We start from the raw sequence: 72089 nt of genomic DNA, 5'->3' as shown, positions 1-72089 counted from the left end.
CTCCACACAAGTTCTGGTACTTCCCACACAATTCTCGGAACATCTCACCCATTTCCCAACTCCCCTAACCAATGTCACTGAACACTAAACACAATTCCTACTTAACACTCAAATTCCAGTTTTAAAACACACTCTTTTCACACCATTACACACAATTCTCTGGATTACACTCAATTTTCATAAAGAAAAACACTGGGTTTCTCATGGAACACACTGTCATTCACAACACTACAATCAACTGCAGCTATGTTCACTTCCTCATCACATGGTTAAACTCTCTTCATACCGGTTTACAATCTGAAATCATCACCCCATAAGGACACACATTGCATGTCATATTGATGAAAAATGAGTGGATGCAAGGAGAAAACCCATTTGTTTAGTTTTTGAACTCAACTTAACTTTCATGTGGTTACCCCAATATTTTACAATACAATTAGTGCAATTTTTAAAATATTTTTAAAAAAATATGTAAAATATATACACGTCTGTGTACTCTGAGTCTAAAAACAATATTTCAGTATTTTACTGCAGAAAAATACCCTCTTTAGTAAGTAGAACACTGAAGAAAATAAGTTTCTACTGTGTTTCAAGTTGAGTATAGAGGTTTTTTTTCATAGCAATAGGCTATACAGTAATGTAATGGGTTTTTTGTACTGCCAAATAGGCAGAGGGGTTTATATTATCTTTGTGTTATTTTTGTGAAAAAGACATAAAAATCTTTCTGTTTCTGTTTGTGTGTTGTGGGAATGAAGTTTTTCCAACTTATGTCACAGTATGCATGCAATCCAAAACAAAACAAGTCCGACAGGCGGACAACAGATGCGTCCGTCTATGCCCGTTCTGAACCTTTTTTGCCCAAACGCCCCCTTGGCCTCCTCATAACCTGTCAAGGCAATTTATCAATAAGCCTACCATGTACTGTATAAGCCTGGATTTGAAAAAGTACCATAGGATTTCAACAGTGTTGGGCAATTTACTGAAAAACTGTAATGCATTGCTGATTACATGTTACTGTCTTTTCAAAATAATCCCTTACACTACATTTAGCAATGTGGGGACCTAAGGCGAATTTAGCTTAGGGGGGCCATCGGTCCATCCCATATCACATTTTTTTTTTAACATAAAATCTCTATTTTTGTTAGGCTATTTTTTTTTTTAATCACGATTTTTTATTTAAAAAAAATAAATAATTACAAACATAAAAAACAGGCAAACATTACAATGAATTACAATGAAACATTTCAATGAATAGGCTATTTGCAATTTTGCATAGGCCTACATTAAATAAAACTAAAAATGTGAAATTCTCTTTTCACTTTAATATGAGAGCAGTGATTTCCCCCCCCCTCACTGAAGTGTTATTTCATGTGTGTGCATGATGCTGTCACCTATTTGACAGTGACGTTGATGTTGGATTTCATGGAATACTTTTAAATGCCGCTTTGGGAAGAAAACAGAGTAGGCGACAGGTGAACTGTATTTCTGTCAAAACAGTGGTTTGCAGGCGTTTGCGTTTTCACGTGGATATTGTCTTCGTGGACCGTAACAGACAAACCGTAAGTTCCATAAACTAATCAATGAGACATTGGCTACGTGTACATGATGTTTTTAAGTCCGATTTAATAAATGCGATTTAAATAGATCGGATTAAGAGTTATTTTGCAATGTGTATACATGGCACTTTCACTTAAATGCGATTAAACGTCTGGGGAAAATAAAGCATTGCGATTGGACTGAGGACGCACGTGCTGAGCGAGCCAAATAAGGCACGGGGGCGTGGTCCAATGCAGGAGATGCAGGTCATCTTCCCCACGAAAATCGTTGCCTCAGGCGGACTGAAATCACAACATTTCCCCCTTTCTCCCTGGATCATTTACAATGCTACATTAGCTACCCTGTTAGCATAGAAAAACGAGTGGTCAAATGGTAATGTGGAGTAACTTTGTTGTGCTTCATTACTTTGTGGGGCACTTTTACATCAATATATGGAAGCCACAACATTTATAGTCGCTTAGGGACTTTAAATTAAGCAAAACTTTCATGTGAAAATCAACAGGAAGTGCCGCCATGTTTTTCTCACTGGCAAAGAGCTTTTGGTTTGCACGCATGAGCTCCAGGCCAAAACTGAGCGACTGCCACCTTGTGGACACAAGAGGGAATCACAAGAGGGAATCACAATTCAGAAACCCATCACGGGAGGGCGGACGGACGGACGGAAGGACGGACGGACGGACGGACGGACACCAAAGCCTCTTATAGAGATGCGTGGGACGCATCTAAAAAGCCCAAGTTACTGGGAGAAATTAGTTTTACCCTGTGCCCAACAGTGTTTTAATGGGTCTGCAAATGTGTATTGTAGTGACTGTCTGTGTGTGTCATTTGACGACAAAATGAGGTTTTTAGAAGAGAGTACATTGTTTTGAGACAAGACGTGCATTTTTCAGAGGTAGTGAAGAGTTTGGCCCGTTGTGTGTGAGGTTTGGAGATTTGTGTGTAGAGTTTTGATAATTCGAAGACCGATTCCGAAAATTGTGTGTAGGCAATCGAGAAAAACTGTAACAGGAAAACCCTTATTTTGACATGTGTTTACATTTGTACTCCAGCTGAGAGACTTAGAATACGCATAAAGTTCTATGACAGTTATCTCAAATGCTACATGAAACCCACCAGTTTAACTTATCGTTCCTTGTAGGCTACGCAGCTAAAGGCAATCTCTGTAAGTTGTGAATAATACTTTTATTTGATGTTTTATCTGTTCCGACTTAACTAGTACACCAGCTTCTTAATTTTGTCATTTTACTCTTAATGAATTAAGATTAGCTCTAATATTACTGCAGTGAAATTCATATTGACAATGCTGTGTATATAACTGTTATTTGATTCGAATATTCATATCAACACAAGAGATGGCAGTAGATTTATACGAATGAATTTGCATGTTTTCCAGTTTCACAATCATCCATACACCACCAAACTTCACCATCGGTGTCGCAAGTGTTTTAATGGAATTGTTTAGCTGTCTGGATAGCAGTTACTAGGACAACTGTGAGGCCAGAACAATCAGTCATTTTAGGAATCATTGCTCCTCAGTTTAGGCTATACTCTAGGCCTATATTGCAACACTAGGTGGAGACAAACATTCATTCCTGCCATATCCGAATGGCTCATCTTTCAGACATATTCCTTTCCATGCATACTAGTGTATACACTACATAGGCTAATGCCTAATCAAATGAGGCATCTGAGATCAATTCACTCCTCAATTCCTTTTTGTTAATGGCTATTTCATTGCTTAAAAAAGGACCATATTATGAAAAAGAAACATAAAAATAAATAAATAAGCCTACATAAATAAACCTACATAAATAAACCTACATAAATAACTGACTGACTGACTGACTGACTGACTGACTGACTGACTGACTGACTGAATGAATGAATGAATGAATGAATGAATGAATGAATGAATGAATGAATGAATGAATGAATGAATGAATGAATGAATGAATGAATGAATGAATAAATAAATAAATAAATAAATAAATAAATAAATAAATAAATAAATAAATAAATAAATAAATAAATAAACAAACGAACGAACGAACGAACGAACGAACGAACGAACGAACGAATGAGGAGGTAGTTTACTGGGAAAGCATTTCCATCCAAAAAGTGCCATGGCTGTTTGTTTTGCGTGTGTCGCCTGTGCATTCCACTGACTGCTGGGAAGAGTTTGGCATGTAGCCCTGTGATTCACAGGCAATTGTGGTGTGGTGGGCATGCAGACACTGTCACGCACACAGTCACTCACTCACAGCACACAGACACACACACACACACACACACACACACATACACACACACACACACACACACACACACACACACACACACACACACCCATAGGCTACATGCATACATAAGTTAAACCATAGTCACAAACCATGGTTGTCATGGTTACACTAAAAACCATTTTTAACTATAATCCCTGGTAAATCTATGGTAAAGCCATGATTCGTTTTCATAGTACAACCATGGTTAATCTTTGTAAGGGCTACTACTATGACAGCTACTTTACTAGAACTATGGTTGGTTGATAGTACTTGGACATACATACATAATAAACCGTGGTCCATTTTCGTAAGGGTAAATACTCACAGTCGCAGTCGCAGTCGCACACACGCACAGACACACAAAGATCCCCAAAAGCATGCATACAAATACCGGTACACATGTGCACATGCACACGCACGCACACGCATGCACACCCACACACACACACACACACACACAAACACACACACACACACATACTGCGGCCAATTGAAGGTGATACGAATGAGCTGAGGTCTGCTCCCCTTTGTTCCTCTCCGCATACTTCACACGTTGTTCATGTCGTCGTTGTCCCCCCCGCCCCCCCCACCACCCGCCCCCCTTATGATTTTTGTTTTGCTTTGTGTAGTGAGTCACAGGCCAGAGGTCTGTGACCAATAAGCGGAGCAAGAGATAACGCACTATCTGAATCACACAGGCACTGCTGGGCCATAGCTGGACTGACCATCTGGCATAGCGGGCATTTCCCGGTGGGCCCCCCACCCTCGTGGGCCACTATTTTCAGAAATGTAACAAAATTTTTTAAAAAATTAACATTTGTGAAAATAGGGGCCCACGAGGGTGCAGGGCTCACCGGTGAGTCAGTTCTTTGCCGCCAATTATGAGGGGCCCATTTAAACCAAAAGAGCTCGGGCCCTTTTTCTCCCCCAGTCCAGCCGTGACTGCTGGGCCATAGCTGTGAGTGAGATGGGAAAAGCAGCACTCGCTGACTGTGGGGCTGTCCTGTCCGGTCCGCACTAATGGCCTTCTCTCTTCAGAGGTAGTGCTACTTGAGCGGGAAAAACACTAGCTTACTACACTTCCAATTGAAGTCTAGAAACAGCAATGACACCAGTGACTGGAAACATCTTTGTTAAGATCATTACTGTAAAAAAATAATAAATAACTGTTTCAACAGCTCGTATCTGATATTGTCTACTCTGTGGGACACTGAACAATTTGGGTGGCCTTTTGACTGCCGAGAACAGATGCTTCCTGTAGACCTGTGCATGCTGGGTCATGTGATTTCCCTGGGTCACGCCATTGGTTCACTCCTGATAACTATGCCACCCCAATCCCAAGAAACACACACATATACACACACATGGACACACGCACGCACGCATACACACGCACACGCACACGCACACACACACACACACACACACGTACACACACACACACACACACACACACACACACACACACACACACACACACACACACACACACACACACACACACACACACACACACACACACACACGGACACGGACACACACACACACACGGACACGGACACGGACACACACACACACGTGCACACACATTGGATTACACATGTACATGGATTTCCAAGTATTCGAAGACTTCCACTGCTCTGGCCTTGAGAATGAAGATCATAAACAATTCTGATAATAATGTCAGAACGCACTACAAGTCATGCCAGGAACGGCCGTTAGTCCGTTATTTCTGCATCCACCCATGCACTTTGAGGAACTCGGAGGACAGGATAAGCAGCTGATTAGATTTAATCACGCCTTCCTGCCAACTATGCAATAGCAGGTGGACAGTCACTCTTGTGCCACCAAGTTTGTAAGAGGGCGCGCTCAACATCTGGGAAAAAATGAATGACTGGGTATGCTATAAAAGGTATCAACTTAAAGAAGTAAAATCTGCACTCACAAGTTACGTCTCATTATTTATTTATTACCACCATGTCCACAAGCAGGCGCGTTTCGGCTCTTAAAGGGTAACGTTTAGGTTAAATTTATAACTAAATATATACTGGATGTTGTCAGGAGAGGTGTTCTGAAACATATATGTGAAATTCACCGTCTATAACAAAGCCAAACTGCAATATTTTTATGAAAATGTATCATTTTACAGCTACTTCTGAAATATTGGGTTCGTCGCTGGCAGAGCCTCTATGACGTAGATAGAGGGAGTCCAACTAAAGTTCTGGCTCAGCTCTCGCTTGTGGATGTAGGCTTACCAACCATTTTGGTTGTATTAGAGAGGCTGGGAAAAGTGGACAGCTATATTATATTTGGGCTATTGAAAATGGTCTATTACTGCGTTTGTGCATAGTGTCTTAAAAAAGACGGATCAGCGGGTCTATCGGTTTATCTAGAATATGAAACTGTTCTGGGTCTCCGCGCTGTCTGTGGCCATGCATAATTTGCGATTATAAACAGGGGGGCGATATCTAGGCCTATCTCTCCTTTGCTTTCACATGAGAGATGCATTTCATAGGCAAATCTAAAACAGTCTCAAAGTAAACAATTACATAGGCTACTTAGAAACAGCGACTACTTCAATAGGCCTATTTTTCCAAAAACGGCATTTTGTGGAGTAACGACATGCCTGCCGCCATGGACTTGCGACCTCTGTCCATGGTGCTGAAACCGCGGCACTACTCTTATGTGAAGCACGTTACAGTTTCACGATTGGCTTACAGGCTACAAAAAGACCAAACTATACAATAGGCTATGGTTGAAGGCACTACCCTTTGCCGACATGATGAGAAATAATATGGTCACTGTGCGTGGCATGGCGTCAAACGTTTCCTACTCGGTGCAAAACAATAACTCATAGCACCCGAGAAAAATGCCATGTTGTAAAAATGACATATAGACTATTTTCAATTTCAGTTCACTACTCAGTGGGCCTATTACATGAAACTTCAATAAAGCTCATCCACATGCACGTCACAAAACAATAAACCAGGCGGCGGGACTTTTGATTACATTCCCTCCAAAAATGTCTGATTGTCACAAAAAACAGTTATTTGCATTGTCCGTAATTATACCAAACTAAAAACGTATTCCCGTAGGCTTGAAGAAATGAAGTCTTCAGCTGCTATAATCCTCGTTACAAAACTAAAACAAAAATGCCAGCACAAATATTAGGCTACCTATATACCTATTAGGCCTATTGCATTGCGAGCTGTCCACGTGTGTGGTGCTAGGGGCGAAATGCACTGGCAGCACTCGTCGTTGAGTTTGGGAAATGTCTTTAGTGGGAGTAGGCCTATTTGAATGTGTAAAACACGTTGGACATGATGGATATTTTCAGTAGGCTATGCTTGTTGGGGAAGTAGATCGATTATTATTTGTATGCGTTTTGTTTCACCGTCAAGCTTTGCCAAACTAACGTGATGTGGTCCTGATATTTTACTGAATAGCACAATATCTCTACAAAATCGGCAGTAAATTGAATTGAATTGAAGTCTTTCAACATGTCTTGCCAATCCATGAGGATACGGAAAATCTAGCACATCACAAGCGGAGAAAGCGTTCCTTTGATAGAGAGGACCTGCGTAAAGTGTAAAGTGTTGTAAAGTGCTGTGCGCACGTTTGGTTGCCGGTTTTACACATTACGGGGATAAACATGGCAGCACAGCAGCGTTAATAAACTCCAAAATAGTCATTTGACATAGGCCTGGCAATATTACTGTGCAAACGAAGTGTGGGGGATTGGGGCAATAAAAACAGTCGGTGGTGGTAGTGCGCGATAGCTCTGTGATGGGGAGGGGGATTCTTTTGGCTACACCTAGCCTACCCAACTCACGACTCTGGATGCAACCGATAATCTCCACAATGAGGGAAACACATCGAAAATATAAAATTGAATATGCTATATGCACAAATAGAGTTCATATCAATCAAACATTCTATTAGGTTAACAATGTTATTTTGAAACCTAATGAAGTGCCACATAATAACGGTCTGGCACACCCTCATGGCGCTGCTGCAGCGCATTGACATGAAGGAAATGTTCGCAAGCACCTACAAAAAATATTATTATTATTTTAAATAATAAAACGGTTCGGACAGTATCTGGTGGATACTGCCACTGTTTAAGGCCATTTAACTTGTTGAAATTTAGCCTATAGGTTTGGAAAGGTGTTACAATATTAGAATCTGGCCTATTCTCTGCGGTGCTTAGTATGTCTGTGGAACGCGGCGACTCCCTCTATCTACGTCGGATTCTAAATGTTTGTTTAATAAGAAGCCGCCGTTATTTTTGAGAAAGTTTTCTGAAAATGTTGTTTATGCAATAATTCGGCTTTTTGACATATATCACACCTAAATTGATGTATTGAGGTTCTTAAAATGAGATTTAGTGGTGTTTAACCTGCAAGTTACACTTTAACCCTTGTAAGGTGTTTGGGTAATTCGGGCCAAGTTCAGTTTTTGGCTAGAGGAAAATAGTATCAGTTATTATTCTTTTGCAAGGAGATTTACTGGCTTTGGCTCATTTTCAGTGAGGAACATGAATCTGACAAAAAAAAATTAGTGACCCGTCCTTGCTAACCCCACCTGCACATTTCTATGACACAGGAGGTGTTCCCGGGTCATTTTGACCCGTATCACTTTGGGGGGCTTATACATCAATATTTTCTAAACTCTCTGATACAACAGTGATCACATGTTGAGTAGACAAGACACAGGGTGAAGTATGTGGAAAAAGAAGTGCAGATATTGTTTGGTCCTTCAGTTGTGCATCAATGTATGTGTATGTGTAATGTATTTGGCGTAGCCTCTTACTGCAGATGGGGTCACCAGCGGGCCTATTCACTAATTATTTGCTGAAAATACTCAACTACATCATAACAACATTGCTATGACAGTGCAGAGAGCCTTAAGTAACAGATTGAAACAAAGACATTACAATTTTGGTGACAGTAAGGTGATAACATAGCCTAGGTGCTGCGCTAAGGGGTTAACAGAGTTAGTTGGCACAAAAGTTAATTTCTTGGGGTGCTAAGTCCTCACATTCAGGCGATGCACTGTACATTGTACATTGAATTACATGAAGACTAAAACAATATAGAAAGTTAGTTTCTGAAAGAGTATAATACATAAAGGTGCCGGTAAGCTTGCTGCAGGATACGCGAGCGCGTGCACGATTCGTTCATGAAAGTATTTACTGTCAATTTCGCGCGTATTGGACGCGGCAGCCAAATGCGTGCGTCAGGTGCAATATCTTCAAACTCGCTGGGGCCGATCGTAAGAAAGACTGCGCAGTTCCACGCGTGTGCTTGATATGAAAACGACAATGGCAGCAACTTTTAAGAGCGTCTCATTGAGTTTGTCCGAAATGTCAAATATTTGTGATCATACTTCCTTGTTGCACTTTGAAAAAAGAGCATGCACATATAGGAGTAGTAGCAGTATTCTTTCCTTGGCCAGGGAACCCGTGTTTTTGTTTTGTTGTTTTCCTTGCCTCTGTGTTCCCAATTTCCGCATCTCTGTCCCCTGGATGATACCGCCAGTATTTTGCGTCTTGGTCAACTGCTTTTCAAGTAAGCATGTGCAGTCGGTTGCTCGCGGTGACGCGCGTAATTTACAGCTCGCAGCAATACCGGCACCTTAATACATTTATTTTTCTGAAAACACATGGATCTCGACACCATTGATTCTGAAATCTTGAAAGCATTGGCCTCCAAAGGAGAATCAATTCATGTACCTCGTATAGTCAAGTCTAGTCAGCTTTCTTCCTTCATATGCACAAGTGCAAGACAGGACAGTCAACAGTGATGGACGGGTAACAATAAGTGATCAATAATAAATAGCCTACAGTACAAATGAACATTTAACATTCAACATTGAACATGCAGACAGAAGATAAGATTAAAGAATGTAGACATTACAGTAATAGACACTAATAACTAGAGATGCACCGGATCCTGATTTTTAGGATCCTGCCAGATACCGGATCCACTGCTTAAGATCCTGCCGGATACGGAACCGGATACCGGATCCTACGAAAGGGTTGAAACACATAGCCTACTCACACACGGGGGCCCTTTTTATCACGTTGGCTCAAACTATTTTGACTGAAAAGCCTCGGCTACCGGATCCTGGATCCTGGAACCGGATCCGGATCCTGTGAAAAGCCCTATTATCCTGCCGGATCCGGAACCGGATCTTGGATCCTGTACATCTCTACTAATAACAGTGCAGTAACAGTAATAAAAACAATAGTTATATGAAAGTAGTGGATTTGGAGTAGTAGCATTGTATGAATGTCAGCAAAAAAGATTTGGTCACAGTCTGCCCACCTGTTCAAAAGTTATTGCGTAAACAAGGAATTGTGACAGAGTCACTGACAGCCGGACCACCATCGGGTGAAGGGATAGAAATGTGGGCGGCAGGCTGTATGCTGTACTGCAAAAAGGGGGAACTTCAAATGACCTCTCAAAGACACACTCACATCTTCAGCAGCTTCAGCAGGCAGGAAAGAATGATAACATCTAATCAAACCACACACATGTTGATGAACACACACACACACACAGGATGCAGGAAATGGAGACCAAGGCAAACAAACACACACACACACACACACACACACACACACACACACACACACACACACACACACACACACACACACACACACACACACACACACACACACACACACACACACACACACACACACACACACGTCCATTGCCTGTGTGTGTGTGTGTGTGTGTGTGTGTGTGTGTGTGTGTGTGTGTGTGTGTGTGTGTGTGTGTGTGTGTGTGTGTGTGTGGTTTGATTATTTGCATTTTTGCATTATTTGTATTTTATTACTTTTTTTATACACCTATTAATTTACCATTCACCAGTTACACGCCCATTACTCATATCATCAATTACATTTTCTAATGTAAGTGGCAGTCAGACTTTTGAAAATGGGATGCCAATTTGCTCAATCTAAAAATATTTCCTTGGAAAACAAGTTGAAATACAGCCAAAAAAACACAAACATGTGTGTTGAAGTTCCACAATTACAGGGCAGTGCAATTTTGCTCTGACTGTACTGCGTCACAGAAATGACTAACTGTGTCCTATGGGAATGACTGGGAATTTCAGTACTTACAGTAGGCCTACAGTGTCTCATCTCTCGTATATGCATCATCCTTTCCAAGTCTTTTGTGGAATACCGGAGATGTTATTCTTCACATTGCAGATTAAATTTTCTTTGTTGAAACATTATCAAAACACATTCCTCTGACATATTTTATGATTGACATCTACATCATGGTGACATTGGGTTAAAAAAACAGCTCTGTTCAATAGCATAGTAATAATAATAATAATAATAATAATAATAATTGTATTTGTATAGCACTGTGTCATACAAGGCATGTAACTCAAAGTGCTTAACAAATGGGAAAAAACATTGTTAGAGATAGATTTAAAAGGAGAGGTATAGAGGAGAGGCAGAAAAAGCAGGAAGGCAGAGGAAGAAGAGATAGACAGAGAATGTAGAGTCATAAGGTCAACGTAGGTTAGGACCAGGATTCTTAGATGTGTAAGGTCCATAGTGGCTGGGCCTATCATAAGTCATAGATAGTCACACAGAGATTGGGCGCTCAGGTGCGGCCCCTGGTGGCATCAGGGGTGAGGAAAAACTCCCTTTCGCTTGATTCATAGTTTGTGAGGGGGAAAAAAAAAGCTCAGTGAGGTCTGAGAAAAAAAGACCCCCTGTAGTCAGGAAGAAACCTCAGGCAGAGACCAGCGGCCACCTAGGGGAGCCCCCTGCCAGGGCTGGATTGCGAGTAGTAAGGGCGCTGCGGCGGCTGGGACACTATGACGCCTTGGCAGCTAGGAGTTGGCAAGGATGAAGAGGTGGGTCTTCAGCTGCTTCTTAAAGGAGTCGACGGAGGTGGCTGATCGGATCTCGATGGGGAGGGCGTTCCATCTCTTGGGCGCATAGCAGGCAAGGGCCGATCTTCTTCTGCGGGGGGGTGGGGGTCCTTAGCAGCTTGGCATCAGTGGACCTGAGAGCTCGAGCAGGGGCATAAAAAGAGAGCATGTCTGAGATATAGCTAGGGGCAAGTCCATTTAATGCTTTAAATACTGTGAGCAGAATCTTAAAGTCGATTCTGTATGAGACAGGTAACCAGTGCAGGTCTGCCAAGACAGGAGAGATGTGCTCTCTCATTCTGGTTCTTGTTAGGATTCTTGCCGCAGAATTTTGAATGAGTTGCAATTTGTCAATTAATTTTTTTGGGAGACCAGAGAAGAGAGCATTGCAGTAGTCTATCCTACTGGTGACAAAGGCATGAATAAGTTTCTCAGCGTCTTGTCGGGGGGGCAAGCCGCGCACTTTGTTGACATTTCTAAGATGGAAAAAAGCAGATTTTGTTATCTTGTTGATATGAGGCTCAAAGCTCAAATCCGAGTCTATGACCACACCTAGGCTAGTAACCTTATCTTTAATGTGTATGCTTAGGTCACCTAGGCTTGAGTGGAGTTTTGCACGTTTTTTCTTAGGCCCAATGAGCAACACTTCAGTTTTATCTTCATTTAATTTTAGGAAGTTACTGTTCATCCAATCTGTAATGGCAGACATGCATTTAGTCAAGGCATGAATGGCAGTGGTTTGGCTAGGCTCGACAGAGATATATAGTTGAGTGTCATCGGCATAGCTATGAAAATCAACATTGTGCTCTCTGATGATGGAGCCCAGGGGCAACATATAGAGAGAGAAGAGGAGAGGGCCCAAGCAACTACCCTGAGCAACTCCAAAAGGCACATCATACTTGTTGGAGACGTATTCTCCGATGGTGACAAAAAACTGTCTTCCTGTAATATATGTTTTGAACCACTCTAAGACGTGACCGGACAAGCCTACCCAAGATTCAAGGCGGTCAATTAGTATGTTGTGGTCTATCGTGTCAAAGGCGGCACTGAGGTCGAGGAGGATAAGTGCTGAAACTTTGTTTGCGGCAGTGTTGAGCCTAAGATCACTTATTATTTTGGTTAGTGCTGTTTCGGTGCTATGGTTGGCTCTAAAGCCTGATTGGAATTTTTCCAAGATATCATTCCCAGCCAGATGTTGATTAAGCTGTTTAAATACAACTTTTTCTAGTACCTTGCTTATAAAGGGGAGGTTTGATATAGGTCTGTAGTTGTTTAAAGAATTCTGATCTAAATTTGTCTTTTTTAGGAGTGGCTTTACCATGGCTTTACCATAGCACAGATATGAATGGCTTGTGTTTGTATATATCTAGTGTTTTTCATGTTTAAAATGACTTCTTGTAATCTTCTGTTTCCGTAACATAGTTCTTTTTACGAGTAGAGATGCACCGGATCCTGATTTTTAGGATCCTGCCGGATACCGGATCCACTGCTTAAGATGCTGCCGGATCCGGAACCGGATACCGGATCCTACGAAAGGGTTGAAACACATAGCCTACTTGCGCACGTGGGCCATTTTTTATCACGTTGGCTCAAACTATTTTGACTGAAAAGCCTTGGCTACCGGATCCTGGATCCTGGAACCGGATCCGGATCCTGTGAAAAACCCTATTATCCTGCCGGATCCGGAACCGGATCTTGGATCTGGTGCATCTGTATTTACGAGACAGGGTCGTTAGCCCTGTGCCCAACCCCCAACCTGGAGGACCAGTGGATTGCTCTTCGTCTGGCCTTCGTCTAGCACAGCACAGACCAGAGTGGAACATTTTTGTTGCTGCCCTACTTGCCAGGAGGCAAAATGGGCAGTAAGTAAGTAAGTAAGTTGCAATCTTCTGCCACGGAAGCCAATAGGGGGGAACAAAGGAGAAAGTTGTCTCAGGCCCGAGAGAGAGGGGGCCCAGAATAGAGAGACCTAATTACATTTCATTGCATTTCATTGCATTTCATGACTCTCAGGCCAAAGCTGTCAGCAGTCCTCTCTGTTGCTTCTTGCTATAACCCTAATAGTGGCTTATGTATTGTGAAAGTGAGTGAAAGCCCTATTGGGAAACTCTCCCATTGTCATTGTGACACAGCACTCCACAGCACACAAGAGAACACTGCACACTGCAAAATTGCATTTATGCCTCACCCGTGCAAGGGGGCAGCCCTCAATGGCGCCCCAAGGGAGCAGTGTGGCGGGACGGTAACATGCTCAGGGTACCTCAGTGATGGAGGAGGATAGGGGAGAGCACTAGTTGATTACTCCCCCCACCAACCTGGCCGGTCGGGAGTCGAACTGGCGACCTTTGGGCTTCAAGTCTAACTCCCTAACCGTTTACCCATGACTAATTGCAATTGTATTGTCCTCTGATTGGAAATACTGCTTAGCATTCATATTCCATACATAGGCATTCGGCATCATGATATTTCTGCTTCACAAAATTGGGCAATTGTCCAACCCATCACGGTGCCAGTGATAAGGTAATGTGGTTTGACGAAAGGTTTGAGAAACACTTGGTTCCTCAAATTAAAAAAGGAACACAGTTGTGAAATTGAAAGGGTCATTGTCAAGGCAACACCCCACTTTAGTAATTTCACTGAACACCACCCTGAAGTCTGTTGTAGTTTGTCATTTGACTGTACAACAAATAATGTTATGCACCATACATACATACCACGGCTGTGACAATATTGTATCAAATCTCGTAATACACAGTCACGAAACTAAATCGTGATGTAAGGGCGCAGTATCATGATATGTCCTATCAAAGTTGCATTTTGAAATTGCATTTATGCCTCACCGGTGCAAGGGAGGAGCCCTCAATGGGAGTAGTGTGGAGGGACAGTACCATGCTCAGGATACCTCAGTCATGGAGGGGGATGGGGGAGAGCACTAGTTTATTACTTCCCCCACCAACCTGGCAGGTCGGGAGGCGAACCGGCGACCTTTGGGCTACAAGTCTGACGCCCTAACCGCTTACCCGTGAGAAGCCCTCTATGGATATGGAATGGTTAGAAAGTTAGGCTGCATACTAGTCAGGCTGTTATTTCTGCCTACACTTTACTTCATTTCATCTTCCGGTCCGATTCAAGAGGAAGATTGAAGGTATTTTTAGCACTTCCCCTCGCTCTGGAAAGTATTGAGACACACTTAGCCTACATGTGCACCCACACCCGTGTGTAAATCTTGTCTCCCTCTTCTTTACAAAACTTCCCCACTTCAGTACGTGTCTGGAATGAATGGCTTCCTTAAGGCCATCTGTAGTGCTTACAGGAGAATCTGCTGAAGACTGTTGAGGTCGAAACGTAATCCTGCCATGAATAATAAAATACAACAAAAAGGATTTTAAGTGTGCAGACTTCTCACTTTGAAAAGTTGGCCTTCATCCTGCACCTTTTCCTGGGATGTGCACAATCCTCTACTTCAACTTTCCTAAAGACCATACCATATCATCTCAATTGGGTTTTATGTCAGGGCTTTCATTGAAGAATGTGTATTTTATTGTTATGAAGCCATTCTAAATTCAATTTGCTTCTAAAATATGGGGTTTTGTCTTTCTCCTTTGTGTACTTTAACTGTGACAGACTACCTCATATTTCTGTAAAATTTCTCAATAAAATTCAGTGTTCATTGCTCCACTGATAATAACAAACTTACAAGGGCCTGAGGCACCAATGCAGCCCCATACAATGACGCGAATTCCACCATATCAGAGACTGTCTGTATATGAGGAGACGGAAAACTTCACAAAGTGTCCGAATGAACGGGGGCAATTCATTACACAAATATGGCATGTTGTAGTGACATATGTTTTCATGTATTTTCGCCACCGCCGGTATAAAATCGCTTCCGTCCAGCGACGCTTCACCGCCTTGGTGTGAAGCAGGCCTAACACTTAGCAAACAACACCGTTAATCGTGGTGTTATGATCTTTCTTGAAGCTCAAACTGTTTGCACAGTGTCTTTTCACCCTCCCATGTTTCTATATGTTGTCAGCAATCAGTAGGCCCGGTTTGCTTTTTACTTGTGCATGTATGTAGCTTGATTTCTTGTAAGCCATTTCATCACCCCAAAAATCTCTATAGACAAGGAACAGTCTCCATAAGGAACAGTCCGCCCTTTTTTAATTCTCACATATTTGCAGTGTTTCCCAGCATTATTCATGAATGTGCATATAATTTTCCTCTCAGTGTTCTTTTATTATTTTAATTATGTTTTTTTTTCATTTGCTAAGCACTTTGAGTTGTATCCGTTGTATGATACAGTGCTATACAAATACAATTATTATTATTATTATTATTACTTAGATTTATTGGTATCAGAAGTATTAGCATAGCTTAGCATAATCACTGGAAGTAAATGGAGCATTAGCATCAAGCCACAAGTGACCACAGGATGGGATTAAATAGGCATTTTAAAGTAGTTTATAAGTACATTTGATGATGGGTTTTTTGCTCCCACAGACTTGCATTGCTACACTTAATTTGGCTATACTGTTAAACTACGCAATGCAAACACGAAAAATCGTATGTATTCTCATATTTTACTGGGACTTAACTACATATGGGCAATTTCTTTAAAGGAGGTGGACTGGACTGTTCCTTTATCATCAGTCATATCTACAAGGGAGTTAGTGATTATGCAAAGCGTTCATTTTCGAGGGGCGTTTGATCATGGTTGGTTTGGTGCACCCTAAATAGCATTACAAGACAGAAGTCTCAGTTAGCGACTTGTTTTCAATCTCTTGATGATATCTAATGATAATTGATAACTCTTGATGATTGGTCATCAGAGAAATATTTTGAGCGAGGCATGGTGCACATCACCCAATGCCTCTCCATCAACACATAATTCTTGACTGGTGTGTATTTTCCACTGGACATGGCAGCTACAGTTTAAGACTCAACTAAGCGATTGAATTTGAAATCCCTCAAAAAATGTATTAGTCTTGTTTGTTCAAATTTCTTTAATTAGCTTTTGAAGGGTCCTTAGCCAAGGAGGTAGGCTACTTGCTTATGCCTCTCTCTCTCTCTTGAGAATACTTACATCTTATGGTCAATAAAAATATGATGTAATTTAACATGTAAATCTTTGGGTGGAATTATGTAAAGCAGGCCCTTTTTGTTCCTTCTTGTGATTTGTGGGAAGATCAGACCATGTTTTATGACCAATTTCGACAGAAGTGTAAGAAATGTAGAAGAATGTACACACTCCACTGTAGATGAAACATTGAATTGAATTTATTTCAGACGTGCGAGGGGAATGAACAAAGTTGAGAGGTGGGCTTGTGTTATGTTTCGTAACTGTGCTTGAAGACTAGCGTGTGTTCAGAGTTATCTCCCTCTTCTGGTGTGCTTGTGCGGCTTGTGTTTACGGCGTGCCAGGCGCACCCTGAGCTCAGTGAGATGGGACGCAGCCATGAACTCACTGAGCACTGCCGCCTGTGTAGGAGAGTGAAAAACCCCGCTGTCAGCAGGGTAACACACACACACACGCGCGCGCACACACACACACACGTCTCATTCACACACACACACACACACACACACACACACACACACACACACACACACACACACACACACACACACACACACACACACACACACACACACACACACACACACACACTCTCTCTCTCTCTCTGTGTCTCTCTGTAGCCTGTTTCTACTCACCCATAAGCCAGAAGGGTGAGGCCATTCTCAACCAGTACTTTCTCCATAGATCAGAACTGCCCATGCGCACGCACACACACACGTGTGTGTGTGTGTGTGTGTGTGTGTGTGTGTGTGTGTGTGTGTGTGAGAGAGAGAGAGTGAGTGGTGGGAGCATAGAGAGACAGAGAGACAGAGAGAAAGAGGGAGAAGGAGAGGCAGATAGGGAGGGAGGGGCCAGGGAGAAGAGAGAGAGAGAGAGAGAGAGAGAGAGAGAGAGAGAGAGAGAGAGAGAGAGAGAGAGAGAGAGAGAGAGGGCAGTGGAAGAGAGCTGAATTGGGAGGCAACTTTTGTTGAGGGCTCACTCTGTTCCTCATTTGCGTCAAAACTTGATGTCATACACGCGGCAACGAATAGAAAGTTCTGGACTGAAAGTGACTCAAATCTGACTAATCCATGCTGGTCACTATTAAAAGGCAGGGGTACACCAGGCTTTCAACAATACATACGTAGAAAGGGCTGGATGAGAGACTCCTTAACCAGCTCTCTACTCTCTCTACGATCCATCTCATCTGCCCAGGCCTGGTAGTCATTAAGAAAGTAAGTAACCATGTGTGTGCTTTTTCATGGCTTTTCCACTGTAATTTGCTGCCGAGACATTTCAAAGGATTTAATCTTTGTTTTTTTTAGAAGTAGCAGTGCACTGGCTTTTTGAACGTTGTATAAAGAGTGGGAAAATCAAGAGAGGGGGGGAAACTCACATCGGTTAATTCAGGCCTGGATGTGTTGTTCTGTTTTTTTTTAAAAACAAGCAAACATTTGATTCCTGTCCAGCCGCTCCGGATTAGTGTGCCTTGATAAAGCGCCTGGCCTGACAGAGAAAGGGCCCTTTCTGTTTATTTCCTAATCTAGAAGGGTCTCTGAAAGAAGGAGAAGCTCTTTATTCATATTCAAAGTGGCGTCCCTGTGCACAACCACTGTCCAGGTGCTGGTGATGTGCAGTAAAAGTGACCCAAGCAAAGGAAGGTTGAATCACCGCACACTGGTATTCTTTGCTGGTAGTGTATTTGGTGAACAACGCGTTTCGCTGTTGCTTCACCTGATGAAGCAACATCGAAACGCGTTGTTCACCAAATAAACTACCAGCAAAGAATACTAGTGTGCGGTGATACCAGTGTGCGGTGATTCATCCTTCCTTTACTTGGATCTCTTTATTCATATGTTGCCTACCCGTACAGCATGGAAAGCACAGGAAGCAGATGACCAATGATTGAGTCAATGATTTCAATAACAATTTTGGTATTTTACACTTTGTAATGAAGCCATCAAGGTAAATGACAAGCATATGTCAACATATAATGACAGCTTTATCGGCACTTGGACACTTATTTTCCTATTTTCATTCTTTCAAAATAGACATGATATCTGAATGACTTTAAAAAAGCCTATGTCATACAAGGTGCTCAAGGTCATGTCAAACAAACACAATTTTAATCTAAGGCAGGATGTACGCATACTCTCAAAAGGAGTGGCCGCTCAGATGTGATTTTGATACACCCACCTTCTTCCGGCACCCCACTGACATTTATTCCTTTGCATTTTAGCATTGCATTTCTACAGGTGTTATACAAAGCAATGATTTCAAATTTCCTTGGAACAAATAATTCACGTTATAAGATTTAATATTCCAACATTTGCAGTCAAAGTTATTTTTCTATTACTAGACCTATTCCCTTTGGTTATACGTGAAAATAGTTAACAACATATATTTATAGTTAAAACATATACATATAGTTAAAACATGATGCCGATGTTAAATTATAGTTAAGATTGATTAAAATATTTATTTTTTTCTTTTTCAGGCCATGATGGATCTGCAAAGAGGCATTTTGCTCATTTCCGCCATTAGTGCAATTGCTGGAGCATGCCCAAATGAATGCCTTTGTCGAGACAATAAGGTCTTATGCCAAGGTCGACTCGTCACAGAGTTCCCATCTGCAATCCCTGCTGACACCAGTGCCCTGTTAATATCAAACGCAAACATCTCCACACTGAAGCCATCAGATTTTACAGACTTTGCTGAATCCATCACTTTCTTTGCTGTGAGGGACACGGATCTGAAAGAAGTGCTTCAAAACACGTTTGACCGCACTGTCAATCTGATTAAACTGTACTTACAGCGCACACAACTGGTGACCTTTCCTGAGGACGTATTTCAGACATTACAGTCATTGCAAGAACTACTTTTAAATGAAGGTAACTTACAGGCTCTACCTCCCACTCTGCTCTCACCTCTTAAAGAACTGCTTGAATTAGATTTGAGCAAAAACCAGCTGGCGGCAGTGCCAGACACTGCCTTCAGTGGACTTCATCAGCTCAGATACCTGCGACTGAACAAAAACCTCCTTGAAGAGCTCCCAGCCAACAGCTTTGATGACCTTGAGAATCTAGAAGTCTTGGCACTGCAAGACAACCACATCACTCAACTGCCCGCAGATTTGTTCTCTAACGTTCAGAACCTTAAAAGCCTGTATCTTTCTGGAAACAGAATTTCTGTGCTCCCCGACGGGATCTTTGCAAACCTGCCAAATCTTACCAGACTGCCCTTATATAGCAATGAGCTACAGGAGTTGTCTCGTGGAATTTTCGGACCAATGCTTATTGATGACCTGTGGCTCTATGATAACAAGTTAACCAGGCTGGAAGACGGTGTTTTTAGCAATCTGACCAACGTGAAGCTTCTGGTGCTCAGCCGAAACCAGATCGAGTCTGTCTCTGTTGGTGCCTTCAGTGGCATGATTGGCCTACAGGAAATATCCCTCCACACCAATCGCATCACCAATTTGGAAAAGGGCACATTCAGTGGACTCCCCAAGCTGGCTAATATTTCATTGGAACACAACAACATTGAGTCGATCTCCGGAGATGTTCTGTACGGCGTGTCCCATTTACACCAACTGGACTTGCGAAACAACTCCCTCCAACATCTCGACCCGGACTTTTTGGATGCTCTACAGGTGGTCGACGAGGTGCTTCTGGTGTCCAATCCCTGGAAGTGTGACAAGGACATCGTCCCTTTCAGGGACTGGTTGATAAAGTTTCCACAAAAAGTGCCAAACATTGAGGCCCTAGTGTGCCAGACACCATTTGCTCATGCAGGCTCTCTTATTCGTAACCTACCAGAAGAACATGTCATCGAGCCAACGACCCAAACCCCAACTGTATCGGACTACTCTGTAGTAACCAATACTGTAACAGACGACTCTGAAGTAACCCCAACTGATATGAGAAGAAAACCACACACACCCCCAGCAAAGAGGAGCACACTCCCTCCCGCCGTCGCCAGCACCACAACAAAGCCGAATGAGGTGGAGGGCGCGACCACTGGGCCGGAGAGTAACACGAGCCAGATCGAAGACAGCCATTGGATCATCATAGCAATAGTCGGCACAGCTGTCATTGTCAGTGCCATTTTAGGTGTGGCCTTTTGGAAGAGGCACAAGAGAGATAGTAGGGACTTGAATCGGCGGTCGAAGTCAAACTCAAACTCAGTAATTTAGAGCATTCTCCAAATGCCTTAACGCCATGTACACTGTTCCAGGACATCTGTCTTCTGTTTTGATTGGGCTTTGCTGCCCTCAACAAAAGGCTGACTGTCCCCACCATGTTTTTATAGGGCTTGAAAGCAGGAATCCTACTGGAATGAAGGCCCTTTCGCACAAAGAGGTTAGGTTTTTCTATGGACAAAAAAGATTTGATGTATTTTTATTCTCTTTATATTATGCTTCAGCTTTGAAATGTTCTGTATATTTTGATTAAGAGTGTGTTCTTTTACCTCACTATCTCATTTTTGAATATCAGTATTTAAATTTCATTTGAACAACATCTTTTTCCGTTCACAATCTGCTGTAAAAAAAGAAACATGCTTTTCTATGACGAAGTATGACAAAGTAACACCTGGCTTCATGATGTCAAAGTTTTATGACTTGGCTTGGCTGAACATTAAAGTGTTTCTTCAAACATATGAGACCTATTTTAGTACTAGTCATGACCAGTATATCCTTACACTCTGCGGAACATGTGGTCTATAGCAAAGAACTCTAAATTAAGATCAGAGACTTGATGTACAGTATTTATTATGCCATGCCAAAATCGGTACCCCAAAGTGAGTTTTGCCGCAGCGTTACCTTGCCTCTGTGAAAAGATGTCACGGGGTTTAACTTGTGCAATCATTGTATTGGTTTCATGTTTACACATTTAAAACATGCATTTATAATGCATCCTCTTCTCGGCAAAATGTGTCATTGTTCACATTTTTCTACTCAACCTATGACGCAGTATTACCGTATACTGCACACAATTACTGTAGTTGAGGTGAGTGTTCCCAGGAAAGCGATGTGCCCTGTTGCAGTATTACCCTTGTGGAGGCACACACACATGGAGGCAATTACGGCGTCATGTGACCCCAAGGTGGGTGGAGTTGCTTAGTGCAGCCTTCACGCTAACCCTTTTATGAGTGCGTTCCAATATGTGACCTTGCGTCCTCCACTTGTGCTTGTGGCCTCGCCCCGCCTCCTGGACCTTCCTCTGTGGAGAAAACAATAAAGTTTCCCAGCTGTCAGCCAAGCCACAACAACTTTTGGGGGACTGTTTTTCATTCACCATCCAGTTTGCAAATGAGAAAAGGACTTTACAATTGAGCTTTAGCAAGATATTGAAATACAATGCTGTTATCAGTGATATCATCACGACCTGGTTTGAGGCCACAAGCACAAGTGGAGGACGCAAGATCGCATATTGGAATGCACTCTATGGGAATCTGATACTACGGCGTAGCATTAAATGGAACATGTTTAAGCATGCTGTCATGATTTCAAAGAAATGATTTGACAAGCATGCTACCTTGTAAAAAATATAATTGGCAATAAATAAACAAAGCAACAAACAGAAGAGATGTACAAACTATGCATTTCATACTGGATGTCAGGAAAAATGCTGCTGTATAATGACTAGAGTGCATAATAGGTGTGGAAGACATGAATAAACCAATGTTATTCATCACAATCACTTAAATTACTTGTAAATAAAAGCCACACATTTAATTTTATGGGTATGATCATTTGACTGAAAAAACGTGTTTGCATGAATGGCTACGTTTACATGAGGCATTTAATTCGGAATGTACTCCATTTAATTCTGAATAAAGCTTAATTCCACTTTGAAAACATCATGTAAACACTTCTTAATTCAGAATTAAATGAAAGATCAAAGCAAACTCAATGGAACTATTTAATTCTGAGTTATTAATTCTGAATTAAAAATGTCATGTAAGCGTGTTTGCATGAATGTTGTGGTACCTCTGACAGAGTGATTCATTTTACTGATGGACTGTGATAGCAACTGTAAAACTATTTATCAAGATTTATGGAACACTGGATTTTGAACTTGGAACAGTTTGTGTTTGTGGGTGGCAAACGATTGGCTTTATTTTAGCATCCACAACCTGATAAGATCCATATTTCAGGGATGACAGCATAAAAAAGCTGCCAAAGCTATGGCTCATTTATAAACAGAGCATATGCCTTAGTATTTTCTTATAATGTCTGCACACACAGTATTCATTTATCGTTAGGGACAGTCTCTCAATGCCATTGTGCATGTAGCACTTTCATCAAAAATGTAGGCCATTTGGCTGATATTCCAATTTATTAGTTTGTTTACATGTGAATTTGAATAATCCCAGAGAGAAATTAAGTGTGTACATCATAATTTCAAGCAGGGCAGACATGTATAAAACCAACTGTTGAGGTATCTGTGTTGTTAATGGACATATACAGTACAGAGACATGCCCACCACATCCCCACCAAAGTTTTGTTGAATTACAATATTAAAGTCACTCTCTTTTCTTGTTGATTGAATGAAATAAATTGTATGACAAGACCAGTTTGTGTTTCTTCATCCAAGTTGTAGGCTTGCATTGAAGTCAGAGAAGTTTCATTTAAATCCAATATACAACGAAATGTGATGTAATTTATTCCTGCCCTCTGCTGGCCACTAAAAGATCTGTTGTAGCTATGTTGTATGGATTATCAATATCAACTGAAAGCGACCCAATTCTGGGCCCCCTCTCTGTACTGTCGAGGTTATTTGTGATGGGACTTAACGGTACTGATGTTTTGGGGGTTTTCTTTGCAGCGCTCACAATAATTCACTTGTTTTTCTTTCATCTTTTTCACAGTACACCAGTAGTTTCTCCATTTCAGGACATTCCAAATTGTACTTCCTATGGTCAATGTTTGTCCAACAGATCTGATTTTCCTTTTCAGTTTCAAAATGGAATGCCTTGACTAGCGATGCAGCGCCAGCTGAGACTCCTTGTGTGGTTAACTTCATTTCCACACCCATTAGACATAAACAGACAGAGACTGAAGTTAAAAAAAAAGTCATTTATTTGAAAATGTGAATAAAGTGATGCACTGCATTTCAATACATAGAGATGAAAATGTTTAAAACCCATTTAGTTGCATTATGAGTCTTTAAAATTCCTGCGAATTGACATCTTTGCTGGACTCTTCTGCCCTCTGGGTCTTCTTGGGCAGCAGCTGAGCGTGGATGTTTGGAAGAACGCCGCCCTCAGAGATGGTCACCTCTCCAAGCAGTTTGTTGAGCTCCTCATCATTTCTCACGGCAAGCTGAACGTGACGAGGGCCAATCCTCTTCTTCCTGTTGTCCCTGCTAGCGTTGCCAGCCAACTCCAAAATCTCAGCACAGAGATACTCGATCACTGCAGTCAGGTACACCGCTGCGCCACTTCCAATACGGGGAGCATAGTTGCCTTTGCGCAGCAAGCGAGCCACGCGACCAACAGGGAACTGCAGACCAGCACGGGCAGACCTGGAAACAGAGGTCTTGGCCTTCACGGCAGCAACCTTCTTTCCACGTCCAGACATTACTGAAACAAGTTGAGGAGATTGGATTGTCTGCAATGGCAAGAACAGAAATTAAAGATGAAAAATTAATCCACCACAGTCAGCAAACTAAACAGTCCAAAATGTTGGCTTTTAATCATTCCATGATTGAATTAGAAAGTTAATAGAAAATTAGCCTACAGCCTTATGCCTACTACAACTTCACAAAATTAATGATGAAAGCAGTGCTCAAGAATTCTATAAATACAACCAAAAACCGTAATTTCACTTACTTTCACTTGCAAGCAGGAGCCACAGTTCCAGAAGATGTTTGTTGCCCTCCAGTACTCACAAGGGTCTTTTATATTGTGCTACCCGATTAGAGAGAAATCCTAACACCTGGGTAGAAAGTCCCAACACCTGATTTCAATTAGTGAAGAGCTGTGTTAATTGATAGTTATTAGGCCGTTGTTGCAGGAAATATCTGACAATGTGCCGTTCTGTAAAAAAATATATATCTCAAGGAGTCATACTTTACTCTAGTTCCATTTAAAAAAAAAAAAAAATTCTAAAGCAGTTAAAGGCAAGGATTAAAAGGTTGTTGATGTTTCTGGCTGGCCCATCAATGTAGTCTAGTCAGATAAACCACATTGACACTGATACATCAGGAAAGATGCAGATTTGTTTTGAATGCTGAATTTGCTATAAATCAGGTGACTGCAACATGAACAAATCAGCCTGCTGGAGTAATTAATTAGTGAAATAGCCTCTTAAGTGCACCACAATCTACAATCAATCTACAATCTCAGAAACCTCTCTCTGTCTCTCTCCCCATACATGGGTTCTCAGTATTTATCAACACAATGTTATGAGGAGGGGCAAGACACTGGCTAATTTGTTGACCAACAGCAGTTTCCAACAGAGCCATCTAATAACAGAGTCACGTCACTCCCATAGACCTCTATGGACCAATCTTTCCACAGCAATGGCGGCTCTCATGGAGCCTCACGGAGCGTTAACATGGAAATCCCCATTGACTTTAGTTCTATTAGAAGTTACTTAGTTCTAGGTGGTGGCCGTAGAACACAGAAAATGTGGTAAAGGTAATGTAATTTGTTTGTACTTAATCTTTGTTTGGTATGTGATGGTTCTGTGTTAGTTTCCAACGAACAGAAGTTTACTGTTAAGAAGCATTTTAATCTACGCGAATCACATCACCAACCGACTTCCTGGTCCCCGGTTTGCGCAACTCTTATTAGACGGCTCTAGTTTCCAGCAATCAGAGGTTGAGTTGTGCGCAGCTAGGTTCGCGCAGTCAGGTTATAAACAAAATTTGGAACCCATGTATTGTCTCTCATGTGTTATATCCACATTTTTTGTTTCAATGTTTTATTATCATGTAGAGAGATGTATGTATGGTATGGATGCTCTACATGTTATACTTTCGTACTGACTTTTACCATATTTCTAAGTTTCATCTCATCTCATAACTCAAGTCTCAGGACAATAAAACGGAGGCACAGACTATTGCTGAAGATAGATGAAGAGACAGGGGGTGCATCCCAATATGTGACCTTGCCTCCTCCACTTGTGCTTGTCTCCTCGTCCCGCCTCCTGGCCCCTCCTCCGTGGAGAAAACGATAAAGTTTCCCAGCTGTCAGCCTAGCCACAACAACTTTTGAGGGACTGTTTTTCATTCACCATCCCAATTGCAAATGAGAAAAAGACTTTACAATTGAGCTTTTGCAAGATATTGAAATATAATGCTGTTGTCAGTGATGTCATCATGACGAGAAGCAAGTGGAGGAGGCAAGTGGAGGAGGCAAGGTCGCATATTAAGACGCACTCAGGGTGTTCGAACAGAAAAGGGAAGGAGATGTGGAAGCGAATATATAACAGATGTTACATATTAGGCATAATCACTGGTAACCAGTGGATGCTGCCATTTTAACCAGACATGACATGAAAGAGGTACACTTGATTCGATTTCTCACCTCTGACAACAGCACATCATTTAATTTTAACACAACCAAATTTGAAAACTCAGACAATTACATGGAGTAAATCTGACAACAGCAAGGCCACTCCGCACATATGGGGTGTTTCTACTTGTGTTTCCTGTGCACTTCGTATCTGTTAGTGATGTTAGTAGTGTAAGTCGCTTTGGTTTTAAAAAAAAGGGCCTGTCAAATGCAATATAATGTAATGGAATGCCATTTAAAAGGATATTGCAGCCAAATAACAGCCTGTCTTATCTGAGACTGCAGAAAACTAGTCAGCCCCACCCTGATTGGCCGACTGGGGGGACGACGGAGGGGGCGTCAGCCTTAGCTCAAAGATAAGGCAGGGCAACTGCATGTTTGTGTTTTTTTTCTCTTGGGTCCATAACCTCCAGACATACGTGTTGAAGGCATGAAAGTGACGGTGAGTTATATGTTGCCGTGTTTGTTCTGTCTTTGAATATCTCACATTGAATTTTGTGTATTCATATTGCTGGATTACTGATAATAAGCAATGAGTGGTCTGGCTTTCCTAAAGCACAAGTTGCATTATTTTCAAGATTGTCTCTACTGTATGTTAAAGCGATGGTTCGGAGTAGAATCACCCTAATGCCATTTGAACCGTGACACCCATCCACCTTTACACCCGAAGTGTTTTCTGCCGCAGACTTACATCAACAGAGTTGCCGTGTTATTCGATGTTTATTCCGGTTAGCTTGACTCAAGCGCATATGGATACTGGGCACCGTCTCCAAACTTTCCCCACAAAAATAACATGTCATTACACCAAACTTCTGCAGTAGCAAAAATATGGTCTGTACTCACGAAACGAAGCATTTGGAAGTTTGGAAATAGTCCAGGAGTTTAGTATTATCAACACAAGCTGAATAGCTTCTCTGCTGCTAAAGCTGTGCCAACGTTACTTCCGTCATATGAGACAAGCCCGTAAAAGTCTTCAACAAACTTCCAGACGAGAGTGTTAAAAAAGTTTTCACTGAATTGTGATTAAGGCTTATATTTTCAAGGCAATACTTAAAAGATATTTCAAATCTTACCTACTATCAATTAGACAAGGATTTTCGTTATCAATACTGATGCTGAATTCACTTTTCATTGTGCATATTATGAGCTTCGTTGAGGACTCTTACATGCTTGTCTTAGATGACGGAAGTAACGTTGGCGCAGCTTTAGCAGCAGAGAAGCTATTCGGCTTGTGTTGATAATAATAAACTCCTGGACTATTTCCAAACTTCCAAATGCTTCGTTTCGTGAGTACAGACCATATTTGTGCTACTGCAGAAGTTTGGTGTCATGACATGTTATTTTTGTGGGGAAAGTTTGGAGACGGTGCCCAGTATCCATATGCGCTTGAGTCAAGCTAACCGGAATAAACATCGAATAACACGGCAACTCTGTTGATGTAAGCCTGCGGCAGAAAACACTTCGGGTGTAAAGGTGGATGGGTGTCACGGTTCAAATGGCATTAGGGTGATTCTACTCCGAACCATCGCTTTAAGTGCTGTAACTTCTAATGCTTAACTAATTCTATAGATTCCTTAAATGTTTATTTTGAAAAAGCGTTTTTCACAACTTCACTATTTTCACACCAAATTTCAAGGTCTACCTAAGTTGCAATTGCAGACTAATATGTTGGTAGAGGGTTTAAGTGAAAAACACAAACCTGTTTGCTCATTCATAAAGTAGCTATCCTAAAAAGAACTCTGTCAGATTTGAAATGTCGGGCTAAATATTTACTTAAATCATATGAGTCGATAAAATACATTTAAAAAATCAAATTATATATTTTATGAACATAGTTAGCAACACACTTCAACTATTGTCCTTGTATAGTGTGTTGATGGACATTTTTGACAGAGGTGAGCCTCCTTCACCATTAATTTCCATTTCTCTGATCTACCTACAGATAATGGCCGCTACAGATTGCCGTAAAAAGGGGGGCGGGGTCACCTCTAGTGTTATTTTCTACCTCTATGGTCTTCATGCATGTGTGTGCGAGACTTGTGCGATCACACCAATTATTAGGCGCGTACGAGTTTGTTGCGAGCGTCGATGTTGCGAAAGGCACGTGAGCGAGAACTTGTTGTCACGATGTGGGTGTTATTAAATACAGCGCATTTACAGTCGGCCACAAATATGAACGAGACTATGAGCTCGCACTGGTTTGCTCTACTTACACACCACGTGTGAGGAGTGGGGGGACAGGCAGTGAGGAGGAGCCGAAGTGGGGACCTGCGCAAACTTGTGTAGAGGTGTGAGACAAGACCCATATACACACGTGAGTGAGTTGTTGACCAACCAGTTCATGGGCGCGTGACCTCGGAGGCAGTCCGCCGACGAGCGTTGAAGGGGATAAGCAACTGCAGAGGTTGCAAGATCTGACTGCAGTCGCATGCATCCCGCGATAGTTTGACACCATGTGATATGTCACCTCGTCAACGCAACATCGACGAAATTTCGAAGTTTGACAGGAAATCTAACCGTCATGCAGCATTTTCATCCAGGGTGCATTGCTGTCTACATGCGCATGTATGCGTTGACGTGAACTCGTACGCGCCTATCGGCCGCTACAGATTGCCGTAAAAAGGGGGCGGGTCACCTCTAGTGCTATTTTCTACCTCTATGGTCTTCATGCATGTGTGTGCGAGACTTGTGCGATCACGCCAATTATTCATGAAAGGTCTGTGCTAAATTACCCAGGCTCCGCCCTCGCAGTGACACAAAGTCATGATAATCAGGCTAGAGTTCAATAGCTCCTAATTACGTATATAATTGTTTACAGGATCCTGGATGGCCTTTTAATTTAGAGGAAGACAGCAGTGTCTGGAACAAAGGGGACTACATTTATGGAGCATAAAAATAATATTATTTTCCTCTAATTTGGACTAAAAATGCAAGTAAACACAATATTATTTACAGAGCAGTTAAATAATGTGGGACAAACATTTATCCATATTTTCTTTTTTGTCGTAAACACAATAGGCAGGATACACATGTTTTTTTAGTTTGATTGATCGCATCAGATCAGACAGTCTATCATCGGGGCCGCTGGTAAGAGGCCTTTAATGACATGGTGTCCGTTGCAATATGCGACCTTGCCTCCTCCACTTGCGCTTGTCTCCTCGTCCCACCCCCTGGCCCCTCCTCCGTGGAGAAAACGATAAAGTTTCCCAGCTGTCAGCCTAGCCACAACAACTTTTGGGGGACTGTTTTTCATTCACCATCCCAATTGCAAATGAGAAATAGACTCTATAATTGAGCTTTTGCAAGATATTGAAATATAATGCTGTTGTCAGTGATGCAGGGATTAAAGCAAAAAAAAGTCATCTGACTGAACTTTTTTACCGGTTAGGTACCCGATCGAGTATCACTCCGTAACCCTACGAAAACCAATGTAGCCAGGCTTTGCCCTCATAACGAAACATACACTGGTTTTATGCAAGGAATGGTGCCAGAGCCAGCACTAGGCATAGGCAGACAGGGCAGTAGCCTAGAGCAGAATAGACCTATGTCTTGAGGGCGCCAGTAATACCAAAAAGTGCCACAAAATCAGAACTTCAACCAACATAAAACTTTACACTTCACATTAACAATGAATATTCATTATACACTCAGTAGGCCTATATACACTCTCAGTATGAATGTACCTGTAGGTACTAGATCAGATGTGCTCAATCAGATGTAGGCCTACAATGCTATGTTTACAGATGCCAATTTCTAAATACAAGAAAAAGGAAAGAGGGAAAGGGGGCAGGCCTAGGCCACCAGATTGACCGGAACTGGCTGAGAATGGAGGGATAATGGATATATCAGACTGCAAACATTGAACTGCAATTTGGGGCATGTTTTGGTTATTTCCTCTTATTTCTACCCATTGTTTATGAATTGTTCACAACATTATGCAGAATGGATTCACAATGAGTGTTGCTTCAAAATGGTCTAGCTGATATCACAGAATTATTGACTTGGAATTGCAATGCGTTGATACAGTGATCCCATTATGGTTGGTTTTTTTTTGTAGTAGTAGTAGGCTATATTTAGTCTTTCCCATCAGAATGGGCAAACACTGTTCTGGTGAAAGCACTGGTGCGCATTGCTTGCAGTATTTCTGACATTTAAAAAATAATGCACTGGTCATAGCAATCAGAGGGAGAAAACTAGTTGTTGGTTATTTTGCATGTTTTTCGCTATTCATCCTGTTAAAGATAACTTGAAGTTGAAGTTTACAAACAGGGTGCGGTAGTCTACCTCTTGTGTTCTACCGTTTTGAAAACCTATGGCTACCGGTACTTTTTTGCTTCTCGATGTGCGGTGACAGGCACACGCTTACCATTGATTTAAAAAACGTCCCCGATTCCTACACGCACCCGTGTTCTCTCCTACAAGCTGACACGACACAAGCAGACACGACACAGTCACAGACATACGTCTATCGAAAGTAACACACTTTCCCAAGCTTGTCGCGTAACTTTCCACTCGAATCAAGGCAAATCACCCACCTATCAGTCTTGAGTGCGCAAATAACTGAACTCAAACGAAGCGTATAGTCCGAGAAGATGGGCACAGACGTTGAGCCACTCAAAAACAAGCACACACACACAACTGTTGCTGCACACTATTCCAGTTAGCAAAAATAGCATCACACAGTAGCCTACAACAAGCCTTGAAAGTGAAACAAACACCGAAACGGCATTTATTGACCATGAGTCCACCCATCAGAACACTGCTTCCCAGAACAAGACATAAAATATTGGCTCTGCCAGGGATAGCCTCCGTGACCCCTGTAAAATGCAACCCATTTTTAACTTATTTCTTAAATATATATCGACAACAACAAAGTTAATATGCTATGATTACAGGTGAGACTGTAAATTGTCAGAAAGACAACTAGAGCTAGTTCTACACGTAGCCAGTCAAACGCGCTAAACTTTGATGATGAAACGCATGGTATTACGCATGGTATATCCTAGCTAGCTGCCAATGATAGCCGTCCCATTGGGGCTATGAATAATGTTAGTAAAAGTCACAATGCCTAAAAGGAAACCCCTTCATGAAAAGGACATCATGCGCAGTCGAAGTAAACTATTCTTATTTTTCTAACTATCCATCACGGCAGGTGCAATGATAATGGGAACATACGTGTCCTACCTTCTTCCAGCTATGCATTCCATGCATATGCATTATTATTAGCCCATATTGGAATATCAGTCCAACTCGTTTAATGATGGTCATTGCACTTTAAAGACATAGTATTACACTTATTTTCTTTTCTGCCATCAGCAACAATGTTGGCTATTTTTTTTTTTAATCTCTCGCGCTGCGCCGCAACTGATTTGTTGACCGCTCGTGTACTTTTTTTTTTTTTTTGGAACACGGAAGACGATGGCTCAAAACTACTGAGTGAATCTGTTGTATGACACCAGCGTGTACGCCTATAACTAAATCCGTACACCAAACACACCTTTCCTCCGCTTCTCATGACCAGGAGTGCTCTCGTTTTGAGTTCAGTTGGAAAGTAAAAATTGTAAATTAATTGACATGCATTATAAGGACGGAAATCCGTCCAAACGAAAATCGAGTTGACGGAAATCCGTCATAGCGACGGAAAACTTTGATCCCTGCAGTGATGTCATCATGACATATTACTTCCTGTAATACCAGGCAAGTGGAGGAGGCAAGGTCGCATATTGCAACGCACTCATGGGCTGTGTCTCAAATCATGCACTTGTGCACTTCGGGCACTGTTTTTCAGTGGCTAGGGTGCTCACGCTGAAAATTTCAGTTGAGCCAGTGCACTGAAAGCGCCAGGATGATCCCCTAACAATAGCGGAATAATGCAGTGCTTGAATGATGGACACTGCACGCACTAAATGGCAGCCATGTTGACAATGACACAGAGGAAATGTGGCATTCAGTTCAGTACAAGAGTGTGGTTAACAGTCTCCTAATTCTGTAAGTAATGTTGATGGAACACCAACCTTTTTATGCCAACCAAAGTATTGTATGTGTGATTGTTGCCCTTTGGGGTGAAGGAAATGGAAATGCAAGCACCAGATGCTGTGCATTGTAAACAGTAGCCCACTCATATTTTGGCGAGCTAATGCCATGCTCAGCTGTCACTTCCAGCGAGGGCACAGTGCATAGTGCTCAACTTTTTCCATGACACTATGCACTAAAGACCTCAGTGCACTGTGTGCACTATGCACTGACTGTCAGTGCACTGACACAATTGCGTGATATGAGACATAGCCATGGTGTCCCTTCCATTGCTCATGGCTCCATTGGCCCAGGCTACCACCAGAGCGCTCAACCCAAAGGAGAGGAGATGGGGGAATCACAGAGAGGGCCTTCAAAATACCAAACTCCACAGCTTTCACTGTCTGTTTCAGACGAATTCTTCCGTGACCTTTCTAGTGTAGCCAACCAGGCTCCATTGCCCCAGCATCAGCAATAAATGCGTAGGTCTTTCTCGCTTTTTTTGGGTGGGGGGTATATCTTTATTATTTTTGATAGGACAGTTTGAGAGATGACAGGAAGTGAGTGGAAGAGAGAGATGGGGGAGGATCAGGAGATGAGCTCAGGCCGGAATCCCCGGCGTGACAGTGTGTCCTACCGTTTGAGCTACGGCATGGCCAGGTCTTTCTTACTTTGTGCTGTCCGCACACAAAAAAATAAGAATAAATGAAAATGTGATTTTACAGCATCAAGTGATTTTACACGTGATTTTACAGAAGGATTATCCCTTTGATTGTTATTATACAATAATGGATGACTTCATTATGGGAAACCCACACTACACAGACATCATGCTAGCCGATAATAACACATGTTCTGTATCAAAATGAGGATGTACAGAAAGGCATGCGATATCCAAGCTAATGTTTTTTTTCCTCACAGGAAAATGCTTCCCACATACAGCATTCTATTCCTGTTGCTGCCGTGGCTGATGGGATGCCGTGGTCAAGCTCCTGGTGAGGGCTGTTCCAACTGCGAAGTTTTCGCCGAGAGTGTCGTAGCAGTGCCCACCACACTGAAACCTGGGATCAAAGAGGTGTACTTTGTGGGAAGTGCAATCGATACAATTCCAAGAGGGGCATTCTCCACAAATCCTCAGCTTGAGAAGATTGAGTTCCTTGGTACTACAACGCAGTTCATTGAGCCTGGAGCATTTGAGGGTTTGAAAAACCTTTTGACGATTGAAATCTCTAATGCAAGGCTGGACTCAATTCCCCAGGGAGTGTTTAGGGACTTGACCACTCTGCAAAGCCTAAATGTTAAACTCAACAACCTTCAGAGTTTAGAGAGAGGCATATTTGATGGCCTTGTGAACCTACAATCTTTAATGCTGCACATTAACAATATAACCGAAATTGAAGAAGGAACATTTGATCAGCTACAAAATCTTGGGATGCTTCACCTGGCAAAGAATAAACTTACCTCCGTTTCTCCATCTCTGCTTTCCCAACTGAACAATCTCAAAGTAATTAGATTATATGAAAATGAATTGACATCTGTACCTGACGGCATATTTGACAATCAAAAAGAACTTATAGAGATTGCTTTACACAACAACAAGATATCGGACATAACTCCACAATTAATTCCACATAAAAGTAAATTAGTTAAGCTATTTCTAGAGGGTAATCTCCTGACACAGTTGCCAACTCAGATGTTTCTTGACTTTCCAGCACTGAAAACATTAACACTACATGATAACCAACTGACAAATCTTCCCCAAAACTTATTTGGAGATGTGCCTAGGCTTACTGAGCTAAGCTTTAAGCACAACAATCTTACGTCACTTCCTGTTGGGGGCTTAGGAGGAGTTAAAAAGCTTCGCAAGCTGGATCTATCTGAGAATAAATTTGAGGATTTGATGACAGAGTACTTTGAAGGTCTGGACAAAGTCACTGACCTGAATCTTCAAAAAAACTTTATAAAATCCATCACACCAGAAACGTTTGATAAAGTGAAAGCAGTAACGAACCTTAAGCTTTCTAAAAATCAATTAACATGGCTACCGGAGGATGCATTCAGCTCCTTGCCAAAGCTAAGTAAGTTATACCTTGATGGCAACCCTTGGCACTGTGACTGCAAACTAATACCCTTTTACTACTGGTTGGAAAAACAAAGCAGTATATTAAAATCAAAAGTAAATTGTGCCACACCCGAGAATTTGAGAGATAGAGAGATAATCCTTTTACAGGAAGAGGACTTTGTTTGTCCGACTACATTGCCAACCACCGGTTTTAAGCATAGGCCGGCTAGACGGTCGCCTAGAGCGCCATGTGAAGAAGGGGCGCCGAAATGGCGCTCTCCTATGCATAATTTTGCGATATGAAGTTTTTTCATGAAGTCGCAATCAACAAAGAGTGGCGAAAGCGCTCCTCACGGCAAAGCGCCCCTCAGCCAATAGAGCTCGAAAGTCCCGCCCCTTAGTTCCGCGTTTCACGGGACCTCAGTTGACCATCTAACAACATGGTAGCGAGTAAATATCTTCTGATCTCAGTCATGATATGCGCTGGGCTCCAAATATGCTGTTTAAGAGGATAGATAAAGATTATTCAAGCAGAAGTATCAATGTTTTGTTCCGAGGCCGTCGGCATGAAAAATGTGAAGAAACACAGCTTTCTAAAAAGTTTAGGGGTTCATACGAAAAATTAAGCAAAAATATCAGAAACAACATATATGGAGCTCGTGGCACAACTCGAAGGGGATCGAAATGCCATTTTAATACCGCCATTGGATTACATGCTACGATTTTCGGCTAAAAACGCCGTTGAGGTCCCATGAAATCGGGGGAAGTGACGTCACTTTCGAGCTCAATATCTCTTCCAACTGTCTCTGGGAAGTCTGTGAACCAATAAACAGAAAGTTCTGAGAAAGGGGGCGGGACGAGTGACAGCGTGCGGTCTATTTTGAAATGGGGCACCTAAGTCACGCCCTTCTACTTCCGATCCATGGGGCAGGAGCTCGCAAAATTTTGAATGCGAGTCAAGCTAAATCCTCATCCCGTTTGGCATGTGCTCCGGATTTCACATATGATGATAGTGAATTTGAAAGGTTTGGATTTGCGTCGTAAGACCACTCATTGTCGGCACGCAAGAAACGTTATTTTAGCTTTTGTGCAAAACTGTGTTGGAGACTACACTTGCGCCTCGCATATCTGACGTGAACCGAGGCACAGCCAACCCTACCGCTGCACCGTGGCTTAAGTGGCTGCACGTCGGACATGCGACGTCTGTTGTGTAGTCCAAATAATTACATATTTTTGCACACTCACAACTCAAAAATCGCTTGCCAAGTGAAGTCAACAAGCACACCATTGGTTGTTATTAACTCTGAGGCACAGCATATGTGTGATCGACGGGGAAATGCGAGGTGGGTCGGAAAATAGCTTTGATCAGTCCATTACAGCCCAGTCAAAGTTTTTCCGTTGCCAGCCCCAGAAGCCGCCCGGAAGGGGTGGAGACTTAGGTGCCCCATAGGAGACTCACTCGAGAGACAGAGAGGGCAAGCGCAAACAGCAGTGCTCTGCTGGATGGAGATTATTATGTTCTCATTAAACCACTCATTGCATGATGCAGGAGTTGCAGAGGGTGGTTTGGAACTATGTTATTTAATCAGCAACCGTTTGTGATTATGGAAAGCCTAATAGTTGTGTGGTTACTATTTGGAATTAGAGAGAAAAAGAGCTTTGTTTTTGATCTGAGAAATCGCTAGTTAGCATGCTAACATTAGCCAAGTATGCCAAGCAATGAAATCCAGTAAAGTAGCTGTTAGTAGTCTACTCACTACTCACTAACACCCACCTGATGATACTTGCTTAGGTTGACAAGCAATGTAAAGTAAGACTGGTGGAATGTTTAAAACAATTTTAGCTGCCATATCTCCTTCCATCCACATGAATTACCTGCTTGTTGTAAGCTTAAAAGTTTCCAGACCAGAATGACATAGCCTACATGAATCATGTAACAGAACCATGCACAGCATGTTTTCATGCTGAGTGATGTAGTATTGCAGACAAGTGAGGCTATTTACTATATTTTGTATATTATGAAATTCAATAGCGTGAGCTCTTCTCCCTTTCTTTCACCCTGTCCCTCCAGTTCAAACACAGACAGCCCCCTTCTCATTCTCCTACTCACAAATGCACCACTATTTCCAGTCCAGAAATGAAATTGATTTGGAATCATAGACAGCACAAATGTGTAGCTTATTAAAATTGTTATGCTGCCATGCTTTGTGATGCTGTAGTGTAGATAGGCTATCAATGCAGACCTCCTTGGTAGGCCTATTGTCTACACATGCATTTTACATGCAAATAACTGTATCACTCTCCTGGCATTTCAATTTCATATTACAATTCAAACACATTGATAACCTCCCTCTCATCTGGGGTTGGGGGCCCCACCACCATCACACCCAACACACCACACAGTGAAGCTACTTTCATGCAACTCAATCTGATGTGTTGGTCGCCTGTCAAAAAGAACCAGAAATCCATTTGATGCAAAACGGTTATTGTTCTTGATGCTATTTAGTTAAGCTTACTACGGATATTACTCTTGTGTTCTGTAAGGTATAAGAAAGAGGTTTTTTTTTTCTTTCAAAGGTAAGGCGGGGGGGAGAGGGGGGCGCCAGAACTCAAACTCGCCTAGGGCACCAAATAAGCCAGAACCGGCCCTGCAACCACCACAGTTTTACACACCACAACACCGTTGCCCACAACAACAACGACCACACTGCCAACCACAACTACCACCACACTGCCTACAACAACTACCACACTGCCTACAACAACTACGACACTGCCTACAACTGCCACACTGCCTACAACTACAACACTGCCTACAACAACTACCACACTTCCAACAAGAAGTAGCCTGCAACACTACCTACAACTACAACAACTACGACAACAACTACAACAATGCCTTCAACAACTACAACACTTACAACAAAATGACTACAACACTGCCAACAGGGATGTCAAACCCAGGCCCGGGGGCCAAATTTGGCCCTCCTAGCCATTTTATTCAGCCCGCGAGATAATTTTAAATATGTATTATTTGGCCCACATACACCATTGATGTATATCGTAACAAGACTTGAACATGTAATTTGATGTGAAATTTGGCTAATGAAACAGCTCACACTCATATGCAATACCATATGATGGGGAGTGTGTGAAAATTAACTGAGTATTAAGTGCATGCACACACAATTTTAGACAATTTGGATAAAATAAATATTGAGTTTGGCCCGCGACTTCATTCCAGAAATTGACTTTGGCTCCAGATGCAGCTTTGGTCGATCGGGACTGGCCCAAAGCCCCAGCAAAGATTTTCTCAAGTAGATACATCATCTCCGTTCGTTTCTGGGATCCATTTCACGACGGGTGAACTCCCCCTTATAGAAGACCAGTGGGGTTTGATAATAAATTACTCCCCTAGTGTACATTTGTGGAAATGAATCCTTGGATCACCGCAATTCCCTTAGCACTGCATTTGGCGATTAGATATCGAATTTTGAAATGCAACACCGACGTGTGTCCTCGACAATTTCACCTTGAAAGCTATATAGTTATTTGAATAAACGGAAAAGGGAAAAGAGGTGTGTGTTTTGTGTCTTTTTCATTGCACATCACATCACCAAAAGACTGAACACAGGTGTGTGGAATACCTACAGCTGTATATAATGACGGCAAACGCATTGCCTTCATAATGACGGTCGAACAGGTTTTAGTTCAGACTAGCATTCTACACTGTGACTGAGAGTCTGTGACCAGTTTCACAAAGAGAACAGTGACCAGTGAAATACAAAATGCCCAAATTGTGTGCTGCAGTAGGTTGTACTAACAAGCACCTATTTGTTTTTTTCATTCCCCAAGGATGCTGCATGGTATGTATTCACAGAGCTTATTCATAAGCCAACGGTTTACCTGTGCACACGGTCATTGGCTGGACTGATAGTCACCGAATTTCAGCTATCATAAGCAATCAATTCCACTAAGCCTACTAAGTGTGACTGGGAGATGGTGTGTGTGTGTGTGCGCGTGTGTGTGCGTGCACGGTGGGCAGGCACATATGCTGTCCCATGTAAAGTAGGTGTTCACATCTCTTCAATATTTTCTCACAGGCTAGTGTCAAAAAAGTGTGTAAAACTGTAATAGGTTACACACTGACACCTGCACCAGCCCTGGAGTATGCAGCCATTTATTCCACTGCCTGGAGGAATGAATAAATGAATGAATGAATGATTCTTCTTTTTAAAAAAACAATCCTATGTCAATTCAAGACGAGAACAGTGGCTGATAAATGTTGGGCAGCAACCTCACACGTCTACCTGCCTGTCTTACACTGAGCTCCGGAGAGGAGGGTATGGTGTGTGTGAGGCACACTTTGAGACAGGGATGATCATTCAAATGGTAAAGTGAGCGCCTACAGGTCTACAGGAAATTTCTGCTGCCCTCCCCATCAACTTCGCAGCATGTGGGGCACTTCCAAGTAAGAACAAAAGTAATGTTTGTTTTTCAAAAGCCTGTCCTTCTATTTTTGAAAACTATTCTGTACGGGTCATTTGATTCAATACCACTTCACTACATTTCAGCAAGGATTTCTGGACTCTGTCCTCCAACAGATGGCCCAAATAGCCACAAGGGACAAGGGACGGCACTGATGGCCTCACCACGAAAGGTGAGGTGGCCAATCAAGCAATGGTTTTGATGGCACAAGGTGTGGCTTCCAGGGTTGCCAGATGAGGCTGATGATTTCCAGTCCAAAAAATGCTCAAAACCCGCCTAGAGGCTCAAAATCCCGCCCAATTCTATTAATTTCTATTGGAAAAATTGGGCGGCCTTTTCTGCTAAATGCCATTTTTACCCGCACACGGCCATCCTAAGCAGCCCAATTGGGCGGGAAACAGCCCAATCTGGCCAATTGGAAACAGGTAAGTAGCCAGACCGTTTTTGATGTTTCTAAAAAAACACATGTGACCAAGGGAGTAATTTTGACTTTGTCATTGGTAGGGACACAAAATTGGTGGGGGTTCGGGGGTTTCTCCCCCGAGAAAATTTAGAAAGTACAGTTGTTAAAAGTACAATTTTAACTTAATATGTGAATGTATTAGCCTATGAATGAATGTAGCGCAATGGTTTTAGAGGGGGGTGATTTTTCACCATTTTCATTGAGGGGGGGGGGGGGGGGGGGGGGGGGGGGGGGGGGGGGGGGGGGGGGGGGGGGGGGGGGCTGATTACCAATCATAAGTTCAATCATAAGTTCATAAGTTCAATGAGCAGATGATATGTCAACTAGCGTTCCTTAGGAAGTTGGTCTTTCAATCACACGGTTGCAGGCTTAAATCCCACCCTTACCTCTGTTTACACCTCCATCCATGACTGGAGTGAAATTGACCAAAGCAGCTACACTGTGTGCAGAATTATTAGGCAAACATGTTTTTTGACCATATTGTCCATTTTATGCGTAGTTTCTGCCACCAACCTTTATGAACATGAAAACCTATTGGATTTAAGCATTCCAGATCATGCATATGTGTATAATAAGATGGGGGTGTGATCAAAGGAGCCCAACACCCAATATCCGGTGTGCATAATTATTAGGCAACTTTGCTTTCTCCTGGGAAAATGGGCCACAAAATAGATCTAACAAACTCTGAAAAGTCTATAAACAATTTTGAAGTCTTCCAGAGGGATGTGGCTCTCTTGAAATTGGCAAGACGTTGGTAACGTTAGCACAGAAGTATCAAATGCACCGTTGCAAAGTCATCAGTCTCACATGAAATGTCACTGCCAAAAATTTGAAGAATTTAAGGTGAAACTACAAGAAAAGTATTACCCTGCAGTGCTATCATATTCCAGAATGCAAACTTACATCAGGTGTCCAGAAGAACAGGTTGTTGAGCACTCAGAGACATAGCAAAGTTAAGAAGGGATGACACCAGACAACCATTTAACAAGTTAATTAAGTCAAGACTGGGTCAAGAAATACCCTAGGACAGAGGTTTTAAAGGTATTATGGAGTGGTGAAAGTGACTATTGACAGACAGGGTGGATGAGCCCATAGCTGGATCTGTGAGGGAAAAGTTTGCAACTTTCAAGAAGACAATGGTATTTATCAGAGCCATCTAATAACAGAGTCACGTCACTCCCATAGACCTCTATGGACCAATCTTTCCACAGCAATGGTGGCTCTCATGGAGCCTCACGGAGCGTTAACATGGAAATCCCCATCGACTTTAGTTCTATTAGAAGTTACTTAGTTCTAGGTGGTGGCCATAGAACACAGAACATGTGGTAAAGGTAATGTAATTTGTTTGTACTTAATCTTTGTTTGGTATGTGATGGTTCTGTGTTAGTTTCCAACGAACAGAAGTTTACTGTTAAGAAACATTTTAATCTACGCGAATCACATCACCAACCGACTTCCTGGTCCCCGGTTTGCGCAACTCTTATTAGACGGCTCTGGTATTTATGCAGTATTCTGCTGGCATTTGAGTAGAACTCAGGAACTCATCTGAGTGTGCACATTACCGATCTAGCCATGGGCTCATCGATCTGGTCCATTAACAGTCACTTTCACAAGTTCATAAAACCATTGACAAAATTGTCTAAAGACCTTTCTTGACCCAGTCTTGACTGCATTTCTTGTTGAGTGGTCTTCAGGTTTCAACCTGTTTTACCTTGGTCATGTCTCTGAGTGCTGCATACAATGTTCTTGTGGACACACGATGTAGGTTTCAGTTCTGGGATATAACAGCACTGCAGGGTAATCATTTTGTGATAGTTTGACCTTCAATTCTTCTCAATCCGGCAGTTACTTTGTGAGCACAATGCATGTGACACTGATGACTTCGTAACGGTGCATTAGACGGATATGACCAATATCTGGGCAATTTCAAGACAGCCATATCCCTCTAGAAGACTTCAAAATTGTTTATAGACTCTTCAGAGTTTGTTAGATCTCCTTTGTGGCCTATCTTCTCAGAGGAAAACAAAGTTGCCTAATAATTATGCACACTAATTTTGCCCTGATATAGGGTATTGGGCCCCTCCGATCACACTGTCTCTTATTATACCAATATGCATGACCTGGAATGCTTAAATCCAATAGGTGTTCATGTCCATAGAGGCTGGTGGCGGAAAATATGCATATAATGGACAATATGGTCAAAAAACATGTTTGCCTAATAATTCTGCACACAGTGTAGTTCTGATCCAACATTGCTCCAGAGACTGTTACCAATAATAAGTCACTTTGTGTTCAAATGTCAGCAAAGTGGTATAGTATAGCCTAACATGAAAATGATCACCAGTTCTGCCAATAGGCCTAGCCTAGGCCTACTCACTTTATTGACATTTAGGCCTATTTTAACAGCAACAAAAATTACACTGACATTTGAGAACCTTTTCTTGAAATAAGCGTGCATGTTTTTTAAATAAAAAATAAATAAGACAGGGCCTAGAAAAAAAATGTTTTGGTTCCGGTAGTTTAAATAGGCTACACCCGTATCAGTAGTCGATCAAGTGTGCATTTCAACTCGTTATTATCTGCGCTGCGCAGAGACCACATTTCTCCTTCACCTTTCTCCCCCTCTCTCTGCTTGTCACGCAACTATTACGCATCTGCAGAGCTCCGGTCCCTGCACCCAAATAGTGAATTAGAAATTGCCGATGATGTCGGCACAACTGTTCGAATAGGCTAATTAAGATTCAGAACCGTTGTAGGCCTGTACGTAGGACTATCTACTACATTTCCCCACAATCTGATTTAATGGCGAAGTTATCCCTCTATCGCCTTTCATAAAAGTTTCATATCATAGGCTACAAGCTTTTAAAAAAAAAAAATCATATCCTCAGGTGTCGCCACAAACTCCTCGCTTGAAACAAAAAGTAGGCAGGCCAATGTAGCAGAAATAGTAACGCACAGTGTTTTTTTAAAAGTAACTCTAATTTGACGTTTTGAAAGTTAGACTAGGCTACTCGTTAGGCCTACTGAAAAAAGTAGTCCGACTACAGCGTTACCGGCAACACTGGTCGTGATTACACAGTAGGGGGCTAAATATTGGTAGGGACGTGTCCCTACCGTCCCTACCATAAATTACGCCCGTGCATGGGACACACCATAACATTGGACCCTCACAGCCCTCAATGACACATATATTATGTATTCGTAATCACTGTAGGCCATAGCTTACTTCCTGGCCAAGAACACCCTCTCCCCACAGGACACGGCCACAGTGCTCTCACTGGCTGTGAGGAAACTGGGAGAGTATGGATTTTATGTAAGCTTGACATAAGTTATTTTAGAAAGACTTGCTTGTGAAGTATCTCAGTATCTCAGTGAAGTATCTCAGAGAGGCATAGGGGAAGGGGTTGTATTTATTTATCTGTCATTTTATGTATTTATTCTGTTCTTAGGTCCTGTCTTTGTATAGCACCCTGACCACTTGAATTTCCCCTTTTTGGGACATTAAAGTTTACTTTGACTTTGACTAACACCCTCCCTCACAACAGATCATTTCAGTGGTTTGTGACCAAGCCCCCTCCAACACGAGGGCCCTGAAACTGCTGGGGGCCACTCTAGATGCAGCAGACACCAGAGATGAGGCACATTGCATAACTGTGGATGGCAAAACCATCCCAGTTATATTCGATGTGCCTCATCTCATCAAGAGTGTGCAACAACCTAAAAAAGCATGGCCTGACGGTTAGTTTTGTATTGTATTTTGTTATGACTATATGGCCATGACTGAAACACTTGATTGGTTAACATTACACATGTTGTATGTGTTACACAGTTTGGACCGAAAAAAAATGAATGGGGCCATTTTGACAGCTTTTATCGGCTGGACAAGAAAAATGCTGTTTGAATGGCCCCAAAAATTACAGCGACATGTCACCCTGCCACCATTTATGAACATGCGTGTGCGCCTTGCAACCCAAGCTGGTAAACACTGTTTTTGTGTTACTGATCCCTCTCCTTCTTAGATGTACCAAAACTCTCCTTTCATTCAGATCTGTTAACGACACATTACAGAAAATCCAAGCCATGACATCTCTCTCAATCTCTCCATCTGTCCTTCTCTCACACAGATACAGTTGACACATGGCCAAAACTGTGGACTGTAGTCTATACATGATCTCTATAATGACCGCAAAAAATGAAACCAGAGCTTTTCTAACAAATGATTGATTTGTCTGCTGAATGTTACAGACCCAGATTCACTCCCCCATGCCAGTGTGGCCGCCTTCTCACCATCAGGAGCGTCCTTCGGATTTCAGGGCGGCTCGGGAAGGAACCTGAAGGATTTAGATTCCTCTGCACAGCCAAGCTGAACCAGGACTGTCTGGAGGTATGGAGGAAGGCATTGACAGGAAAACACACAGTCATAGACATTTGACATCCATTCATTCCAGTCACAACATCCTCTCCTGATCCCCCCACAAGCCGGGAGTTCTCAGCAGCCCTTAAAAGTGCCTCAATTACAGTTCTGTCCAACACCCCAGGGGCAACTGTATGGGGGACAGTGGCAGTCCTCTACTGACAGCACAAGGTGTGTTTAATACTACCAAAATGCATCCTAAAATGTGTTTTGGATTACATTGTATTTGTTCCAAAGTATAATAATGGCATAACACACTCCCTTTGCAGTTGTTGCACTTCATTAAACCTACTGAGCTGAGATTATAGGCTACTATACATAGGCCTACCTTGATAACAATCTCCTCCTGTACACTGTGCGAGGCGGCCCGCTTCAGAACACGATTACTCCACCCAAATCGTCAGTTCCAAGTTCCTCAAAAATAAACGACACTCAGATTAGGAACAATTGGTGCAACCATCATCTATGTTGAATTCGGCTATTTGGCAACTTGAGGAAAAAATCACCCCCTCTATTAAGACCCACTGGGCAGAAATTGGCCTCACAGCAATTAGTGGGAAGTGCACAGTTCGATCGTAGACCACCTCGTCCACCCCGAACACGCAGACATCATTAGCAAGATCATCTGCAAGAAATATGTGATGTGAAGGGTTGGCGCAGAGCTCAGAACGCACAATAGAGCGATTCAGGAGGACGGCAGGAAGAGAAAGTTGGCTTGCCTCACTCCTGCACCATGAATAGCCTAGCCTTTCCCATCTCACAGGTATGCTATATACTGTATGCTTTCTTTTCCAACACCACAGAAAAATTAAAAAAATGTAGGCCTATATTCTAAGCTATATTCTCACAGTGATATTGGCTAGTCTGACCATGTAGCCAATGACGATAACATTACGGGAAGCTAGAAACAAAGAGGCTACCGTATAACAGAACACAATAAATGCATCACACAAACAACGTAAATGTGAACTGGAATTACTTTAGGGAATTAAATTAAAGTACTAACGTCAGTTCTGGCCAGGCCATGGTAGTCAAGAAGCTTGCCGCCCTCCCCTTCATCTAATTCCTAATTGATCCAGGTGCATTCCCTCAGCTGATAATCTTTCTTCCCTAGCGATTGGCCACACGGCTTCGGCACGCCTTTTAAATTCTATCCACTTCCTCTCAACTGTATGCTGCTCGGTTTTTGCTGGAGTTGGTGTTGCTGGTCGCTTGTTTTCTTATGCCTAGTTCTGAACACGTTGTTTAGCATTCTCTTTGTCGATATTGTTTCATCTCTGGTAGGCTGCACATTTTTCTTTGAGTTGCCTCGTTAGTTCTGCCTCTGTTCCGATAGGGAGTCCATGATTTCAAAAGTTACGCACCTCAATTTGGACAGTTGATTGTTTTCTCCGTGCGGTGCCGTCCTCTAGGGCGTTAAAACAGATTTTTGTGATGCCTACCCCAGTTTATTTATTTTGCTGACTGTAGGCCTACAATTTCCCATGCTCTGAGCTTTCGCTGATTTTAACATTACAAACTGCTTCATCACATTCTGCACCTGCGCGTTTGGTGAACGCGCTCTTTCTTTGTTTCCCCCCTCGGCAGTGATAGGCCTAAATACATTCGATCTGTTTACAGCTGCAACTGGTGATGGATGTTTGGCCAATGCCATGTTCTGTGCTTTGTCTGCATGCGGCTGAATGTCAACGCTTTCAATGTGTTGCAGAAGTTAATAGGCCCTCTAAGTGGCTTAGGCTATACCTGTAATTTACATTGTCTCGGGCTTACCATCCGATCACTTTAAATGCCTCGCACGCCGTTTTTGAATCGCTTTGGTTTCTTGTCATTGTCCACCCTGATGGTAAACAGGATTTTGGCTTGCTGCTTTTTCACCACGCATGTTTCAGTTGCTTACAATATGAATTCAGAATTCTCTGCGGAGGTGAATATTTGATGGTTAACTTGTTGCATTTGCCGTCTGCTGGCGTTTGATATAGGGGCTTAATTGACCTTTGCCATGGGATGATAAATCCATCTTCAATTAACATTCACGTGAAAGTTGTTGCATGGAGTACTGTAGTCTATTTTGAGTTTTGAGTCGCATGGCGGTGTAGTGTAGCCAATAGATATCTGGCGAGCCTGTGCGTTTGTGCTTCATGCTCTGAAACGGTGGACTGAATAGCCTATGCTTCCTTTGTCACAATAGTTAGGTAGGCCTAAGGGAGGCGTTATGCGATGTGAATTTTTAATGTTTGTTCCACCATCCTCGCCGGTCACCTGACACGTTGTAACAAAACCACAGGTGTTTCTAATCGGGCGTGGCTTGAATTGATTGTTGCTGGAAACCGTGCTTTCGGGACCTGTGGTTATTTATTTATTTATTTATTTTTGCATTCTTTTTATTCCGTGACTCTAGCTGTTTATATGCTGGTGACTGCTGCTTATCCGTCTTGTTTTTGGCATTCCTGGTGTTCAACGCATTCCCCTTGCACCCCCTGTGACCATTTGCAGTGTGCTAGCTCTAGGCCTATAGTCTAGATTGATGTGCTCTTTGTATCTACTGCTTCCTGGCTATTCATCTGTTAGTTTTTGGGGAGTTGCAATTAGCATAGTTCTGAGTTGTCTGCAATGTTTGGGATGTTGTCTCTGCTGCTTTATAGTAGGCCTACTGGCCTGTTTGGCCAAGTTTTGCTAGCTCTGTATCCTAGACTAGGATATAATGTTCTAGTGAACCATTGCTTCCTGGCTGCTAGTCTAAGTGCTTGCAGTGTGTATAGTCATAGTCCTGGCTGGGCTGTGTAGGTATTCTGGCTGTAGTGTGGTCGCTGTTTCACTCACTGCTGGTGCCCTGTTTGTGCTGGTATGTAGTCAGTCCTGCTGTTTTGGCCAATGTAGTGTAAGTATTTTGTCTGGAGTCCGTCATTACTACTAGCAGAGATGCATTGTCTTTATGTTACTGGCTGATGTAGGCTGTGCTGGCATGGCTATATTGCTCATCTGTTAAAGCCTGGTTATATGCCTAACCGTGACCTTGCATGGCTGTGTATCTTTCTGCTACCTCGGTTTGGTTGTGCAGTAGTGCTTGTGCTGCCTCATTATTAGCTCTTCCCCTCATTCCGGTCACTTTGGTTAAACTATCTGCATCGTACAATATCAACTGTAGGCGATTATGTTATGTTGGGTAGTGGTGTGCATGTTGGGTCTTATTTAGCACGTTTAGGCCTCGTCATGCTCATGGAGCCATGTCGTGGCCTCTGCTGGGGGAGGCTGCATCAGTGGTCATGTTGGCCTTTAGTGTAGATCATGTTGCTGTAGTGTAGTGTAGAATGTTGCCGTGTCTGGATAATTTTGCTGATTTCGTCTGCTTTTGCTGCCAACTGCATAGTATACATAGGCCTTTGCTAATGCTGTTAGCTTCTGTGGTCTGTTGGCATTGTTTCCCTGTGTAGTCGTGGTGGCACTGTTAGCTCATAGTCTGAATTGGCTCTGCTTGCTCGGCAAGTGTACTCAAGTGTTGCTCATGTTTTGTTAATGGTCGCCTGTGTCGCTTCGTAGGATGGTAATCGTGCTGTCTGGCTAATGTTCGCCCTGTGAGCATGTCGACTCTGTTGTTCATGGTAGCATTGATTGCCCTGAGTAGTCCATGTGCTGCAATTGCTATTGGCTCATACTCTGTCTAACTACAGCTGGCTCACATATAGTTTAACTGCATTGGGTCCTGCACCTGCCTCCAGTCATATTATATGCTGTCAGATCTGATGGATTGTATTGTGCAGCTACCGTAACTGCAGTGGGCTCACTTGGTTTAGTCTAGCGGCTGCTTCATTGGTCGGTTTAGTGTCTAGCCAGCGGCTGGCTGCTCATATTGTTTCAATGTAGCTTCTGCTGAATGTCGGCATCTCTGATCTCCTTGCTGCTCTCGGATTTACCTACAACTGTATCTGTCCATCATTCTAGCTATTGGTTGCCATCATAGAGGCCCAGCTTATTGTGTGCTGTCATGTGGTCCTTGTCAACCTGCTGTTTTTTTCCGGATCCTAGAGTAGCACTGATCCTGTGTGGGTGTTCAGGCCATGTTAGCAGTGTTCTCTATGTTGACGCGTCTAGATGATGTAGTGATTTCGCTGTCACCTTGTGCTGCCAATTGCATATTCTATAGTCCTTGTCAATCAGCTGCCGTTCTGGGCTCTGGAGTAGAGCGGCACTGATCCTAAAGAATCAGCCCATTTGCTGCTGCCCGTCCGCCTAGTCAAATTTTATGCTGCCTGTACGCCTAGTCTATTTGATGCTGCCCGCTACCAGAGACAGCCTGCGTAAGAGACGGAGCACTCAAAAAGCCTTCCATAGGAACGAACGAGAGCATTTGGCTACGCAAACATAGCGCTGGCCGGCGTCCCTCCCACCTGTCCGGTAACGAGAGCCAATTGCTTGCTGAGCTTATCCAATCATCTTGCCTAGTCCATTTTGCCGCTGCCCGTCCACCTAGCCCATTCACTGTTTTATTTATTTATTTATTTGCCTAGTCCTTTTTTGCTGCTGCCTGTCCACCTGCCCATTTTGCTGCTGCCCGCTACCTAGCCCATTTGGCTGCTGCCTGCCCGCCCAACCCATTTCTGCTGATGCCCACCTTGCCCATTTATTTATTAAGCCATCCTAGCCTTAGTGCCTCCAGTCTGTGTACTTTATCCTAATGACTCCCAGCCAAGTCTATTTAACCACTGTTGACGCTCTATTTCTCTATGTGCATCTGACTGTCCAACAGCTGGCCTTGTCTTTAATCCTACCTAAAGTCTATTTTACAGCTGGTGATGAGGATGCTGCCAACCCCAAATTGTTAACTGCGGCCAACTTATTGGTCATCTAGTTACATTTTATCCTTTTGGCTGGGGTCGTTCATTTCACCTGATTTCTACTGGCCTATTTAACTATCTACCGGCCTATCTAGTTTTCTCTTTCCTTACTGCTGGGCAAGTTTGTATTTTTGCTGCTGCCTGGCTATGCCCTATTGCTGCTGCTGTGCTCCTAATATAACTGCTGCTAAACAAAACTTCTGCTAGTCTAGTCTGGTTAATAGAAATCTGCCTATTCCAGTTAACTTGACGATTTATGCCACATTTAGCTAATGACTGGCCCAGACTTCTTGATTATACTTACTACTGGCATAGTCAATATGACTGCTTCTCTGATCACATGCATGATTTACTCTGGACTAGTGCATGATGTTTGTTTGGGGGGATATCTAAATTCGACTGCTCAACCAATCCTCTCATTTTAACTGACCTTGAGAGGATTACCAGGTATGGAATTCTGCTGCCTATGCACGCTACCTACGGCCGGACGTGTGCGCCATTCTTAATGCCCAGAAGCCATGTCCCCTGCTGCCCCTGGTGGTAACCAATAAGTGTCAGCATCTATGCGTCGTGCTGCCATCTGCTGCTCCTGCTGCTGCTATGCCCCCCCACCCCCCTGCCTTTACCAAATTTAGTTCCAAATTTAGTTTTAGATATTTGGTTTGGGGGGCTTATTTCTATAGCTATGACATCCTCTCATCGTATTCGAGAGAGGATTACCAGGTATAGTCTGTTTGGGGGGGTTATCTCTCGCCCTGTCCTGCTGGGGTGAGAATTCCCTAAACTGCTGCTGCCCCCTGACTAAATGCTTTTCCATGCTGCTCATGGAAATAGGGGGGTTCCTCCGAACAGAGCTATACCGCCAAATGTAATTCATAATTTCAATAAAAGAAATTGCATTTATATTCTTCTCTTGTGTTTCTTGACTGAAATGGTTCTGACAGAAATTAAAGTACTAACGTCAGTTCTGGCCAGGCCATGGTAGTCAAGAAGCTTGCCGCCCTCCCCTTCATCTAATTCCTAATTGATCCAGGTGCATTCCCTCAGCTGATAATCTTTCTTCCCTAGCGATTGGCCACACGGCTTCGGCACGCCTTTTAAATTCTATCCACTTCCTCTCAACTGTATGCTGCTCGGTTTTTGCTACCCACCACCTCCCCTGCTCCACCTTGTCGTGTATGATGTGACATGTTCTCTTGTCACGTCGCTTGGCTCTGTTCATGGGGGGTTATCTCTCGCCCTGTCCTGCTGGGGTGAGAATTCCCTAAACTGCTGCTGCCCCCTAACTAAATGCTTTTCCATGCTGCTCATGGAAATAGGGGGGTTCCTCCGAACAGAGCTATACCGCCAAATGTAATTCATAATTTCAATAAAAGAAATTGCATTTATATTCTTCTCTTGTGTTTCTTGACTGAAATGGTTTTGACAGAAGTAGCCTAATTGTGTCTCGCAGGAGGAACACGGGTAACGCAGGCGGATGCTCACTTCTGCGCGACGCGTGAGCGACTGAGCGTCCGTCTCATCCATAACTGCGTCTCTTCACCTGGATCCCTCCGCCCCTTAGATGGCGGTAGTGTGCAATTTTTGTAATGCTGCCACCAAACGCAATGGACAGAGAAGAAGAAGGGGGGACAACGCCCCCTTAGGAGACCTGACTTTGGCACGTTTTTTTTTGCATTGGGTGGGTGGGTTTGGGATATCTTGCTTTGATGAAGCATTTTTGGCCCCGCATTGCCAGCCCAGGAGGTGAAGTGCAGATTGTGGGCAGGTTCATCTTCTTAACTCCTGGGGCGCAGTGTTGCCAAGAGAATGGGTCTAGTGATGAGAGTGAATGCAATCAAATCAGAACAGCTGAGTGATGTGTTTGGGGCCGTTGGACTGTTTAAATGCGACCCAGTGAAAATCGAGTTAAAGCCTGATGCAGAGCCGTACTCCCTGGCGATGCCACGTTGCATCCCGCTCTCTCTCCTTCCAAAAGTGATGGGGGAACTGAAAAGAATTCTGGCCCATGGCATAATAGAGGAAGTCACAGGTCCCAGTGATTGGTGTGCCCGATGGTCCCTGTTGAGAAGAAGAACAAAGAGCAAGTTAGAATGTGTGTAGACTTGAAGCGCCTGAACAGAGCAGTGCGCTGTGAGAAGTACATGTTGCCCAACCTCGAAGACATAGCTCCAAAGCAGGCAGGAGCAAAAATATTCTCTACTCTCGGTGCAACAAGTGGGTTGTGGCAAATCCTGTTGGAGGAGAGTAGCTGGAAGCTGACAACATTCATCACACCTATGGGAAGGCTTTGTTTCAGTAGGCTGCCATTCGGGATCACGTCAGCACCGGAGATCTTCCAGAGACGGATGTCTACTCTGCTACAGGATAACGAGAGGGTGGTCGTGGTGATGGATGACATCCTGGTGTATGGAGCCACAACTGAAGAGCATGATCGTCGCCTGACTGCAGTCTTACAGACCATCAGAGAGAGCGGACTGAAGCTGAACAAGGCCAAATGTCACTTCGGCCACCTCATCAGTGCGGAGGGGCTGATGCCAGACCCCAGCAAGGTGAAAGCGATCACTGAAATGGCCAGTTCAACAAATGTCGAGGAGTTGCGTCAAGTCCTGGGGCTCATCAATTAGCAGTGCTGGGAAAGTTACTTTGAAAAAGTAACTAACTACAAGTACCAGTTACTTCTCCAAAAAGCCATTGCGTTAGTAACTGCGTTACTTCACTATAAAAGTCACTAGTGACCAAGAAAAGTATTTTTTGCATTTTTTTTTTGCTTAAAATGTCAAAGAAACAGTTAAATGGGGTTTTTAATCCTTGTTCTGTGATGTTATTTTGGCTGTGATGTTAGTTTTACTTAAGATGCTATCAAATATCTTCATGACCTATCAATGGTGAATGTTAATCCAGTTCACATCGTTTTTAGGGATGTGCTCATTTCTCTTCCACGAGATGGATTTTTTATTTATTTTTTTGCAACAAGAGCCCTTAACAACTCCAACCCCACAGTGGATAGGGGAAACATGTTTTCAACCACATACCTGGCGATTATTTTGTTGAGCTCACTCGTGTCCTGAGAAATCAGGTTTTGGCTTACATGTCTCCCTCTTCGATAAAGCTGAAACTACTAGCTACACGGGGCATACCACCATGCGATGTTGAGAGGTGCTTAGTGAAATTAGAGTCGCTGGTTACAGACATAACTTTTGTTTCCAAGGCACAGTATTCTTTGGATATAAACAGTATTGCATTTGACTGCAACTGCCGTGAAATGATTCCGGTATTTACCTTTGGAACATGCAACCTTGCGGCTTTATTGCCGTTGTCTATTCTATTCTGTATATGCGCTCCCTGTGAACTCTGTGTGGAATGAATTGTGGCGTGGAGCAAGATAGCCGACACTCCGCCCACAACACTTTTTTAGCAAATCACGTTCAGCTATTTTGTTCTCATGCATGCAAAGGGTGAATGTGAGCATACCAAAAGCAGGCTTGGTACAGATTTATGCAACGTTGTCATTTGCTCCTTAATTTTGTCAGCAGCCAGTCCACACTGGCGATGTAATTCCTAAAATTATACCGCGTCATGTTACCTCCCGAGTAACTGTAACGGCGTTATAGTTATGGATAAAGTAATTAAGTAAGTATTCCGTTACTCAAAATGGGGCTCCAACGCCGTTACTCAAAATGGGACTCTGATGCCGTTACTCCCAGCACTGTCAATTACATCGGGAGATACCTGCCAGATCTCTCCACAAAGCTACATCCGATCACAGACCTGCTGAAGAGGGAGAATGACTGGGTCTGGGGAGACGCACAAGGCAGAGCGTTTAAGTGCATCAAAATCATGCTGGTGTCGGCCCCTGCTCTGGCATACTACGAAGCTGACAGAAAGACTGCGGTTAGTGCAGACGCGAGCAGCTAAGGCCTAGGCGCTGCGCTGATGCGAGAACATGGGGGTGAGTTGAAGCCAGCAGCATTCTGTTCCCATACACTCTCAGAAAAACGATACTCACAAATTGAAAAGGTGTGCCTGGTAAGTCTGTGGGCCTGTGAGAGGTTCACCCGCTACATCCCAGGTATGGCCAGCTTCCACGTACATACAGAGCACAAACCTCTTATGCCACTTACTAAAATAAATACTTACAACTTATACAAGGCTCCCCCCAGGTGTCAGAGACTCCTCTTGCGTCTCATGCATTTCAACATGGTGGCTGAGCACATCCCAGGGAAACGGGTCATCGTCGCAACACCCTTTCCAGATTGTCCTTGTCTGAGGTGAGCGATGCAGAGCTGGAGCAGGAGGTACAGGCCCATATTAACTCAATTGTTGCAAATGCCCCAGTATCATCACAGAGGCTCAGTGAGATCCATACAGTCACTCAGCAAGAGGAAGAGCTGCCACATATAATAGCATTCATTAGACATGGATGGCCACGCAAGTCACGAGTGCCGCCATCCCTGCTGCCTTACTTTTCCGTGAGGGCACAGCTTTCTGAACAGATGGGCTAGTGCTGTATCAGGACAGGATCGTCATTCCTGCTGCCCTGAGACGTGCCATACTGGAGACGATTCACAAAGGCCATCAGGGTCTCACAAGGTGCCGTGCATGAGCAAGGATGTCAGTGTGGTGGTCATGCATCAGCAGCGAGATAACACAGAAGGTGACAAAATGCCAATTCTGCATTCAAAACAAGCCCACTCAGCGACGTGAACCATTAATCACCATGGCTCTTCCAGAGGGCCGTGCATAGCGGCAGATCTCTGTGAACTAGGGAAACAGACTTACCTCATACTGACTGATTACTACTCCAGAGACATTGAAATAGCTCACATCACTGCAACATCCAGTATCTAGGTCATCAATAGGCTCAAGGCCATGTTCGTGAGATGGGGGATACTGCTCGAACTCGTGAGTGACAATGGCACACAGTTCACATCATCAGAGTTCGAAGACTTTAGTGTAGAGTATGGCTTTGCTCACACCTCACTATCCCCAAGCAAACGGTGCAGTCGAACGGGCCGTTCAGACGGCCAAGCACATTCTGAAGCAGCTGGATCCACATCTTGCCCTGTTGTGCTACAGAGAAACCCCCATTGCAGCTACAGGTGTGAGCCCAGCTCAGCTCATTACTGGGAGATGCATCAGAACTACTCTTCCTATGTTGGAGGAGAAGCTACAGCCGGCACCTGTTGACCGGCAACAGGTTCACGAGAGAGACGCACAGGCAAAGTCATCTTACCAGTTCTACTACGACCGACGCCACTCTGCTCATCATCAGGGCCAGGACGTCAGGGTCAAGATCGACGGAGAGAAGGGGTGGAAGACTCCTTCCAAAGTCATTGGCCGGTGCAAAGAGCCCCGGTCATACCTGGTGAAGACGGACAGCGGTGCAGTGCTGCGACGCGATCGGTGACATCTACAAGCTGGGCGGGGTCATCCCTATGTTTCCCGGGTCCTATGTTCCCTTCTACCGGGGAACATAGGACCCTTTTTTCAAAAAAGAGTCTGTGCGCCCTCCAAAGAGAAGACTGCCATGCCAAACGCAGTCTAGCGGTGAAACTGAAGGTGCCACCGTCGGCAGAAAGCGTTCATGCCAGCTTTACGTAGAACCGGCCATCCGTGAGCGAACGGTCCCGCCCCTTTTGGGGGAAAACAAACCAAATGTCTCATTAACTTACATGCAACATTGGCTAGCCTAAATAAACACAGTCACAGCTTTAGCCACGGTTGTATCGCTATATTATTTTAACAGTCGATAACGCAGCGTGTCTTGGGTAAGTTGAGCGTGAACAATGCTAGTCTACAGGTCCTTGTCCTTTGCCTCTTCTTTCAAAACAACAAACAACTTGCCTTGACTTATCCCACAATGTTATTCCCCAAAAAGGGGCATAACTAGTGAAGGGCATGGCGATTCTTTCCTGCCAGTTCGTTCTCTTCGTTCAGTTCTGCTGATGAATTCGTTCGTTCACTCGTTCATTTTTTGATTACGTCACGCCACAATGCAAGAGAGCAAGGGGTGAATGTCGAGCGAACTAGTTCAGTGAACGAGAGGAGGAGGGGGCATTATTACTTTTGCCTGTGTGCTTCGTTCACTTCAAAGACTCGTTCAAAACGACCGGGTTGGTTCGTGAACGACACATCATTAGGCATAACGCACATGGCACACGTCACACCAGATAGACTAACCTAAATCAACACAGTCCGTGCACACCATGTCTATGAACACGTTTTCGGCATGTTGCGCGTGAACAACGCTAGTCTACAGGTCCTTATCTTTCGTTTATGAAACCCCAACACCACCAATTTACTTGCATTGGCTGTTTTCCCCCTCAAATGGGCGTGATGCACATGGAAAACGTCACGCCGTTTATAAGTATAGCCCATTACCTGTCAATTATCAGGAACGTCACTTGAGCAGGTGCTTCCTGCTACATTCAACTTCAGAAAAATGGGAGTGAACACTCAGTGACGCCTTGGGTTCGTTCGTGATGAAGCATCTAACCAGAATGCATGAAACTGACAAAGTGCTGCGCTGCGCTAGCAAAAGCATCACTGCTTCATCACGAACGAGCCCAATATCAGGTCAAGAACTTGTAACGTTGATCTCGGGCGGAAGTACTGTATATAACATCGAGTTCAAGAGCTGACGTTTTCAGTAACATTTGCATCATCAACATGGTGACCATGTACGCAACTGGCATGTAAACAATATCACAAATGCAGAAAAATCATCTTGTAATTAATTACTATCAACAACACCGGTTAATGTCATGCAATTGCAGTTGGGTCAAAGACGTCCAACATGAAATTGTCCAACGGATACTTTCACTTACTGTAAATGCAAAATATGTGATTTTTTTTAATTATTATTATTTTGGCCTGGCTTTTCATGCATTCACTTGTGAAAAAATGTAAAATCATGTATTTTTAAAGTTACAGTAAGCAAAAGTATCCGTTAGCACTGAAGGACAATTTCATGTTGGACGTCTTTGACCCAGATGCACATGTCAGTATGCTGGTCTCTGACTGTTTAATTTAGCCTACTTCAGCTGAAATGATATGCTGTGGTAGCCTAGAAATCTAGACGCCCCTAGAGGCCGCAAATTTAATTTGCTCCCGGGGGCAGTCTAGCGGACCTGAATCTACAACCGATCCAAGTTGGACCAGGGTTTGCGGCCAATCAAATCGTGAGGGGCGGGATCGGGGGCCGGGCTACCTAGTGATGACACAACTGGGCTTTCAGAACATATACGCCCCAGGTGTAAACCGATAGCATTGCACCAGCCTAGGAGGAAATGCATCTGACCACCAGCCAAACGAGTTGCGAAATAAATTGTAAATTTTTCTAGTCATAATGAATACTTAAAATTTGATGCTGGTGGTGAGTATTCATGAAAAAGGTAACATTAGTGAATGGGCAGCATGAATTCTGGAAATAAACAACTAAAAATCTCACACAGTGTCCCTTTAAATGATAGTTCATATAACTTGTCTGCTTGCTGGCCATATGTTTAGGCCTTTGTAAATGGCAATTAGTCCGGCGGATGGGTGATTTGATCGTGCACTTTTGAGTAAAAGCATGAAAATCAGTACATATATCCTTCTTGATATGCTGATTAATATTAGCGTTGGAGGCGTCGCGAAAAATTCATCGTTTTCAAGATGGCCGCCAAATTCAAGATGGCCGACCCATATTAATGAATCTACCTGACACTTTGTAGTAAAAGCATGAAAATCGGTTCACAAATCCTTCTTGATATGCTGATTAACATTAGCATTGGAGGCGTCATGAAAAATTCATCGTTTTCAAGATGGCCGCCAAATCCAATATGGCCAATTCATATTTATGAATCTACCTATCTACCTAACACTTGGTAGTAAAGGCATGAAAATCGGTACACATATCCTTCTTGATATGCTCATTAAATTTAGCGTTGGAGACGTTGCGCAAAATTCATCGTTTTCAAGATGGCCGCCAAATCCAATAAGGCCGACCCATATTAATGAATCTACCTGAGACTTGGTAGTAAAAGCATGAAAATCGGTCCAAATATCCTTCTTGATATGCTGATTAACATTAGCATTGGAGGAGTCACAAAAATGTCATCGTTTTCAAGATGGCCGCCAAATCCAATATGACCAACTCATATTAATGAATCTACCTGACACTTGGTGGTAAAAGCATGAAAATCGGTACACATATCCTTGATATGCTGATTAATATTAGCATTGGAGGTGTCGCGGGAAAAAAATGTTTTCAAGATGGCTGGCAAATCAAATGGTCAGCCCATATTAACTACCTGGTAGTTTGTGGTAAAAGCATGGTAATTGGTCAGAGATGTATGAAGTACTGGAGAAAAGTAGTGGAGTAGAAGTACCAGTATCATCTTGTCAAATGACTTGAGTAAAAGTCAAAAGTAACCTTTCCTTACCTTACTCAAGTAGGACAAAAGTATTCAAAATGTGTTGTACTTAAGTAAAGCAAGTAGAAGTATTGCAAGTTTTGCTACTTGAGTAAAAAGTAGAAGTAGAAGTAAAAGTACTGCATTAAAAAAAAATGGGGGGAAAAAAGTTAGTCAAACTGATGTGTTTTTTCAGGTTCGAAGGAGAATTTTTGAATGCCAGAAGCTCTGTGGGCTTGGGCAGGCAGAGCAGACACTTCATACAAAATTAATTCTCTTTTTGTCCCTCAAAGGAGAACATTGAATCTAAATAGGGCCAGGGATGGCAGCCGTCATCCTCCACCTCCTCGCCGCAATGTGAGGTGGTTGGTGTCGTTGATGTTGATGGCGATACCTCGTCTACCTCATCCATCTTGCCAACATGCCAGTGTCAATGCCAACTGAACGTCACTGACCGTGCCAAAAGACATGCCCGAGAATGCGATCTGCTTTTATTTCCCTACCATTGCATCGCCCACTGACCGTGAACACGTTCCATCATATCTGGTGATGACAGAGCCATCCAGCGCTCGGGCATAGAAACGAGTAACGAGTAACGAAAGCAGCACATGAAAAATATATCGGAGTAAAAGTATTAATTTCATCAGAAAAATGTAGTGCAGTAAAAGTACAAGTATGAGGAAAAAATATTACTCAAAAAAGTACAGATACTGCAGTTTAGTACTTAAGTACAGTAATTTGTTACTTTTACTTCGTTACTATACATCTCAGCAATTGGTACACATAGTTACTTCTTTACAGTAGATGCTTATTCATATTAGGGGCCATGAACAAAAATCAAATATGACTGACCCATATTACAATACAAGACATTGCAATGTGTATGTACAGGTCCTTCTCAAATAATTAGCATATTGTGTTAAAGTTCATTTTTTTCCCCATAATGTAATGATAAAAAATAAACTTTCATATGTTTTACATTCATTGCACAGCAACTGAAATATTTCAGGTCTTGTTTTGTTTTAATATTGATGATTTTAGCATACAGCTCATGAAAACCCAAAATTCCCATCTCAGAAAATTAGCATATCATGAAAAGGTTGTCTAAACAAACTATTAACCTAATCATCTGAATTAACCAATTAACTCTAAACACTGGTAAAAGCTTCCTGAGGCTTTAAAAAGTCTCAGCCTTGTTCATTACTCAAAACCGCAGTCATGGGTTAGACTGTGTTTAACATTGAAGTCAATGGCAGTGGCATTGCATGAGGGTTATGAAAGCCCAGATATCATTGATGCTTAGCTGTCAGCTGTTTTTTGTTCTTTGATCTGGTGACCCACACTTCCCTCTTCATTATACTCCATAGATTTCCATACCAAGTTTTTCTATTTTTGTTACAAATGTAATTCTATTTGCCAGAAATGAAACCCCATTGAAAGTCAATGGAATATTCTATTCTTTAGAATGTAAAACATATGAAAGTTTAATTTTTATCATTACATTATGGGGAAAAAAATGAACTTTAACACAATATGCTAATTATTTGAGAAGGACCTGTATATAGCACAGTATCACAACTATGAAGTTTACTCAAAGCGCTTTGAAAAAAGACATACACGCATACATACACATTCACACACCAGCTGTGCACAGTGTGCAGACTGCCGTACGGCACCGGTTGTCACGCGACACACACACACACACACACACACGCCAAATCTTCACATCATTATCATGGTCTAGAAATGAATCCTAATACTGTACATGTAAACTTTTCACTCAAGTTATATTTTACACACCCTGAGTTGACTTTTTGATGGCCATCATGTTCCAACTGTGCCATTCACCATTTATTCAAAGTGTAGCCTATGTCAATCTTTTAATTAGGCATTATTGGCAGTTTGATTGATGTTATATATACAGTTGAGGACGATATTATTAGCCCCCCTCCTGAAATTAGACATTTCTCTTGATTTCTCAGTAAGAATGACAATTATTAACCATTTCTGTTATTCTGGAAACAAATACACTTATGGAGATAATGTTCAATGAGTTGAATTTGGATTTTTCTATTGTTACGATGAGTTTAAACAAAAAAGGGCAAAAATGACAAGGACAAAATTATTAGCCCCCTGATCATTAATAGTCAATATGGCGCCATTTATGAACCAAAACTGATAACAGGCTCTGATAAGTTGCTACCTAGGTTGGCACATGCCCCACTAGGGATTTTGGCCCATTTCTTCACTGCAAAGTGTTCTAGCTGGTCCAAATCGCATGGATGCTGAGCATAGACATTAACCACAGACTCTCAGTGGGATTGAGGACTGGACTATGAGCGGGTGATTCCAATATCATGGTTTTAGTGTCCTTGAAGAACCTCTGAACTAATCTAAATGTATGCTTTGGGTTACAATGTTGTTGGAAGACCCAGCAATACAGATTCAGACCCAGACTCCCTGTGTCTGAGGCTGAATAACACACTAAACTTGATGCCCCACCACTATGTGTAACTGTGGAAACTGCTTAGCCTCATTAGACCAAAGAAGCATTTGACACCTGCCTAGATGATTGTTATTGACCTGGCCTCACCTGGAGGTTTTTCCCCCCCAAGAAAGACAGTTGTTAGGGCTTGTCATCATATTGGGCTTTGGGGCCGTCATCACAGAAGAACCCCTTTACTAAAGGCAGTGCATATCAGAGTGTTATTGAGCTTTGCCTGTGAACATTTGAAAGTCAAAAATGAGTTTTGAACGTCTCTGCTTTCATCTGATGATATTCAATTGCACCTGCTTTGATGCATGGATTCTGCTTCTGTCAGGTGAAGAAAGGGATAGGCCTTGAATCGTTATAAGATGGTTTCCACAATTAAACATGGTGGTGGATGCATCATTCTGTGGTAGCCTCAACCACAGGAAACCTTGTTTGGTTGTACGGCACCATAAAAACAGAAAATTATGATAGAATGTGGAGAGTGACCGTGTAAAAATATGCTCATAGAGGAAGCTAAGATCTTCACTGGATCTTTCAATAAGATAATAACCCAAAACTTGCATCCAAAATAGTTCAAATGTTCTTCAAGGATACTAAAACCATGGTCATGGAGTGGTTCAGACCTCAATCCTTTAGATAGTATTTGAAGAGTGCTGAAAATGAATGTCCATCTTCAACATCCATGCAATTTGGACCAGCTTAACTATTTGCAATGACAAAAATGGGCCAAAATCCCTGGTAGGACATGTGCCAACATAGTTAACAACTAATCAAAGTGCCTGGTGTCAATTTTTGTTCATAAATGGTACTGTATTGACTATTAATGATAAGGGGGCTAATAATTTTGTCCTTGCCATTTTTACACTTTTTTGTTTAAACTCATTGTGAAAATGGAAAAGTCCAAATTTAACTTATTGGATACTATCTCCATGGTGTATTCGTTTCCAGAATAACATACATTTATTAATAATGATCATTCTCAATGATCAATGAAGAGATATGTCTAATTTCAGGAGGGGGGCTAATAATATCGTCCTCAACTGTATGCCATATATACCATAGCCTGTGAAACCCTACTACTTTACACAATTGTTCTGATCTGAAATGTAGCATGGATTCCATCCCTTAGTGAGGGTACCAGATCTTGGGGTTCAATCAGGAGAATGAGTAGGGGTGTAAAGGTGATGGATGCAGTTTGTTTGAATAGATACAACTGACATGATTGGATATGGGCTACACATACGCCAAATACCACATTCTTAACGACCTATAAACTGCCATGGGCAATCGTAAATCACAACTTTACTATGAGAAATTGCATAACCACCAGATTATCTTACTTGTGAGATCAACTTGTGTTAACCAGGCAAAATATACAACTTGCATTGGGTGCAGGATTGCAGTTTGTTTGAAAACCTTTTGCAGCTAGAAGCAGTCGTCAACTATTGGTTTCTTTGAAGTAAGCAATCATAACAATGTCCATTAATTAACAAATCAAGTGAACTTTCTCTCTAGCAATCTTGAAATCCTGGCCCGTTTGGAATTTGTACAAGGCCTCTGCAGTTATCACTAAGCGCTAGAGGTGGTGTACATCCCACAAGCCCCTCAAAAGCCTTGGATTTGTACATAACGCTACTGCCGTATTACCTATTTGAGGCCTCAAGAATGCAATCTTGCCTATTGAAGAGTATTAGCACAGAACATTTCATACAGATCTGTCCATCTGTACAAAACCTATAATGCAAACAAAGTCAGCAATCTTCAAAGTGTAAGGCTTTAACACTTTATCAGTTCATGTACCTATTATAGAGTGGTAGAACACAAGAGGTGGTGCAAACTCTTGCACCTATTCTAAAGTTATCACATTACAGAAAATAATCAATTGTGGTGGTGGCAGACAGAGTTTGGGCAAAACCATAACATATGCATCACTTCATTTGATAACATGCTAATAATGTTTAATCATTGTCAATGCTATTTTGTGAGTGTTAATTATATGCAATGTCAAAATATTTTTGTAGAAAAATATATAATTTCTTATAAACACTATCTTAGTTGGTCATTTTGAAAATGTGTTTTTTCCCACAATGCCTCAATTTCTAATATTAATGAGCACATCAAGAAGTAAATATAGTAAGTAAAGCTTTTACTACCAAATATCAGCTAGATTCATTAATATGGGTTGGCCATATTGGATTTGGTGGCCATCTTGAAAACGATGCATTTTTCGCGACGCCTCCAACGCTAACATTAATCAGCATATCAAGAAGGATATGTGTACCGATTTTCATGCTTTTACTCAAAAGTGGGCTGAGTTTCCGGTTCCGGTGAGATGGTGTCAGCTTAAACGCTAACCCTTCCAACCCCGCGAATGTTTAAATATATTAAAAACGAAATCCCAAAATGAAAATGAGGAAAACGGAATGAATGAATGAAGGAATGAATTTACGTTCGGGAGAGACGACGGAGAAAAAGATCAAGAAACCGAAACAACAGAAGTCCAAACAAAGGAAGAACATGGCAGCCGGTGAGCAACCAGCTGAGACTGACATGCAAACTTTGATGATGGCAATTAAGTCCGAAATCACCGCATTCCGGCAAGATTTAAACAAAAATGCAGAGGAAACAAAACAAGAGATTGGAAAACTGACTCGAGAAATTAAAGGGATTCAGGAGGAAGTAAAGGATACAAAAAAAGAAGTAATTGAAGCGCAAGACCGAATCAGTAATTTGGAAGACAAGGAGCCGACCCTAAAAGAAATTATATCTCACCTGTTGATCAACCAAAGTCGTATGGCTGCGAGAATCGAATATCTCGAAAATAAGTCAAGACAAAATAACATCAGAATCTACCAAGTTAAAGAAGGAGCAGAGGGAGCGGACATGGTGAAATTCATAGAAGAATTAATACGAGGAAAACTCGGCATTCCCGATTCAGAACTTTTCATAGTAGCCGCGCACAGATCCGCTGTACAGACAACGGTGGTTGGAAACACACCGCGACAGGAAAAGCCAGAAAACACTAAACCACGCTCAATAATCGTCCGTTTCCTAACATGGCAGACAAAACAGAGGATTCTGGACGCTGCTTGGGATAAGGAGAGGATCCCTATCAAGTTCGATGAGGAGAACATTTATTTTGACCACGATTAGCCTACTCCAGCGAGATAATGAACAAGCGGAGACAATTCACTGAGATAAGAAAGCAGCTGAAGGAAAGTGGTATCAAATCGCATTTCAAGCACCCTGCGAAACTGAAGGTCAAAATAGGAGACGGAGAGCAGGTGTACAACGAGCCTGATCTCGAAGGATTGCGTCTCATTTATCACGCAAACCAAACTCAAAATTGCGTCAATATAAGGACGCATTGTCTTTTATGTCACACATGCGCAGTGGCCACTCTGCTGTCTGGAGCCCCCCTGACATCTTTGTAGCCTAATTTACTGAAAAATAAGCCGTTATTCATGTTGCTCCACATAACCGCGTATTGCAACTTCATAATTAAATCCCCACAACAAAATACTGAGCTTATGGGCTATTTTAGTCACATTTTAGTTCCTAGACAAAAGTCTGTTTTGCTAGGATATTAATAAAATAACAGAAACTGTTTTATCCTATACATCCTATACGAGAGCATTTGTAGTATTTGTCCAGAAGACTTTTGTGGCTGAAAACCATTCAACCAGTAAGGTTTTTGAAATATTCATTGTAAATAACCCTGATGTACCCCCACTGTTTATGATGATGTCATTTCATCGCGACCTCCATGCATTGGATTGTGGATTTGATTGTACTGCCTGCAGTCTGGTGTGGTTTGGCTGAGTTTTAGGCTATTCATCAATTGGTAAATTAATCCGATAAATTATATATTTATGATCTACCTCATTTGAATGCTTGACACAACGGCACATTGGGATGATCAAGCAATTTGTTTATCACACAATTCCCACTTCATTTGTTAAGCTAACTTGGTTTTACGAGCTAGCTGCTTCTACACCCGTATTGTATTGCTCGCGTGATTTGTGATGTTAACAGTTTGTTTAGTCCATAATTTATTAACGTGATTGTTTATATGCGTGCCATCTCAGCCACATCCACCTCTGGTTTGCATGTAACATCAAAATTAGCTGCAAGTTCAGTGTGGTGCAACTAAGTTAGCCTAGCTTTACCAAAGGTGTGATTGTTCTCCCTTTCCAAGGTCTCTGGCTTTTCCAAATTCGACATTAGCTCATTTTGCATCACTAACTAATCAGTATTAATGTGTATTTTGTGTGCAAAGTGCCGTTGAAAATATCTGAAAAAGGAGATCTGAACAGAAATAAGAGGAGCTATTAAGTCACACCAACCTAATTGTCTCTTCTAAGCACAATCTTCTCGTTGATTTAATGCATGTTATATTTTCCATCCTCTCCACAGAATATGACAACATTGTCTTCATATGGCTGTTTGTATGCATTATCTAACTGAAGTTGTGTGTGGTTTTTCTGTTGCACATTTAAGAAACTTACTATTTCTTTTGGTCTAAATCTTACTTTACAGTTTTACGTCTCCAGTTTTCCCTGAGGTCCAAAATATTCAGTGGAGTGAAACTGTTGATGGGTAAGTAGTAGTTTCATTTAATTCATATGCTGTGTTTTTTAACTGAAGTACAACACAAATCTCAATCCCTCTTTATCAGATCTCATTCTATCTGGTGACATTAGGATAATTATCAATATTATAAATGCAGTTTTTAGGCATGTCCTTTGTATGTTCACAAAACCTATGAACGAAAGAGAGGGAAGACTAGGAGGGGCCTAGCAAAACCAAAGAGGCACATTAATACTGTAAAAATGACAATGACAGCATAGACGAGCATCATCATATTGGCTGAGAGGACACTATGATACCTCTTCCTTACGATGGTGAATAGTAGATGAGCTGGATAAAAGAGGGGTTAGAGTTTATGCAAATAGTCTTCCCTTAAAAATATCTACCCCCTGCAACCTTGTATGGAAATGGTCTCATCTTGAAAATCACTTGTATTGATATCATTAATACAATTGCTGAGGGGGTTATTAGACTTAAGTCAGTGATGTGTATTTCCATTGCATTGGTTAATGTGCAGTCTGTTCAAAGTAAGATTTAATATCTATTGGTTGTGTTTCTGTCAGAAGTACAGTGCATTACCAGGCGAATACACCGGTGGCGACAAGATCAAGCGACAGAGAATCGCTGGACTGTGCAGCAAGAGTGATAGAAGTATGTCCGTTAAAAGCAGAATGCAAGCAGTCCAACATTCCAATTGGCTGTGGCGACTGTTGCAATACCACATCATAGCTAATTTGAATAATAAGTAAAACTACAAACTGTCGCTCAAGTCGCGCGAATTGCCTCTAGTTGCCCGAATCACTTTTGTTGCGCGACTCAATGCAAAGTCAATTACTTCCGTCGCTGGAATCGCTGATGTAGTGCTTGGTCTATTTGTGACGGATATGTTGTGGTAGGCTATTCACCTTCTATTCTTGCTATGGTTCATTCTTCTGTTTCAGCAGCAAAATGTAACAAGCTTGTCCTGGAGGACTGCTCTGATGGGGAATGCTGTGGAGGAGAGACAGGCAGACTGTGGTCCATCGTGTGTGTGTTTGACATTGCAAAACTGTTTTTTATTTTTATTTTAGAATGGCACACATCTGGCCTATAAGCACAACTCAAAATACATATTTACAAGTGGGTTTTGAAGGATCCAAGCCAGGAGTATTAAGACAAAATGCCAAAATCAAAATCTGAAATAAAGTTAGGCCAAACTAAATATTTGTTTTGTGTGTAATATTGTTTTGTGTGTAATATTTTTAGTATTATTTCCAGAGTAATACTAATACTACTGCTGCCCATTAACAGATGTTAGGAGACCTTTTTAATGAATACTTACCACCATCATGAAATTCAAAGTAGGCTATTTGTTATGACCGCCATTTTGAATGTCCAGAAATAGACTTTTTAGCTGCAAAACTTACTGTACTTTGGTCATACTATTAGATATCACTTTAGGCCTATTATTTAGTAATTAATCATGAAAAGATCTAATTTGGCAATGGGCAGCACTGTTTCAATGAGCAGCATAGTTGCAATACTCTGGCCAACATCCTACACAGCGCACCTTTAAGTAGACCTAATATGTAACGAATTGGTCATTGCCATTCTGGTAACAGCTAATTTAGGTCTACAGGGGTAGTGTTTTAAAATGTTACATACACTCTTCTCCATCATCATGCATGGTAGTTCATATTGTGTTACATATGAATGAGCTGTTTCATTGGCCTGGGCCCACTCATATTCCTCTGACAACCAAATTTCATGTTCAAGTCTTGTTACAACATACATTAATGGTGTATGTGGGCCAACTGTGTAATACACATTTGAAATGATCCCATGGGCTGCATGAAGATTTTGCCCCCAGTGTTATGTACAATAAAACTGTAAACAATGCGCTACACACAGAGCTGTTAAAGTCTAGCCATACCAGACGTTTATTTCACTGAACTCGCATCCCAGCATGCCCTGCACAAATGTTATTATGTCGTCTTCAAGTAGCATCAGGAAATATGAAATATCAGCACAGGCAACAGAGCAGACATAACATTTCCCCTCTCCCCAGGGGAGACCCAGGAACATCATTCATATTGTCAGAGTACATAGTCCCTGAGATGGCCTGGATGGGCCCTTGTACGGGCCGGTCGCCTCCAGGTCTGTTGCAGTAGGCGGCGGCACCTTGCGAACACGGCGGAAAATGGCGGGACCCAGCTGCTCAGTCACTTGCAGTGGGGCAGAACAGAATGACTTGAGCTTGTGGCCCCGGGTAGGCCTGCGGATCCTCAATCAGTCCAGTGGAGCAAGTGTGGGGCTTTTAACCCTGTGGGAGCGGTCAAAGCACTGTTTCACTCTGCGTTGATGAGTGGCGACCCAGCTGCTCCAGTGTCTGGTGTCGCGCACCATGCGGGGCAGATGGTAGTGGGCCAACAGGGAACTGCAGACGATCCAAAGGTAAAGGCAGTTCGGTCTAAGTTTAATGTGAAGACTAGCAAAAAACACATTCTATTAATTTAACATATACTCAACTCCAAGCTCAAACCTGATAAAGGCATATAGTATATTGACAATTCAGAATTCAAAACAAGGACCAACCAGATGTGTCAATTACGTAAACTTTGACAAAGTTTTGTATAAAAATCACCTGTCACATCGACTTGACTGGTCCCTTGAAGAAGAAATATTACAGACTGTACACAATTCAGAATCGTTGGCAGGCATCATTAATGTATCACAGCTATTCAAACCACCTGAAATAAAATATGACTTATAGTGGATCGTGTAGAATTATACTGTGAGTCTGCATACAGCCTCTGGTCATGCCATGACCAAGTGAAGACGTATGGCAGTTCTTCAGTCACTTGGTCATAATTCGGCATCCTGGGATGGGAGAGAGGAGGGACGATTAGGCATGACAGTCTGGTAGATGAAGATGTTGGCGAGTCTGGAGTTGCGGAAGCAGATACTCCTGTACCTCTACCCGGAGGGCAGCAGGCTGAACAGCTTGTATGCGTTGTGGTATCACTGCCAATAATCAGTCCTTCATAGGTGAAGCAGGTGGTAAATGTCTTGCTTGAGGGGAGTGGGGTCCCAGAAGCCTTGTTGTAGTCTGTGCAGCTTCCACCCCACATAGTGATGATGAATCTACGCAATTCGGTGACACACTGGAAACAACATAAAAAACAGGAGATATATATTTTAAACAAATATATACATTTTTTTAAAGCAGGAGATATATACACAGAAACATATACATAACAATCTCAAATTAAATACAGATTCAGACATTATAATGGCTTTCCACTTGTTGCTGCATTTGGGGAAATGATACATTTTTTTAGTGTACTCATCCCTCTCAACTTTCAAGCAGTTTGTGGAGACTCATCTCGTTTGCGAGAGCTCCCCTACATAACAAAGCATTCATTTCTAATCTGTTCGAATTCATAACCCTATGCACTTACTTTATCCTGCTTATACACGATCAGTAGGTCTTCAGTTTTACAATGGTTTACTTGTATACAGCTGTCCTCTGTGTTCACCCCACACTCTGATCCACATGGATACACATTTGGATAAAGTGTCCGCTAAATGCATTGTAATGTAATATAATGTGATAAAATCACAACACCAAAACAACAACTAAACTGTTGAGGCACTCAAGGTTGCGTACGCCCTGAAGAAGGCCATAAGGGCCGAAACGCGTAGGCATTGTAGCCAAATAAAAAAGTAAAAAAATTGCAACCTTGAGTGCCTCAGCATCTGTCTTCCTGGACCAAGTTTGAGAGCCCCTACACTGATGAGCACCAAGGAAAAAAGGTGAAGACCCAGAAGCACTCCAATTACCTGCTTGTGTTTAACAACTAAACTGTACTTAAGTTAACCTTCCTCTACTTGGTGGGTTAAAAGATGTCAAGTAGACATATTCTTTTCAGCTTTACAATGTAGAGGGGTGATATTTGTGTGGAGATCTACAAACACAACTGGGAGGTTAGCATGGTCCATTCTGCAGGAGCAGCACTGAGCAATGTGTGCGGTGTGGGGGAGATAATATGGTTAGGTTGAGAAATATGGTTAACTACTTCTACTGTGATCCACCTTCATAGTACACGGACATAACACACTTTACCACTGACAGATATTTGGTTGTCTATTGACCCCAAGTGATGGCCTTCAAAAACATCACAGGCAGGATAATGGAGCGCAGCTTGAAAAGAATATGCTTTTTCGACAGATAAAGTAAAACATACCTGCAACCAAACTGGCAGCGTGTTCACTCATCATCTCCTTAGCACATACCCATTAGAATCTGTGAAAAGTGTAACATGCAATGAAATTAGAGTTGTCTGCCTGTATTGTGAAACTCAAACATTCTAATGACTAATCTTGCGGAGCGAGTAATTAGTGGTGTGTGTGTGGAGTCAAGTCAGTTATATTGTCATTTTCTTCATATGCACAGGTTATACAAGTAAAATGAAATTCTCACTCTATGCCATGTCAGGACATAGTCTGTAAATGTCAGTTCTGTGTATGTCTGACATTAGTGCAAGACAGGACACGTAACACTAGTAACAATAAAGTAATTAATTAATAAATAATTACAACAAGCAGCGTTGGTGCATTGTATGTTACAGAGGCCAGCAGTTCTTGGTAGTGGAGGTCTGAGGTAGTGCAGGTAAGGTGCAGGTAAGGTGCAGTCACATGGTGCGGTTCCATAGGAGCTGTCTGTGTGTGTGTATGCGTGTGTGTGTGTGTGTCCATTCCACGAGGGACAGGATCAACAAGCCGGTATGTACAGTATGATGTCAAACGCAAACAGGTCATTTGAGTAATCTGGGTCTTCACTTTTTCCCTTGGATGCTCATCAGTGTAGGGCCTCTAAAACTTGGTCGAAGTAGACAAATACTGAGGCACTCAAGGTAACATTTTTTTCTTTTATTATTTGGCTACAATGCCTACGTGTTTCGATCCTTATGTCCCTTCCTCAGGGCATATGTAAAAATTGTAACCTTTAGGAGTTTAGTGCCTCAGCATTTTTCTACCTATGTATGATGTGTTGTATGTTGTTGCAGGGTCCAGACAGTTATTGTTGGGTAGTGTATGAATGGGATAGTGGGGTAGTGTGTTTAGAGAATGCCAAAAATCTGCACATAAGCAGTGTAGTCAGTAGATCCACATCACAAGATGAGATTCTGGGGGGTGAAATGGGATGAATTTGATGTGCAAAATAGAAAAACCACAGCTGACCGACCAGTATGACAAGATGTTCAGTTTGTGTATGCTTACCTGCAAATTAGTCTCTGGAAGTAGGAGGGGGAGGGCTGGATTATCTGACTGAGGCTGGACAGGATGAATTCCATGGGAATGGTTGAAGAGGGCAGTCGGGGTGCCCGGAGTGTCATCACTACCCCTCGCTGCAGCTCCTGGATCAGCTGGGTTGTTGGCACTGCCTGGGCTGAGGAGCTGGATTTCTGTTTTTGCCATGATTGGTAGACCCTTTGAATAACTCGTTACCAGCATGATCTATGTAGGTGGGAACAAGCAAAATCCACAAAGATGGTGTGTATACAGCAGGGGTGAAAGTAGTTTTCATGTCTTACAGGTGCTATACCCCACCCATCCCCACCCTCAACCAAACAAAATAAACATGAGCACTACAGATCTATAACTGACTCTTTCAGGTGTCTTCATAGGACACTTGTCTCAAATGGCAGTGTATGTGTTTTTCCACACCTTGCTTTTTCAGATGAGGGTTTTTGTCCAGCATTAACTCTGTTCTCTTACCAGCTATGTGCTGCTGCTGTAAATGTTATACCAGTCATACACACCTGTGCGCAACGGTACACTTTCAGATGCCTAGGAGCGATGCGATGGAGATGCCTAGGGAAATGCAGACATAACATATGATGACCATATGATCACAAGACTACTACTACTACTACTGTAACAAAACAACAACAAAAAAACACAAATAACAGTACTAAAAACATTATGGTAAGCTTATTTAGTCACACAGCATCTCATTCATATGCAGTTAAAAAAAACATGAAAAAATAAATAAAACAGCCCCACCCAATGAAGTTCGATATAGAGTTGGGGGAATTAGAATATGTAATGGAAATGGGCCATTTTATACAGAGAAGCATTTGAAACAAGGTAGACACAGTTTTGGCTACAATGCTAGGTTGGGTGCCATGGTCAATAGGACTTTTTTTTATTACTATGACATTATACTTTAGCTGACGCTTTAGTCCAAAGCACAGAGTATTGGTTACAGTCCCTGGAGCAGTGTGGGGTTAGGTTACGTGCCTTGCTCAAGGGCACCTCAGCCATGGAGCAAGATAGGGAGTGGAAAAGTGGGATTCTAACCTGCAACCCTCTGATCTGACGCCCGCCTCCTGCTCTAGGCTGCCTACTTCATGTATAGATGCAAATGTAAGTTCAAACACATTTTACCTGCATGTACAGAAAGAATGGAATTTGAACTTGAAACACCTAACCAAACCTGTAGCCTAGATTCTACACACACAAAATGACTGCCCATGTAGCCTAGTACCTGGGACAGAAGCACCAGCTCAGTAGGTTAATGACAGAACCAGTCCGAAGCAGGTACAAAATATCCTGTCACCTGAAAGTTGGGGAGAGAGAGAGAGAGAGAGAGAGAGAGAGAGAGAGAGAGAGAGAGAGAGAGAGAGAGAGAGAGAGATATTAGTAAACCTGTCAAGCAAGTGCTCTGCTCAAAATGAGATTTCAGAGTACATATCGCGCTATTTACTCTCTTTAGCAGAACTTTGGCGCATCTGACGTCGTTTTCAAAGTTCTGCTTGCTTGATGAGGCCGAGATACCGCTTGTAAAACCAAACAGTATAAATAATTATGGACAGAATAATTTGCCACGCGAGCAATAATGGGTAGGCTAGGCTAGGCTACACAGTAGAAGCAGCTGGCTGGTAAAACCAACTGTGACAGTCAGAAAAGTTTGGCGACTAAACCAATGATGTGACCTGGAAGATGCATTCAAATATAGCAGTTAATGCACATTCACCTTATCAATTAAATTAACTTACCTCCAGTCCAATACGGTCCAGCTAAACCCAGTACATGGGAATGCAGTCCGTGAAATCCACAATCCAGAGAGTGGTCGCAATAAAATGACATCATTGGTGTAGTAGCAGAGGGAGGGGGTCTGGGGATTTATGAATGAAATATTTGAAACTATTCAAAACGTTGTAGGCCTAGAGGTTGTTGTGCGCAAATCACGCTCTGGACAAATTTATGTCAATGTTTACAGGGTTCGTTTTAATTCAATCAAACAGAAAAAGACTTGCTAAAATCAAAACTTGACTTTAACAGCCCAAAAGAGCTCAGTATTAGTTTGTGGGGACTTAACAGCATATTTATAATGAGTCGTTACGTTAAGCAACGTGAATAACGTTTTGTTTTTGTTATAAATAGGCTAACAATAAAGCCGCCTGGCCTTAAAAGATAGTGCTGGCTACTGCGCATGTGTGACATAAAAGAGAATGCGTCGTTATATCGACGCAATTTTGGTTTTGGTTTGCGTGATAAATGAGACGCAATTCATTCGAGATCACGTTGGTACAACACGGCGACAGAGGCGTATGGGAGTAGTGTCTCGCTGCGGCCCGCGGGAAGGCGTGGCTATGACATCAGTCCCCGCCCATCAGGCACAGGTGCATTCTGGGATTGCTTAGCCCGATTGATGCCAGAAACGTCCCGTGGGTGAAATTCCGCCAAAATCGGATGATGGGGAGAGAAAGTGAAGAGAAAACCACTCCGAGGACACCAATCTTCACGTTTTGTTTCATGAGGAAAATGACTAAAGGTGAGCGTTACGTTACAGTTATTTTCAGGGACAACAATGATTAATTAGCCTGATAAACCAGCCTAAATGTATTGGCTCCTACCTAATTTAACTGCACATTGCTAAATTTAGCCAGACGCAGGCCACGTTCAATATCGGTATTTCTGATTAATAATGATGTACTTCGTGTCATTTGTGTTGTATT

The 72089-nt window shown here is 42.4% G+C and overlaps 3 protein-coding genes and 2 long non-coding RNA genes across 5 annotated transcripts in view; 3 read left to right on the top strand and 2 right to left on the bottom strand.

Annotated features, from left to right (window-relative positions):
* Positions 1-17823: 17823 nt before the first annotated feature.
* lrrc15 (leucine rich repeat containing 15) lies at positions 17824-22540 on the top strand. Its single transcript, XM_063201216.1, has 2 exons — positions 17824-18038; positions 19301-22540. Exon 2 carries the CDS (start codon positions 19304-19306, stop codon positions 20996-20998), a length of 1695 nt encoding a protein of 564 aa, XP_063057286.1. The 5' UTR covers positions 17824-18038; positions 19301-19303; the 3' UTR covers positions 20999-22540.
* Positions 22541-23863: 1323 nt separating this feature from the next.
* Positions 23864-24756, bottom strand: LOC134451069 (histone H2A, sperm-like). Its single transcript, XM_063201217.1, has 2 exons — positions 24641-24756; positions 23864-24419 (listed from the first exon to the last, which is right to left on the bottom strand). The coding sequence occupies exon 2, from the start codon at positions 24387-24389 to the stop codon at positions 23976-23978; it is 414 nt and encodes a 137-aa protein (XP_063057287.1). The 5' UTR covers positions 24390-24419; positions 24641-24756; the 3' UTR covers positions 23864-23975.
* Positions 24757-26054: 1298 nt separating this feature from the next.
* Positions 26055-43721, top strand: LOC134451543 (carboxypeptidase N subunit 2-like). The gene is made up of 6 exons (XM_063202049.1): positions 26055-26771; positions 33263-34665; positions 39008-39063; positions 42569-42667; positions 42900-43092; positions 43600-43721. Exons 2-6 carry the CDS (start codon positions 33267-33269, stop codon positions 43719-43721), a joined length of 1869 nt encoding a protein of 622 aa, XP_063058119.1. The 5' UTR covers positions 26055-26771; positions 33263-33266.
* A 24588-nt stretch (positions 43722-68309) lies between these two features.
* LOC134451067 (uncharacterized) lies at positions 68310-71179 on the bottom strand. Its single transcript, XR_010035186.1, has 5 exons — positions 71127-71179; positions 70616-70687; positions 69888-69939; positions 69346-69582; positions 68310-68368 (listed from the first exon to the last, which is right to left on the bottom strand). It is a non-coding gene; the product is annotated as an uncharacterized LOC134451067 (long non-coding RNA).
* A 686-nt stretch (positions 71180-71865) lies between these two features.
* LOC134451066 (uncharacterized) overlaps positions 71866-72089 on the top strand; it is a 3074-nt gene continuing 2850 nt past the window's right edge. Inside the window, exon 1 of the long non-coding RNA XR_010035185.1 lies at positions 71866-71905. This is a non-coding gene — a long non-coding RNA (uncharacterized LOC134451066). The remainder of the gene's footprint in view (positions 71906-72089) is intronic.

The sequence above is a fragment of the Engraulis encrasicolus genome, chromosome 6 (genome assembly GCF_034702125.1).
Source record: "Engraulis encrasicolus isolate BLACKSEA-1 chromosome 6, IST_EnEncr_1.0, whole genome shotgun sequence".
Lineage (NCBI taxonomy): Eukaryota > Metazoa > Chordata > Actinopteri > Clupeiformes > Engraulidae > Engraulis > Engraulis encrasicolus.
This window is presented reverse-complemented; position numbering and strand designations above follow the sequence as displayed.

Bases quoted from the DNA above. Each gene is read 5' to 3' on its own strand.
- lrrc15 (XM_063201216.1), top strand. From the start codon at position 19,304: ATGATGGATCTGCAAAGAGGCATTTTGCTCATTTCCGCCATTAGTGCA.
- LOC134451069 (XM_063201217.1), bottom strand. From the start codon at position 24,389: ATGTCTGGACGTGGAAAGAAGGTTGCTGCCGTGAAGGCCAAGACCTCT.
- LOC134451543 (XM_063202049.1), top strand. From the start codon at position 33,267: ATGCTTCCCACATACAGCATTCTATTCCTGTTGCTGCCGTGGCTGATG. The intron at 34,666-39,007 runs CGCCGAAATGGC...GTCCTCCAACAG, and splicing joins AGCGCCATGTGAAGAAGGGG to ATGGCCCAAATAGCCACAAG. The intron at 39,064-42,568 runs GTGAGGTGGCCA...TAATCACTGTAG, and splicing joins TGATGGCCTCACCACGAAAG to GCCATAGCTTACTTCCTGGC.